We start from the raw sequence: 72089 nt of genomic DNA, 5'->3' as shown, positions 1-72089 counted from the left end.
AAGAGAGGATGGAATTGAAAAATACTTGATTCTTTTTTTTTTTTTTTTTTGGAACAAGGAAACACTTTTGATACATAAGGAAAAGAAACAAAAAATTACATGACACTTTGCAAGAGGTAGCCCTTTTTGATGCACCCAGTTAAATTCGATGGTTGTTTTTCTTAATGTAACCTCCACCTTCTATCCCAACCAACCAAAGAACAAGCTAGTCAAGTTTCGTTCAGTATTCTAAAGTGATTGGCAACTAAAACTTCCGATAGAACACCTCAAGGATGAGGCTATACATGTATTGGTAGATCGTGCGCGTGCAAGTTCTTATCACTATGTGAATTGTGCTAGAATCAGGGGTGCCTAAATATCTAGACTAAGACTCCTAAAAATTACATATTTGCACAAGAGTCAACATTTCAAGGTAAATGAGCTCCATTTTTATGATTTTTTTTTTTTTTTTTTTTTTCAAAAAGAGGGAGGAGTTTTTTTTCATTATAGCATGTTATAAGGGTATATACTGATTATCACCCCTAAACCTAAATTAAACAGTGTCCTCAATGTTTAAATAGTGCAAAAGAAAGAACTGTACAGAAAAGGAAAAACATAAAATAAAATGGAACGTTCAACCTGGTTTATGTACAAGGGTGGACCAATCAGGACGCATAGACGGGATCCTCCAGATCGGTTGCCTCAATGTCAGGCGGAAGTGGTTCAAGGAACGGTTTCAATCGCTGCCCATTCACTTTGAAAATGTTCTTGTTGGAGACATCTTCAAGTTCCACAGCTCCATGAGGGAATACCGTGCGTACTAGGAACGGGCCGGTCCATCGGGACCGCAATTTTCCTGGAAAAAGATGCAGCCGAGAGTCGTATAACAAAACTTTCTGACCCGGTGTGAATGACTTGCGCAGAATACGCTTATCATGAAACAACTTCATCTTTTGCTTATACAGCTTGGCACTGTCATAAGCCTCATTCCTTAATTCTTCTAACTCATTGAGTTGAAGTTTCCGTTGTGCACCCGCCTTGTCGAGAGAAAAGTTAAGTTTCTTGATAGCCCAGTAAGCTCGATGTTCTAATTCCACAGGAAGATGACATGGCTTTCCATACCCAGACGATAAGGGGACATGCCAATTGGTGTCTTATAAGCTGTTCTATAGGCCCACAAAGCATCATTCAATCTCAATGACCAATCTTTCCTTGACGGGTTGACCGTCTTCTCCAGAATGTGCTTAATTTCCCTATTAGAAACTTCTACTTGTCCGCTTGTCTGAGGGTGGTACGGAGTTGCAACCTTGTGGGTTATGCCATACTTGCGTACTAAAGACTCAAAGTACTTGTTACAGAAATGTGAACCACCGTCACTGATTATAGCTCTAGGGGTACCAAAACGTGAAAATATGTTCTCCTTCAGAAATGAGAGTACCACCTTGTGGTCATTCGTCTTGGTTGCAACAGCTTCAACCCACTTCGAAACGTAATCAACAACAACTAGGATGTATAATTTCCTTCAGAAATAGGAAATGGACCCATAAAGTCAATCCCCCACACATCAAATAGCTCAACGATCAAAATCGGATTCAACGGCATCATGTTTCTCCTCGAGATACTTCCTAGTTTCTGACAGCGCTCACAAGCAATACAATACTCATGGCAGTCTCTAAACAGCGATGGCCAGTAAAACCCACACTGCAGGATCTTTGCAGCGGTCTTCTTGGCACTGAAATGCCCTCCACATGCTTGGTCATGACAGAAAGATATCACATCTTTCTGTTCCATGTCGGGTACACATCTCCTAATGATTTGGTCTCGGCAGTACTTAAACAAATATGGGTCGTCCCAAAGGAAATGTTTAACTTCAGCCAAGAACTTGGAGCGGTCTTGTCTCGACCAATGTGAGGGCATTCTACCTGTAGCAAGGTAGTTAACAATGTCGGCAAACCAAGGAAGGTTTGACACAGACATCAATTGTTCATCAGGGAATGATTCTCTAATCAGCTCAGATTCATCAATAGACTCACTATTAATCGGGACAAGTGATCAGCAACCACATTCTCACAACCTTTCTTATCACGGATTTCGATGTCGAATTCCTGTAATAAGAGTATCCATCGAATAAGGCGAGCTTTAGCATCCTTCTTAGAAAGAAGATACTTCAAAGCCGCATGGTCAGTGTATATGATGATCTTAGATCCTATCAAATAAGATCTAAACTTGTCTAATGCAAATACCACGGCAAGTAACTCCTTCTCGGTAGTCGAATAGTTGAGTTGAGCATCATTAAGAGTTTTACTAGCATAGTATATCACATATGGTAGTCTATCAACACGCTGTCCTAAAACAGCGCCAACGGCATAATCAGAGGCATCACACATGAGTTCGAACGGTAGTTCCCAGTTGGGTGGTTGGACAATAGGAGCTGAGGTGAGGAGAGTCTTGAGTTCTTCCCATGCCTTCACACAAGCAGCATCGAAGTTAAAGACAACATCTTTGACAAGTAGATTACACAAAGGTCTTGAGATTTGGCTAAAGTTTTTGATGAATCGCCGGTAGAACCCAGCGTGACCTAAAAATGATCGAATCCCCTTCACAGAGTGGGGTTGTGGTAAATGTTGAATGAGGTCGACTTTAGCTTTATCTACTTCAATTCCTTTTTCCGAAACGATGTGTCCTAGAACTATGCCGGAGTTTACCATGAAGTGGCATTTTTCCCAGTTTAAAATCAGATTCTTTTGCTTACATCTAGACAACACAAGGACCAGATGGTCCAAACATTCATCAAAAGAGGAACCAAACACAGAGAAATCATCCATAAAGATCTCGAGAAAACTATCTATCATGTCTGAAAAAATGCTCATCATGCAACGCTGAAAAGTAGCAGGTGCATTACACAGCCCGAAGGGCATACGTCTAAAAGCAAATGTCCCAAATGGACACGTAAATGTAGTTTTTTCCTGATCTTCCGGTGCAATGTGAATTTGGTTATAACCGGAAAAGCCATCTAGAAAACAGTAGTGACTGTGTCCAGACACACGTTCTAGCATTTGGTCTATGAAGGGAGGGGGGGAAGTGATCTTTTCTTGTTACTGTGTTCAACTTCCTGTAGTCGATACATACTCGCCATCCTGTGGTTGTACGTGAAGGGACTAACTCATTCTTTTCGTTCCGAACTACAGTAATGCCTGACTTCTTAGGCACAACTTGAATGGGACTAACCCATTTACTATCTGAAATCGGATATATGATACCCGCATCAAGTAGCTTCAAGATCTCACTCTTAACAACGTCTCTCATGTTAGGATTAAGTCTCCTTTGCATTTCCCTAGATGGTTTGGCATTCTCTTCAAGATTAATGTGGTGCATGCAAATGGTGGGACTTATCCCTTTGAGATCTGAGATGGTCCATCCTAAGGCTTCTTTCTGCTCCTCAAGTACTCCTAAAAGCTTGTTTTCCTGTTCTATGTTTAATCGTGAAGAAATGATAACAGGTAAAGTATCAGAAGGACCTAGAAATGCATACTTCAAAGTATCAGGTAATGGTTTCAATTCCTGTTTGGCCTTAGGAGACTCATCCGAAGATATAACAGACTTCTCAGAAAGTGGGAGTTGTTCCACTGTAGTCTGCCATTTAGTGATGTCCATTTGAGGTACAGATTCGAGCAAAGATTGGACTTCACCAATGTATTCATCATCATACAACTCCAAGTTAACATCTTCCAAACATGCTTGCAAGGGATCTTTTGACATAATGCCAGTCAATGAATCTTGTATCAAACTCTCAATCATATTGACCTCATGTACATCCTCATCATCAAGATTCACATGCTGTTGACTAACATTAAACACATTCAGCTCTACAGTCATGTTTCCAAAAGACAGCTTCAACACTCCATTACGCAATTGATGATCGCATTAGACGTCGCCAAGAAAGGACGTCCTAAAATGACAGGAATGTGACTATCCGGGTTTTGTACAGGTTGAGTGTCTAAGACAATAAAGTCTACAGGAAAGTAGAACTTATCAACCTTAATCAAAACATCCTCAATACACCTCAGGGACTTTGACGGATCGGTCCGCCAATTGGAGAGTTATGGGTGTTGGCTTCAATTCTCCAAGACCTAACTGCGCATAAACAGAATATGGCAGGAGGTTCACACTTGCACCTAGATCTAATAAAGCTTTATTGACCGTGGTTTCCTATAGTGCAAGAAATTGTTGGACAACCTGGGTCCCTAAACTTAGGTGGAGTTTTGTTCAGAATGATGGAACTCACCTGTTCAGCTAAGAAAGCACGTTTGTGCACATTAATCTTGCGCTTTTGAGTGCACAAGTCTTTGAGGAATTTGGCATATGCAGGGATTTGCTTAATTGCCTCAAGAAAAGGAATGTTGATGTTGACTCTTTTGAACAGTTCTAACATCTCATTGTAGTGGGTGCTTATCTGTTGGCGAACTAACCTCTGAGGATATGGAGCAACATGAGCATTAGGAGTTAGAGGGATATTCACAACAGTGGGATTGTCGGCTTCACTAATGTGCTCAGGCTCCTTTTCTAAGTTGGAGGTGTTCTTTGGTGGTGCAGGCAATGATATGTTTGGCTCAGATTCATTTGATTGTGGTATGCCTACATTGTTCTCAACAATCTTACCACTTCGGAGAGTGGTGATGGAATGGACTTGATCGGGTGAGGTTTCATTGCAAGATGATGTGCCTGCTTGAAATATCCTCTTTGGATTTTGTTGGGGCTGGCTAGGAAGTTTACCCTTTTCTCTTGTATTCAGTGCATCGCAAATTTGACCCATCTGTAGTTCTAGAGCGGAGACTCGTTGATCAGTTGCTTTCTCATTTTTCATCAGATGTTGGGTCAACTGATTGATACTCTCTTCGATGCTAGACAATTTCTTGTCAGCAGTGTATTGAGGGTACGACTGTGTTGAGGATTTTTAGGGTATTGATAGCCTTGATTGTTTTGATAGCTTTGAGTGGGTTGAGATGGTCCTCCTTGAATGGGTCCTTTAGACCATGAAAAATTGGGGTGGTTCCTCCATCCTGGGTTGTAGGTCTGTGAATAAGGGTTATGCTCTTGTTTTTGAAACATAGCATGTGCCTGTTCCAGCCTAGATTCTTGGAATGCATGCATTTCCGGACAATCACTGACCTGATGGTCAGAACCGTTACATATATCACAGATAGCCATTTCGACATGTTCACAGAAAGCAGTGGTAGAAGGTTTTACGTTTTTCTGAAGTTCTAACGCTTCTATTCTTCTTGCTAGTGCTGCCATTTTTGCATTTCCCTCAAAATCAGACTCAATTCTATGGACCTTATCTACAGGTGTAGTCTTTCTAGGTTCACGAATGGACTCCCACTGTTGAGTTTTTTCAGCAACTTCAATTAGGAAAGCCCAAGAGTCATCAGCACTTTTATCTGTGAAGAGTCCATTGCACATAGACTCTACAATTGTTCGGGTGGAGACATCTAAACCTTCATACAAAATTTGCACAAGTCTCCATTTTTCAAAACCATGATGGGGACACTTAAGCAACAATTCATTGAATCTCTCAAGATATCTAGCTAAGGTTTCACCTTCTAATTGTACAAAGCTGTTCAGACTTTGACGAATTGTCGCAGTTTTGTGATTAGGGAAGAAACTTTTTGAAAACTCTTTTGTGAGGTTGTCCCATGTCCTAATTGACTGTGGGATGTAAAGCATACAGCCATGACTTGGCCTTTTCCTTCAAAGAGAAGGGAATAGTCTCAATTTTAGGGTTTCGTCAGAATCTGAGTGAAACGTATAGTTCCACAAATCTCCTCGAATTCTCTCACGTGATGGTAAGGGTTTTCATTTTCAATCCTCTAAACACGGGAAGCATTTGTATTGTGCTCGATTTTAGCTCATAATGACCAGTAACTTCTGGTAAAACAATGCACGAGGGTGACTTGTCCTTCTGGGATACATGTAATCCTTGAGACTACGGGGTTCTTCCATTATCTCAGGTTGGTCCGGTGTGTTTTCCTCAGAAAATGTGGGTATGTCAATTGGGTCTATTGGATTGACTCTAATTTGTTGGGTTGATTGGTCTCTAAAGGTCACAACCATATCCTAATAAGATCATTGATCGATGAAATAACATCTAACAAGCCCCACAGTCAATGAAAAACACGACCTAAAAATTTGGTTTGTTGGGTTTTGGTTTCACAATGGGTTTTGGGTTATAAATGTAGAGCCCAAATTTTTGGTTTGAAAGGTTTAGAAACTTGGTTTTAAAATGGTTTAGAAAATTTTTGGATTAATTTGGGACAAGCCAACCAACTAAAGGCTTTTGGTTTCTTGGGTTCTTTGAAGAATTTGGTGAGAAAAATCTTAACTCACGGCCCAACAGAATTTGTTGCCTTAAGCCCAACAGAATTGTTTTTGTAAGGTTATGAGCCCAATGGATGGGAATATAAACCTATAGTCCAAATTAAGTGGCAAGCCCACAAAAGAAAAGAAAAAAAAACAAACAAATAATTACAAGCCCATAAAAGAAAGAAAGAAAAGAAAAATAAAATTATTACAAGCCCAAATAGAAAATAAAGAAAAAGAAAAACTAAAATTATTACAAGCCCAAATATAAATACTTAAATACAAGCCCAAATAAATTTAATGAGGCCCAGTTGGGTTAGCTCATGGGTTAGGCTTACTTGATTTTTGGAGGGAAGCCCAAATTTGGGCTTTTTATCCCTTTTTGTTGCACTAGCCCAGTTGGGCTTGGATCTTCCTTAGCAACCTTAATCAACAGCTCAGCAGAATTGCACCAGCAACAGCAAGCAGGAGGGAGCAGCAACAACAGCAACAGCAGCTTCACAGCAACAGCAACAGCAGCTTCACAGCAACAGCAGCTTCACAGCAACAGCAGCTTCACAGCAGCAGCAACAGTAGCAGCAAACAAGGAAGTTGCAGGTCAAGAACAAGCAAGATTAACAAGAAAGAAAACAGAAAACAAGCAAACCGCTACCGAGTCCCCGGCAGCGGCGCCAAAAACTTGGTACCTCAAGGAATGAGACCTAAAAACTACAACCTATGTTTTACCTACAAGTATACAGGGTCTTGATGAAGATAGAATGTAAATAGAGTTTTGTCCACAGGGACTTGGAGGATTTGCTAAAGTTTTCTAAATTTCTAAAGTTATCTGAATTCAAAAGAAGGTACTAAGGCTTTTGATTCCACTACTTGACCCTAGGCTAAGGAAATTATGATGCAATGTATGTCTTGTTATTTCATGAAAGACTACAATGAGGATTCTACTAACTATCCTAACCAAATTACCCCTAGCATCAGTTGTCTTTAATCAGCACAACTAATCACAGGCATTTAGCTCCTCTAGCTAGTTTAGCTTAAGGCAATCTCTCTAGTGGATTGAATTCTTGGCCAAAAACCTAGCTCCACTCCTAGTATCAGCTGTCTTCTAACAGCACAGGTGATCACAAGCAGGTAGCCCAAATGGATAAGCATTCATCCTAAGGCAATTCAGCTCAATAAAAGAACATACAAATACATTAACATTCCTAGCATATGATCAAGAGCTTCCTCTAAACCCTAGCAAGTGAATTAGAACATGGACATGCTTGTAATCATGATACTAACAGGTATAAACATGCTCCACATTACACATCATACAATTCACATTCAACCTTTATGCATAAGAGAGATTCAACATGGATGAATTGAAAATGAATTTTGAAATTAATATTGAACTGCAAATATTGCTCACTGGCTAGCCCAGAGATGCCGAATTTCACAACCCCTAACACCCTTTTATAGTTACAACAAAAAAAATTCCAAAATCCCCAAATCAGTGAAATTAGGGTTTTACAAAAAATCCTTACTTAATCTCTGAAAACGACTGATAGCTCTCATCCATGCTTCCTTCTTGACAGTAAATCTGTAACTGCCTGACAGTTACTCGTAAATAGCTTTTGTAAGGTTATATAAGCCTGATCTTGTGAAGGGATTGGGTAATCCGGAACAAGAAGAGTTTGTAACCCTATGTGTGCAATAAATAAAAGGTTACGACCTAGTTTAAAGCTAAGTTCTGTTGGTGTATTTATCCCTTGTTTTGTCTTATGTTTATGCATCAAGCGGAGTGTGTGTATTTGGTTGAAAGCTTGGAAGAATTGTGAGCGAAACCTCTATTTAGTATGGGCTGAATAGAGAATTAGTCAAGAAGTTGAAGTATTGGCTTGTGCGAATTGGCTGAGATTGTGCTGTGGAGCATAGTTGTCATTGTCAGAGTTGGTTTTGCATTTAAGTGTTGCGAACATGTGACAACAACCATAATGGAAACAATTATATAAGTAAATAGTTGAAGACATGTGCCTAGATTTGTTGGATGTTTAACTGCCATGTAGGTATAGTTTTCGGATGGGTCAATTTCTTCGTTGGCTGTGCAGTCATCTAGTCATTACTCTTGAAAATATTTAGTATTGTTTCCTGACCCGTGATGCACATAAGAAATTGTATAAGTTTGCAAAATAATGATTATGGTGATTGGTGAGCAATAACCCTTGGGTTTTTTTTTTTAAAAATTTTGACACGGCACGCGGAATAACCCTTCCAAGAATAGGACATGAAAGACCTACATGTCAGATCTGTACTAAATATCGACATTCAGCTGCACAGTGTCGCCACATAGGTAATTTTGCTTGGGAACATGGTTATCAAGGACATGCTGAGCCTCAGAATCTTTCTGCTATGAGGTTTCTGGTCCTTATAATGTTGGTATTCTTGGAGAAAGCCCGTGGTACTTGAGGAATGATTTGCCTTCAAATGCTCAGGTTAAATGTGATTACATGTGAAATTCGGCTGTACCGGAAGCCTCACCAGACCAAAACGGAGACAAGGTAAGAGAGGCAACATGAAAGTAAGGTTTATTAAAATCAAAAGACACCAAGGTGAAGAAATTGGTCGGTGGGATGAATTCCTTGGGTGCGAAAGATAATTATAGGTAATGGATACTAGGCTTTCCGGTGGGATTAAGGTTAAAATTAGGGATTTTCTAGATTTCATGAGGGGGTGAACATAAGAAGCAGGGAACAATTGAAAGAATTTGATAACAACACCAAAGGAATTATGGCGGTGGGGTTAAAAACTGAAATGCACATCTAGCAGAGCAAGGGTAATAGGAGCTGCATACCTCTTAATTATAAATTAACTTAGCTTTATTATTTGCGCTTACATGGTTGATCTAGTCCATTAGACCAATTTGGGGTGGGAAACAAGATGGTCACAACGAGGATTGTCATAGTTTTTTTTTTTCCTTTCTTTTTTTTTTTTTGCGGAAACAAACATAAAATACACATAGAAAACACACACCTAAGCGTGAAATTACCACTGAGATTAATCGGTCAAGGTTCTGTTCGTGCTCGAGGATGTTCATATATATAGGACAAGCAGATCAAAGTAGTTTCCTTACACAACAAATCTTATTTTGGGGGCAACAGGGAAGTCTTCCTGCAATTTCACCAGTACCACTGTGAACACATAAATCACGAAGCCATCCACGTGTTCACAAACAATATTCGCATACATCCTAATTCTAGAATCGTACGTCGTATGCGTAACGAGGATGATTATATCGATTCATCGACTCGAAGCCTTCGGGCTTGTCATTGTCTAGTCGAATATTATCATAAATAATGTTTGTATAAAGGAATAAACCAAGAATCAAGTATAAATATAAAGCATATAAAGTTTAATCGCTGAATGTAAGGTGTTGAAATGTAAATGAGACAGATTTACGTGGTTCGGCACTAAGGCCTACATCCACGGGGTTGGTGTTTCACTATGTACTGAATGGTTACAAAGATAGTCGAATGACTTTAGAATATACATAGGTCTGCGGAAGTAGGGGGATTACTTACTCTTCCAATTTCTCTCTCCTATATTCTCCTATAATTGCTCTCCAAAATGGTCCACCCCTCCTCTCTTAGTGGAGAGGGGTATTTATAGGGTTGGAACGTGGGCCCCATTTTTGAGGTGCCGTTGTAATCTTATCTTCTTGTGCTTTGTGCCTACTACGCAAAGGTCTTCGTCATATGCCGCGGCCTGAGCTTGAATACTAAGGGTTATCCTCGCCTCTTCCACGAGCTGATTGACACGTGCATATTTCTTTGGTATTTAATGCGGGTAGATGGATGTCTTCTCGTGTCAGACAAGTGCCTCTTTGTCTGGTCACATCTGTGTCATCCAAACTTCCTATCGGCCGTTGATCTGGGATCTTCCTCGGGATTGGGTGTGTTAACACCCAAGGGGTATTATATGGTGCTCCTCTGAGCCATCATACCTCTGTGATCCTCTGTCCCTGACCGTCAGATTTGCTGATCGATGGCATCTTCTGATGAGATGCTTGCTATCATGTTTTGATGTCTCGCTTTGCATGCCTTCCACGTGTATCTTTTTGTACACGTGGTGGATGATGAATGGTGTACATACAATTTTCCCCTCTTCTTCTAACTTGGGCGTATTTTACAATTTTTAAGAAGAAAGGTAGTCCTACACGTTTCCCACTTCGCATTAACTTTCCCCGTAACTGCTCCTTGGTACGAGGAGCAGTTATTGTCTTCTCTAGCTTCATAAATAAGAAAGAGAATGTGGAAAAAAAATTTATCCTCTTCTTGTCAGTGTTCATTCTCTTCTTGTTTTCTATTATTGTTTTTTAGTCATTTATTATCATCGTTCTTGTGAGGAAGATAACAACATTCAATTTTCTGTTTCTTTCTTCTGTTTCTTTCGCTCTTGATTGTTGCTGCCCTTGTATCTTTTGATATCTCCGATCCTCCTTTCTTCGACTGTGGTTGGTGCTTGTCGTCCTCTTCTATACAGGTATGGGGTTTTTCATTAGTTGTTCATCATTGATTTATCTCTTCTATATATTCCGCGGGGGAATCCTTTGATGTAAATGCTGCCATGGGTCTTGCCGAAGACTTATCATTGCTTTCCCCACATGATGATTAGGATGTGCTTGGGGATCTTGGCAAAGAAGGTACCACTGATCAACAAGCTGAGAACGCAGGTGGTCATGCTAAGGGTGGTAATGTCGAGACTTGCACGAGTGAGGAGATAACCGCCAAGGGGAAGTCTGCGGTTGAGTCTCCTTCCGAGGATTTCCCTTACTCGCTAATGCCTGAAGGTGAAGATGCCATTTTGGCTTGGATAAAGAAGAAGAACCTGATGCTCGTCCCTAACCCTGCCCCAGTGGTCACTGGTGAGAAGAATTCCGACGCTTATACTCGTCGAATGATGCAATTGTCTTCTGAAGCCCGCGTTGCTGAGATGTGGGAGAAGAATCTTAGAGCTTCGGAAGTTAACCTAGTGGTTGACCCTCCCTCCTCTATTGATGATATGATGGCCATAGCTGATGGGTACCAATACGGTTTTCCCCAGCAGCGTGTTTAGAGGTAAATCCTTGTACTGATTCCTTGATGATATCCGCATTGTGTTCTTCGTGATATCTGATCCCTTTGGTATAATAATGTTTGTTGTTTGTGACGTAGATGATGAGGAGCGAACATTGTAACCATGTTCTATACCAATTCTTCAAAGCAAAGTCTTTAAAGTTGGAGGCCAAGCTTCGTCATAGAGAAGAGGAACTGTCTGCGGCTGAAGTGGAAATAAATGAACTGAGGGCCGTCTGAAGGAAAAAGAACAGCTGGGTAACGCTGAGGAGAGTCTTCGTTCAGAACTTGCTATAGTCCGCAACGAATTGGAGCAGACTCGTAGAAATGTCTCGTCCTTCACAGGTTCGTATTTTACGGATTTTTCACTCCTTGTGATTCCCTATCTGTATTTTGGTGTTCTGTCTGAGTCTCCCCACCCTATCTTCAGTGGGTGGAGTCCCCGAGTGATATGGCTTCGGAAAGAAAGGGAACGACAGAAATCCCGTATTGCAGAGTTGGTGGGTAAGTTGAAAGCGAAGCCGTAAAGTGGAATGCTCGTGCTGATGAGCACAACGCCTTAACAGCTGAGTGGCGTGAAAAGCGAACACTGATGGTTGATATGCAAAATAAGTACAATCATGACCGTTGTCTGTTTAATAGTACGCTTCTATGGACGCGTGACAACCTGTGTGATGCTCGAGAACATGCTTCGGACTTAGAGGCTAGAGTGCGCTTTTTGGAAGGAGAGTTACAACAGGCTCGTTATTTCTTAGGCCCCGGGGTTAGGGATAGTATGCTGCGTCTTTCCGAGGAAAGAGATAATGCTAGGGCCAAGGTTGGTGCTCTTAGTAAAGCCCTAACAGCGTCTCGAGCTGATGTTGCTCGCCAAGTGGAGTCTGAAAGAGATCTTGAAGTGAATGTGTATCGACTCCATAAAAGGATGGGGAGATGAATGACGAAGTCAACCATCTTCGTCACTTGGATTCAATGAAGCAGGTAGACTTAGACGCGAGTCAATTTGCCCTTACGAACCTTCAAACGGATTATAAGAAACTAGCCAATGAATATGACTTTCTTGATGAGGCTCGGGACGCAGTTGTCAATGAGTATGAAGAGGCTTCGGCTAATGTCGAAGGTATAACCTCGTTTTATCGAGTGTGATTCTGTTATTTCTTCGTTTTAACCCCTTGGTATTTCTTGTTTTCAGCACTCGAGGGACAGCTTCACGCAGCAAATGATGAGCTTAAAAAACTCAATCTGCCTTAGTGCAGCAGGAAGGACAAGCCAACTATTTCAAAGGGTTGGCCGCGTCTCGTGAGGAAGCAGCGGAGATTGCCTCCAAAGAGGCGGAACGCCTATCTGCATTGCTGTCTCAGGCCAACCAGCGGACCGCTGTTATCACTTATAAAGCTCGATGTCAGTTGGCTGAAGAGACCAACAAAGTCCTAGATAAGATTGAACTTGATCTTAAAGTCGAACATGGTCTTGTCAAGAATTATCCGCGTCGTCCCCTTCCCGCGCCCTTGCCTGGTTCTTCTGGGCCCTCTTCAGGTGGTAGCGTACCTTCATCTCGCAGAGACAACCCTGTTGATGGAGCTGTATCGTCCAAGTAGATTTCTTTTATTAGTCATAGAAAGTTGATCCTTGTTGATTATATAATTTCGGATCATTTTTTGATGTGTTTCCTGCTTTATCTTATTTGCTGAATCTTGTAATCAACTCTTTATGAAATGGATCATCCTTTTGGCATACCTGCGTTATCAATTCATCTTTATTTTAAGTATTGTGAAGTGTTAAACTAGAAATAACTTTTTGTAAAAAGTTGAGAGTGTTTGGGTGCGACACCGAAGGTAAATACCTTCGTGATCGTCTTGAGACCTGTCACCCCGCTGGCGAATCCTGGGCCAGAGGATTCCCAAACGGTGGGGGCCGAGGCAGCGTTCTAGGATATGGAATGCTTATTTGAAATATTTACATGCACCCATTCCGTCGACCCGCTGCCTTAAAATTGGTTGGGTATCTCTTTCTGCTGGGTGCCTTCCCCCTGGTCTTACACTCATAGACACTGATAGGGGAGCCCTGAGAGATTGTAGATTAACTACTTTCCCCAATATTGTTAATTTATTATGTAATGTACATGCGTTCATCCAGCGGGCCTTTTGACCATTTCGTTTGCTTGAAGATTTCCCAAAAAGTTTGTTTGATTGATAGGTTGAGGCCTGCTACTCCTCGTCCAGAGATAGAAACATGTAAAGCGGTTACGCTGCCTTCTTCTTCTGGTATTCTTCACGCAGATGCAAAGCTGCGCTGCTCCTATGGGTAGTACGGTTTGAGCCATTTAGCATTCCAAGGGTGCCGGAGGACCTCGCCTTTCAGATTGCGAAGATAGTAGGAACCGTTTCCCGCAATGTCGTGTATTATAAAAGGTCCTCCCCATGTAGGTGCTAACTTTCCCCATTTCTTCTCTCGTTGATACTGCGGGATTGTTCTTAGCACATACTGCCCTTCTACAAAATTTCGAAGCTTAACCTTTTTGTTGTACTCTCTCGCTAGTCTCCGTTGATAATTTTCCATCTTTGCAATGCTGCTTCCCTCCTTCCTTCCAGGTCGTCCAGTCTCTCTAACATCATGTCTGTTGTGAGATTTTTCTCCCATGCTTCGGTCTTTGTGGTTGGCATGAGGATCTCTGTTGGGATGACTGCTTCAGCTCCATAAGTGAGGAGAAATGGGGACTCCCCAGTGGCAGATCTTCGTGTTGTCCTGTATGCCCATAATACATTGTGTAGCTGTTCACACCATCGCCCCTTGTGTTCGTCTAATTGCTTTTTGAGGATAAGGGCGAGGGTCTTGTTAGTAGCTTCCGCTTGTCCGTTGCTTTGAGGGTATATGGGGGTGGACTTGTTTTTCCTTATTTTGAAAGTGTCGAAGAGCATGTCTATGTTTTTCCCCTGTAATTGTTTACCATTATCGGACACGATTTCCGCTGGTATGCCGAACCTGCAAATAATGTTTTGGAATATGAAAGTAAACACGTCCACGTCTCTGATCCTGGCTAAGGCTTTGGCTTCCACCCATTTACTGAAGTAGTCCGTGGCTACTATCAAAAATCGTCTTTTCCCTGATCCTTCGATGAAAGGCCCAACGATATCTATGCCCCATTTTGCAAATGGCCACGGACTATCCACAGAATTCAACGTTGTTGCTGGTGCGTGTATCTTTTTGGCGAAACGCTGACATTCTTCACATCGTCGGGACATTCTTGCAGCATCTTGTATCATTGTGGGCCAGTAATATCCTTGCATTTTTGCTTTGTCGGCTAGTGATCTCATGCCGCTATGATTCCCTGCGTCACCATAATGGATGTCGTTTAGAATTCGATGCCCCTCTTTCCTGGATAAGCAACGTAGTAACGGTCCGAGGAAAGATTTCTTGTACAGGATCCCATCCCGAAGATCATATCTTCCTACTTTGGAGAGTATTTTCCTGGTTTGTTTGTGATCCGCGGGTAAGGTTCCATCCTTGAGAAACGCATGGATCATCATTCTCCAATCATCTTCGTTGTTGAAATCTTCGTCTTGATTTGCTCTTGACAGGATATCTTCTTCGTCAAAATCGTCACGGATGTCTTCTCCCACCTGATCTTCGATATTTTCTTCCACTGTATCTTGATTTGTAGCAAAGGAAAATTGTGATGCAATCGAAGGCTCGTATACCCTTGTTATTTTGATAGCTTCGATACTCTTGTCCTTCAGCATGGATGATATATGCTAGGGCATCCGCGTGCCTGAGATCCCTTCTGCATAAGTGCCGGAACTTGATGTTCGGAATTTGTGATGCCAATGTTTGGACCAAGGCCATGTAAGCTGAGAGGGTGTCGTCGTACACATTGTATTCGAGCCCTATTTCCGTATGACAATGCGAATCACTTGTCAGTCTTACATCAGTTACCCCCATCTCTTATTAAGCGGAGGGCATGTACGACTGCCTCGTATTCGACGATGTTGTTAGTATGCTCTTTGAATTCTAACCTGAGTGCCTGTACGATCCTTTCTCCAGTTGGGGTGGTGATGACAATGCCTATTCCTGCCCCTTCCTTATTTTTGGAACCATCAACGAAGACTTCCCATTGTCTTTGACTCGCGGGTTCGAGGACATCAACTGGATCCTTGCTTTCCTCGTCGGCTTCTGGTATTCCCCTAATCTCTTCATCGTTGTCCAGGGGAGGTCTGCTAAGAAATCCGCCAAAACTTGGGATTTTTGGGAATGTTGAATTTCATGAATGATGTTGAATTGGTCCAGGTGGGTGTTCCACTTGGCTATTCTACCTACTTTTCCCGCGCTTTTGAGGACTGCTTCCAGTGGTGCTTTGCATGGGACGCGGATGAAGTGAGTTAGGAAATAGGTTCTCAGCTTTTGAGTAGCCCATACCAATGCCAGGATGAGTTGTTCGATCTTCGTGTAATTCCTTTCCGCAGAATTGAGGGTCTTACTGACATAATAGATAGGTTGTTCTATCTTCGTATTGGTTTTGACCAACACTGCGCTAACTGCGTCTTCTGTCGCTGCTATGTACAATGCCAAAACCTCATCAGGATCAGGCTTCTGCAGGATTGGAATTGAAGCCAGGTGTTCCTTGATTCTTTGGAAGGCTTCTTCGCATTCTGCGGTCCATTCAAACTTACTCCCTTTTTTGAGAATATTGAAAAAATGTTTGCATTTGTCCGAGGATCGGGCAATAAATCTCCCAAGGCTGCTAAGGACCCATTGAGCTTTTGCACTTCTTTTAAATTCTTCGGAGATGGCATTTCCACTATGGCCTGAATCTTCGCGGGGTCTACCTCAATACCCCTTTTTGTTACCAGATATCCGAGGAATTTCCCTGAGGTGACACCGAAAGTGCATTTTTCTGGATTTACTTTCATGTGATGTTTCCTCATTGCTTCGAAAATATCTCTCAGGTCCTGGTGGTGATCTTTGCGCAGCCTACTTTTGACGAGCATGTCATCAACGTAGACTTCTAGGGTACTACCAATCCATGGCCTGAAGATAGCATCGACCATTCTTTGGTACGTTGCCCCTGCGTTTCGAAGTCCAAAAGGCATTCTAGTGTAGCAATAAAGGCCATGCGGGGTGTAGAATGCTGTGTGTAGTTGATCTTCTTCTGCCAGGGCTACTTGGTTGTAACTAGAATATCCGTCCATGAATGACAGCTCTTCGTATCCTTCCACTGCTTCAACCAGCTAACTATGCTTAGCAGGGGATAGTTGTCCTTTGGACATGCCTTGTTGAGGTTAGTAAAGTCGATGCATATCCTAACCCCTCCATTTTTCTTAGGAACGACGACCATGTTGGAGATCCATGTAGGGTATTTGACTTCCTTGATGAAGCCTGCTTCTAGTAGTTTCTGAAGTTGTTTTTCTACTGCCTTATGATATTCTGGTGCAACTTTTCTTATTTTCTGCCTGAAAGGTGGCGTGCCTGGTTTGATGCGCAGCTCATGTTGGATTATTTTCGGATCAATCCCCGGCATGTCTCCTAACTTCCAGGCGAATACATCCGCGTATTCTTTAAGTAATTTGGTTAAGGAATCTTCTATTCTTTCGTCCATTATGGTCCCTACTTTGATCATCTTCGGGTTTTCTTCCGTTCCTATGTTGATTTCTTTTACGGGCTCCACTGGTGTGAACACCGGATTCGGGTCCCCGAGGACTGGGACGTTCTTTAATTGGTATTTGGTATGTTTCTGTCCTTCGTTGGCTGCTGAAGTACTTGCCTTTGTGTTTAGGACATTATCATCTTTTGTCAAGCCCTTCCCTGCGGTTTCCTTGAGGAACAGGTCTATGGCCTTTTCTTTCGCAGCTTCTTTATTTTTAATCTTCGGGTTTTTCGCTGCTCTTCTTGTTCGTTGTTGATACGATCCTGAGTGGTCTGGCACTCTTGTGCAGAGACCCGATCTCCCTTGATTTCCATCACTCCCTCGGGTGTAGGGAACCTGAGATATTGGTAGTAAGTTGCTGCCAATCCCTTGAGTTTATGTACCCACTTTCGTCCAATAATGGCGTTATAGGGGGATGGGGCGTCAACCACGCTGAATCGTGTTTCTACTTTCATGGGTCCGGCGTTCACCTGCAACACGATGTCTCTCAATGGATTTGTGGGCGCTCCATTGAACCCGTAGATGGTGTAATAAAAGGTCATTAGTTGTTCATCATGGAGCTTCATCCGTTTGAAGGCGTCGTAGAATAGAACGTTCACTGAGCTTCCCCCGTCGATGAGGATCTTTTTGAGGTTACATCCTCACACTATCTTTATGGTCTTCCATATCTTCTTCGATATCTTCAGTATCGAAGATGATAGGTGCGTCCATCCACTCTTCGTGCTCGTCCACCTCTACGCCATCAATCTTATATAATTCGCAATGGTCTTCGAACTGCTTCCGTAGCTTCTTTCCTATCTGCGCTGTAAGGGAGGGCCCTGCGGCTTCGGAACACGAGATGGTGTTGATTGTGCGGTTTCCCTCTGGAAGTTGGACTTGCTTGGTCCGTTTGGATCTGTCCTCGGTGACCTCCTTTCGTATGTATTACTTGAGTTCGCCAGCATCAATCAATTTTTGGATCATTATTTTGAGGTTTTTGCATTTCTCGGTCTGGTGTCCATTGAAGCAATGATACTCACAGTAATCTTTAGACTTCTCGGTTCTTGGGGGCTGTTTTCCCTTAGACCACGACCACTCCAAATTTTCCCTTCCTTTGATCTCTCGCAAGATCCGAGCATAGCTAGTATTGAGCTTCGTGTAAACCTGATCTTCGAATTTTCGATCGTCTTTTCGTCGTTCATCTCTTCGTTCCTTCCTATCTTCGTGAGGCCGTTCCACTGAGTTATTTCTTTTGGCCCCGCTGGTTTGTTCTGCGGAATTGGTACGGTGAGACCTCTGCGTTTGTGCCCTCGGGTTCTCACGCTGGATTTCTTCAAGACGAGCGTACTTCTCAATAATTATTCGAAGATCTCCTTCTGTCTTAGGTACGCTTCCGTGAATCTCAACAAATAGTGGACTCGTTCGGTCTAATCCCCACTTGTAGCAGTTGATACTTACTACGGGATCCAAACTCCCTATGGCTTGGCAGATCTTGTGCCATCTGTTGGTGTATTCCCTCGTGTTCTCCTTGTAGCCAATTGCCAGAGAAAAAAGTTTATCCGTTCCAGTGTTAACAGCTTTGTTGTACATGTATGTCCTCAAGAATTTCTCTGCGAGTTGATCGTAGGAGTTGATGGAATCAGGTGGAAGGTTGTCAAACCAAGACAAAGCCGATCCCTTCAGACTTGATGGGAAATATCTACAGAGGACGGCGTCGTTTTGACTCCATCGGTCTAAGATACGATTATAATACCGGATATGTGCTGCGGGATCACTGGATCCATCGTAGCATTCAAAAGTTGGGACAGGGCACTTTAACGGAATGGGGGTATTTGCCAGGCGATGAGTTAGGGGCGTGGAGTTAGCTTCTTTCATCACCTCTTCAAGCCTTCCTCCGCTTTGTCTGGATTTTAACTTCCTGATCTCAGCCATCATATCGTCACACAGCTCCTCCATTGCGCGGTAATATCCCACGTTCTCATGCTCAGTTGAGCGTTTCTTTCTTCGAACTTCGCTGTCATAATAGTCTAAATATTCGGCGGCATATTCCGGATCGGATGCTTTGCTTCCCCTGACGACATTTGCTAGGATGATTCTTCGGTCTCGATTAGGCTCTGGTGCTTTAGAATTTGCTTCGTCCAGTTGTTGGCTAGTCTTCGTGCTTTGGGCAATCCTATCTTTCAAGTCTTGGTTCTCCCTGGCCAGAAGAGCTACGGCATCTGCGTAGACCTGCTGGCTCTTTTTCAATTCTTCGAGCTCTACCATCAGTCGGTGGGACTGGTTTGATCCCTGATTGGGAGTTCCGGCTTGTACCCCTACGACCATAGTTCCCCCTTCGTCTACTGTGTGTATTAAGGGTGGCCGAGGATCAGCTTCAATCGTTGGTATCTCCAAGTTTGGTCCCCTTGGTTGAGCTTCCACCGCGGTACTAAAACCACTGGTATGGTTTGATTCTGACTGTTGGTTGACGGCATTCCGAAGATTGGTGGATGTGCGGGCTGATGTGTCATAGATTCTGCCACCCCCTCTTTTTGTTGATGGATTTGGTTTGAAACCAAAGTCTTGTTAGCTTCTATAGCCTGGAGGGCCGCAACACTCTTCGTGGATGCTGCTTTGAGAGCCGCGGCTGCAATGGAGTTAGTGTTCATAGGTGAGGCGATCTCCGCAGTATCCTGCCTCTGAGTAGTTGTTTTAGTTTTGTCTCCTTTCTACTTGCTTCGGGTCATGACCGAGGTAACCCTCGGTGTCTCCTTTGATGAGGCTTTGGTTTTTCCTGCCTCTAGTATCTTTTCCATTTTTAATCTTTTTCTGCATAGGGGAATAAATAAAGAGAACCAAAGATATCCACGAGGATCGGGTTAGCGCCATTCGTATCCGCAAGACTATTGGAATAGAAGTAAATGAGATGCCCAAGGGCCTTAATAAAAGAGAAATGTAAAGACTTCATCGGTCTAGTTTTTGCAATACAAATCTTCTAATAAACAATCATGGACCTTGTTTTTAGACTACTTTTTAAAAAGAAAACTCTTGAAAAGGCAGATCCGTCGCGAGAACTCATGAATCTGGATTATTAAGTCTTAGTTTTAAAAGGAAAACGCCTCACCTGCAAATCTGTGATAGATAGCCGTGGGTTTGTCTGCTTTGAAATGGTGTTTGTGAAAATGAAGACCATGAACCCAGAATAAAAAAGGTTTTGAAAGCACGCTGAACCCATAATAAAAAAGGTTTTGAAAGCACGCTGAACCCAGAATAGGGCACAACCATAATGCGTGTTTTAAGGTGAAATCACAGGATAAGATAAATCTTTTACCGGGACAAAGTCCCTGTTTATAGCGCCAGATTGTGAACACATAAATCACGAAGCCATCCACGTGTTCACAAACAATATTCGCATACATCCTAATTCTAGAATTGTACGTCGTATGCGTAACGGGGATGATTATATCGATTCATCGACTCGAAGCCTTCGGGCTTGTCATTGTCTAGTCGAATATTATCATAAATAATGTTCGTATAAAGGAATAAACCAAGAATCAAGTATAAATATAAAGCATATGAAGTTTAATCGCTGAATGTAAGGTGCTGAAATGTAAATGAGACAGATTTACGTGGTTCGGCACTAAGGCCTACATCCACGGGGTTGGTGTTTCACTATGTACTGAATGGTTACAAAGATACTCGAATGACTTTAGAATATACATAGGTCTGCGGAAGTAGGGGGATTACTTACTCTTCCTATTTCTCTCTCCTATATTCTTCTATAATTTCTCTCCAAAATGGTCCACCCCTCCTCTCTTAGTGGAGAGGGGTATTTATAGGGTTGGAACGTGGGTCCCATTTCTGAGGTGTCGTTGTAATCTTATCTTCTTGTGCTTTGTGCCTACTACGCAGAGGTCTTCGTCATATGTCGCGGCCTGAGCTTGAATACGAAGGGTTATCCTCGCCTCTTCCACGAGCTGATTGACACATGTATATTTCTTTGGTATTTAATGCGGGTAGATGGATGTCTGCTCGTGTCAGACAAGTGCCTCTTTGTCTGGTCACATCTGTGTCAGCCAAACTTCCTCTCGGCCGTTGATCTGGGATCTTCCCCGGGATTGGGTGTGTTAACACCCAAGGGGTATTATCTGGTGCTCCTCTGAGCCATCATACCTCTGTGATCCTCTGTCCCTGACCGTCAGATCTGCTGACCGATGGCATCTTCTGATGAGATGCTTGCTATCATGTTTTGATGTCTCGCTTTGCATGCCTTCCACGTGTCTGTTTCTGTACACATGGTGGATGATGAATGGTGTACATACAACCACCACCAGGACCACCCCGCCACCACTTGGACCGCCACCATCACCGATACCAGGAACATTAAAAGTTGCAACTGTTGCGCTTCCCGCTACTGTAATTAGTACGATCAACATAACTTTAAGTAGGAAATGATTAATTGGCATCATCTTGATGAAACAGACACACTATCAAGTTACTAATTAGACTGTTTAATTACTTAAAAATAGTCGTCTTTTATAGATGACAAGCTGCACAAAAATAGGAAGTACAAGTCAAAAGGTGATCTTATCAGAAGAAGAAGTAGAATTTATATGAAATGAATCTAGAGTTCCCACATGAACTGTTGCTGACTTATTCTAGCGGAAGAAAATCAAGAAGTACCCGGTACCCATTAACTGATTCGAATTCTAGCTTCTTTCTTTTTCTAGATGATCATAGCACATGTGATTACAGTGGGGTTTTCAGAAAAAGTGTGTTTTCTTATTACAAGTTTTCTGGCACGTGCATACGCACGTGCTTGGATCAACCAACATTTCAAGTGTGAATTGTAAAACATACCACGTGTTCTCTTTTACCGTGAGGCATGGACCACGTATCGTTCCTATGGATGGTTCAGATTCATGATTGATAATTCATTCAATCTTAGCCGTCAGAGATAGTCTTAGTGTACTCCGCCTTTAAATCTTTTCGGTGCGAGATTTGGAAAGAAATAACAAAACCTAATTCCAATTCTTCCCCATTCTCTGCTGAAACTAAAACATAACCACCATTTTCCCCTGTTTTCATCTCCATCTCCACCAACACCTTTGTATTTTCCCTGCTACTCCATCACGAAGATCACCACCATATTTATGTACCTTTTTTTTAATGCAAAAAACCAATATATTAAACCAGCATATTACATGACTTGTTAATTATCTTCCTTTCTTCCCTTACTAGATCAGCTATCCCATATTTATGTATTTCATTTGTGTAATATGTTAATTGATCAATCAAATTTCTGTAATTAACTCAATTTCTTTTATTTTCTATGCTTTGAAGGTGCTTATTTTGTTGGGTTATTGGGGTAAAGCTTATACAGACCTTAATGTTTCAATGATGCGGATCAGATTTTTTTTCTTCTTACTTCGATTTTGATTATCATGTTTTTCAGCCGCAATTTCACCCATTGAATCTACGTTTTGATGGTTATGATTTTGATATTTATTAGGAAATAGGGCTATACTTAGCTTAGAGTTATATTTGGTGATTAGAATACGTGTGGCTCAAGTCTGTGACTTGAGACCCAAGTGTGGTATTGAATGAGAAAGGTAAGAATTAACCAAAACTTGATATCGCATCGAGCCAGGTTAAAATACTAAAACCCTAAAAATCAAACTTTTCATTAAACAGAGATGGTAGAAGGAACATCAAAAGATGGAGAAAAAGGAGAAAAATGAGAAGAACCAGAGCATGATTCATCGAAGAAAAATCCGGTGTATCATCTGGGATCCAGTGATGGTCCTGGTATTTTTATTACCCCGATTGTGTTAAGAGGAAATAAATATGATGAATGGGCTAGATCCATTAGAAGATCACTAATAGCCAAGCGTAAGTTTGGTTTTGTTGATGGCACAATAAAAGAACCTACAGATCCTGAACAGTTGGAGGAATGGATTGCGGTTCAGTCAAGCATTGTTTCATGGATTAACAACACCCTGGACTCTTCCATGCGATCAACACTGGGGGATTATGATGATGATGTTCTTCTCTGGACACACTTGTGGAAGCGATTTTGTGTGGTAAGTGGTACAAGAATCTGTCAAATAAAATTGTCTTTGAGTGAATGTAAACAAGGTAAATCTGAAAGTGTAGCTGTTTATTTTGGGAGATTAAAAACTGTGGGGTGAAATGGTGACATATATGAAGATACCACAATGCAAGTGTGGTCATTGCACCTGTGATATTGCAAGTCAGGTGATTGCTTTGAGAGAAGAAGATTATCTTCATTACTTTTTGATTGGTTTGGATAGTGTGTATGGGTCACTGCGTGAACAGTTATTGGCAAGAGATCCCCTGCCATCGATTGATGCAGCATACCAAACTATAGTGAACTCGGAACGTCTGAGAATAGGTGATGTAGTTTTGTCGAAAGAAGTACAAGACAACGTTATGGCATTTAAAGTTCAAACTGATCAGCGTCCGACCACCAACACATATGATCCTGCCAAGTACTGTAAACACTGTAATAGAGAAGGACACTCGGATGAGGGTTGTTATCAATTAATTGGCTATCCTGAATGGTGAGAAGACAAACCTCGTGGTGGAAAAGGCTATGGAAGAGGAGGCAGGACAGGTGGTAGAGGTCGAGGTGGTTCAGCATATGGCAGAGGAGGTAGAGGACATGGAAGCAGTAACCCAGTTCGTGCACATAACCTGAATATACCAGGGGCACAACAGTCAGGTGGTGTGGCGTCAATAGCAGATGGAACGGGTTTGGTTGGAGTGACAGCAACACAACTTCAGCAGGTGCTTGAGTTTTTAAACTCAAACAAATCAGATTTTCAACTATAAGGTAAGAAGAACAATGTATCCTGGATTGTGGATACAAGGGATACAAATCATGTCACTTGTAATATTGATGACATGATAGAAGTGAAAGATATTAAGGCACGTTCAGTTGGCCTGCCAGACGGAAAGTATGCAAACTCTAATAAAATAGGAAATGTGATTCTTCATGGTGGTTTGAAACTTGATAATTTTCTTTACGTACCTCAGATAACATGTAACTTAATTTCGGTTACACAAATGATCGATGAGTTAGTATGTATTGTACAATGTACTAACAGTTTATGTCTTATACAGGTCCGGTTGACGAGGAAGGTGATTGGAGTGGGTGAGAGACAAGGTGGGCTATATATTTTATGTGGTGTGCCTCCTGTTAAAGTACTTGCTGTTAGTGGAAACTCCTATGAGCTATGGCATCAAAGAATGGGACATCCATCGGAGAAATTTTTAAAAAATACCAGTTGTGAGTAGGTTATTTAAAAAGAATAATAATGCTTGTGATATTTGCCCACGAGCAAAACATCGTAGAAATAGTTTTTTTAGTAGTTTGAGTAAAGCCAGTTGTATATTTGAGTTAGTTCATCTGGATTTATGGGGGTCCTTACAAGACACCTTCTTCTTTTGGAGATCATTATTTTCTGACAATATTAGATGATTTTTCAAGAGGTGTGTGGATTTATTTGATTAAAAGTAAAACTGAAGTTGAATTGGTATTTCTTAATTTCATTGCTCTTGTGAAACGTCAGTTTGATAAATAAATCAAAATTGTTTGAAGTGATAATGGAACAGAATTTAATACATTGCGTGGATATTTTAACACTAATGGGATAGTCTTTGAGACATCATGTGTTGGTACACCCCAACAGAATGGGAGGGTTGAGAGAAAACACCAACATATAATGAATGTGGCAAGAGCCTTGAGATTTCAAGCCAATTTACCAATACGTTTTTGGGGAGAATGTGCATAGACTGAAGCATACTTGATTAATCGTACACCAACACATATTCTTAACAACAAAACTCCATATGAAATCATGTTTGGGAAGCATCCTTCATATGATCGTTTGAAGGTGTTTGGGTGCTTGTGCTATGCACATAATCAAAGTATTAAAGGGGATAAGTTTACAAGCCGAGGAAGGAGATGTGTATTTCTTGGTTATCCTTTTGGTAAAAAGGCGCGGAAAGTTTATGATTTAGACACAAAACAATTTTTAGTGTCAAGGGATGTGGAGTTTTATGAACATCAGTTTCCTTATATGACAAGCATTACTGGGAATTCGACTGAGATTGTTCAGTCAAATAATGATGTTTGTTGGAGTGATGATGAAGATAGAGAAGAAGAACAATTGTATAGAGGTGTTGTGGAAATTCATCAAGACGAGTTGCAGCAATTAAGCAGTGATGAATCACTGTCTGAGACTGATTGTGAAACTAAAGAATTGCAAGGAAAAACTCAAGAACAACCTGAGGAGAATGATACTAATAGCAATGACACAACAACTGAAGGTGTGGTAGAGAATAATAGCAGTGAGATGGGTAAAGGAAAACGTCAGAAGATTCCTTCTAGTAGACTCAAGGGTTTTGTGAAGCACACTGTACGAGAAAATAGTCCACCTCCCACTCATCCTACACAATCATCAACCTCAGGACACCTTATCCTTTGACATATTATGTTAGTTATGATCGTTTTTCTGCAGTTCATAGAAAGTATCTTGCAGCTATAACTGTTGGAAATGAGCCTAAAAGCTTCAAAGAAGCTATGAAGCATCCATGATGGCGAAAAGCCTTGGCCGAAGAAATAAGAGCTCTGGAGGAATAAGGAACATGGGAATTGGAAGAATTACCACCTGGCAAGAAGGCACTAGGAAGCAAATGGATTTACACAGAAAAGTGTGATGAAAATGGAAATTTGGTGCGTCTGAAAGCAAGACTGGTAATATTTGGGAATCATCAAGTTGAAGGATTGGATTACAATGAGACACTTGCACCAGTGGCAAAGATGACAACAATTCGTACTTTTCTAGCTGTTGCAGCGATTAAAAATTGGGAAGTGCATCAAATGGATGTGCATAATGCCTTTCTTCATGGAGATTTGGAGGAAGAAGTGTATATGAAGATACCACCGGGATTTGCCAAGGGAAATCCTAATATGGCGTGCAGAATGAAGAAATCATTATATGGCCTAAAACAGGCTCCTAGGTGTTGGTTTGCAAAATTATCAGCATCCTTGAAGAATTATGGTTTTAAGCAGTCATATTCAGATTATTCTCTCTTTACTATGACAAAGGGAAAGATGCAGCTTAATGTTTTGGTGTATGTTGATGATTTGATTATCGCAGGAAAAGATCTGGTTGCACTTCATAATTTTAAAACATACTTGGGACAATGTTTCAAGATGAAAGATTTGGGGAAATTGAAATACTTTCTAGGATTGGAGGTCGCTCGTAGTAAACAAGGTTTCTACATATGCCAGAGGAAGTATACATTGGATATTATCATGGAAACTGGGTTATTGGGAGCAAAACCTGCAGAGTTTCCAATGGAGACAAATCATCGTCTTGCTTTGGCAAAGGGTAAGATATTAGATGATGTGGAGAAATATAGGAGACTGGTTGGTCGTCTGATTTATTTGTCAGTCACCAGACCAGATCTTGCTTACTCAGTGCATATTTTGTCGCAATTTATGCAACAACCAAGAATGAAGCATTGGGAAGCAGCCCTTCGTGTGGTTAGATATTTGAAGAAGAATCCTGGACAAGGAATTATGTTGCGCTCTGATAGTGGTCTCAGTTTAAAAGGATGGTGTGACTCTGATTGGGAAAGTTGTCCATTAACTAGACGTTCATTGACAGGATGGTTTGTGCCTCTTGGGTTTTCACCTGTGTCTTGGAAAACTAAGAAGCAACATACTGTTTCTCGGTCCTCAGATGAAGCAGAATACAGATCTATGGCGGCAGTTACATGTGAATTAAACTGGTTGAAACAATTACTTTGTGATTTAGGAGTTCATCATACACATGGGATGAATCTCTTTTGTGATAGTCAATCAACATTATATATTGCTCAGAATCCAGTATTTCATGAACGGAACAAAACATATAGAAGTGGACTGTCATCTTGTCAGAGATGCTATAATAAGGAAGATTATATCACCCTCTTACACTCCTACAACAGTGCAGTTGGCAGATATCTTTACAAAATCCTTAGGGAAAGCTCAATTTAAGTTTCTTTTGTCCAAGATGGGCATTTGTGACCTCCATGCTCCATCTTGAGGGAGGGTATTAGGAAATAGGGTTATACTTAGCCTAGAGTTATATTTGGTGATTAGAATACGTGTGGCTCAAGTCTGTGACTTGAGACCCAAGTGTTGTCTGTGTATAAATAGCTTTGCGATTGAATGAGAAAGGTAAGACTTAACCAAAACTTGACAATATTCCTATAAATTACTCTTATACCCTCCATTTATGGATTCAATGGTTTAAATAAAAAATATGAAGAAGGGCAAAATCGAAAGTTCAAAATTTGCAGCTTCACTTGCTAGAGTAAGGGGTGTTCCCTTTATATAATAAAATAAATTATTTATTAAAAACTAGTTGTGTGTCCGTGCTCTGCATGGGCTCAGATTGGTTGTTTGAATGGTCATTGATACATTCAAATCCCAATTAACATAGTAATGGTCATATCCCAACAAATCAAAATTCAAAATTCAAGCTCTCTTAACACAACTGTATACAGTAAATTCAAGTTCCCTTATCATGGTTCACCAGATTAACTGTATCCTCACCAACTTAGTACTCCATTTACAATCCAAATAGGTCAGTTAAATAACAACATCGTAGGAGGTAAAAGTATTCTCTTCAAAACTTTCAAACGGTTTTACAGGCTACAAATGTTCGAATGCCCAATGTTTTCACTTCGCAAGTGCTTTATTCCTACTTGAATGTAAGACATGCGAAAGAAATAAAAAGTCCTATGATCTTTGCCCTTTGTTCACTTGATCTTCCACTGTCTTCTGCCTTTAGTTCACAGAAACGTGTGGTGATATGCCTATGCTTTGTGCTTTTGCACCCTTCGGTTCATGGAATGACATGACTGCCTACTCTAGTAGTCCATGCTCAAATAACAACATGTAACGGGGTTTGTACACCATGATTGCTTAAGCTGTCCTCATTTTGGAAGCCAAGCAATTCATGTAGTCAATTAGGATATTGTTAACTTTGAATGCATATGCAGTTAATTTTAAATTAATCAAACACATCCAATTCTAGTCTTCTGCAATTTCAGAATGATAACAATAAAGTACTCTAGTAGTGAGAATAAAACAAAAAAGAATAAGTAGGAGGAAAGGGAGTAGTAGAGAGAAAATGCACATTTGATACAAAAATAACGTATGATATAGAAAGCAGAGGCATAGATATGGGTGTGGCTGTTACGTATAATGAGATGCAATTAATCAGTACCAATGCACTATTGTTACTTAGTCTTCAAATTGTTTTTACTTTTTTTTTTTGCTGAGAAAAACCACCTGGGATTAACTTAAAAGAGAAGTACAAACATCAACTAGGGGCTCCTTCCTTACAAGACCATCCAAAAAAGGAGGAAAGGAAACCCAACTGTTCTTAATACAGTACTTTCTAACTCGACGAGCAAGCTTATCAGCTAGATTGTTTTTGACACGATTAATATACATAAGTTTAAAACTACTATTACTAAACAACAAACTCCGACAATCCTTTAGAACATCACTGCTCCACCAGCCCACTTTTGAACAGTCACCATTCACAAAATCCACCATTTGGAGACAGTCGCTAAGAAAAATGACTCTAGATGGATTCATCTCTAACGCCCAAGAGATACCCAAAAAAAGTGTTGTTGATTCAGCTCCAACCACATCTGGAATCATCCTAAAGTCAGCACGAGAACCCTTTATTGTTCTTGCCATATCACACCAGGAAATACCAACACCCATATTAAAATCCTTGTAAGAGCCACCAATAAACATAAAGTGATCCATCTCAGTTCTGCAGATCTTTTTATGTATGTTGCTATCTCTCACAGGAATAACAGGTTTAATATATGAGTTTATCATTCTTTTCACATCTATTATAACTTTATTTAGATCAATAGCAATCTTTCTGAAAACCACATCACACCGCAACTTCCAGATACACCACATTATAATAGCAGTAATACTTGCCAGTTAACATTATAAGGAGAGTCACCCAAACCATTTTCAAACCACATAAGAAAATAATCATCTATCCCTTGCAGATCAGGCGAAATTAAATGCTAAAAGGGAAAACCAAACCAAACATGTGAAGCAATAGGACACTAGACTAGTAAATGTAACTCAGTTTCAACTTCATTCTTACAGTGAGGGAATGTATCATCAATAGAAGGATTATAAACACTAAATAGGGAATTAACAGGCAGCATATGAGCAAATATTTTCCACATAGAGAACTTAATTTTGGGAAGACACTCCAAAGACCAAACCTTGCGCCAGAAAGAAGCTTCTTCCCTAGTACAACTTTCATTCATATAAGCCTTATACGCAGATTTGTTAGCAAACATACCATTTTGCGTATGAGCCCATATAACTTTATCACTATGATGCATATTAATCTTAATAGCTCTAATTCTAATAACATCCTCTGGAGAAAATAAACTGTTTTACAAATTCATATTCCAACAATTGTTGTTCACATCAATAAGATCTTTCACATAACCATAATCTTTATAATTTATATTATTAGAAACAGGTGGAGAAGTAGCATAAGGTATCCAATTATCAAGCCAGATATTAGTAGAAGCACCATCATTAATTTTCCTAACTATGTTTGCTTTAACTATGTTTACTATACCTTTCTAAATCCAAGAAGAAGAGTCTGCAGCTTTATCAATTTCTAGGAGATTCTGATTAGGAAAATACTTATCTTTCAAGAATATTGAAACAAGATGTTCCGGATTTTGCAATAATCTCCAACCTAACTTACTTATGAAAACTCTGTTAGTAGCATAAGTATTCCTTATACCCAGACCACCACAGTTTTTAGACTTACCAATATCCCCCCAAGAACGAAAGTAAGCAGCATGTCTAGGGTCTTTTTTAGACCACCAGAATGTTCTTTGGATAGAATCAATCTTCGAAGTAATCTTCTTAGGTAAGGGAAAACAAGACATCTGATAGACAACAAGACTCAATAGAACATGTTTTGTACCTACAATTCTACCATCAATATTCAGATTTGTTCTTTTACAAGAGCTTAACCTAGAGTTGAAATTTTCAATAACAAATTGAAAAGATTTACTTTTATCTCTGTTAATAAATAGGAGTGTACCAAGATACTTCTCTTAATTACTCAGAAATTTGATCTTTAAGGTTTTATCCATAAGTTTAATATGTTTATTATGAGTTTTGGAACTAGTAACGAAACCCGACTTATCATAGTTTATGGCTTGCCCAGAAGCTTTTGCAAAGACATGTATAACTTTTATAAGATTCCTAACATAAGTTAAGGAAGCCTTAGAAAAGAGCATGCAATCATCGTCAAAGAAAAGATGCGAAATAGTAGGCCTATCATTCGAAAATTAAAAACCCTGAATAAGATTATCATGCTCAACTTTTATGAGAAGTTGCGATGAAATCTCCATACATATAATAAAGATATACGGATAAAGACAATCACCCTGTCTAATACCACCAGAAGGGAAAAACCACTCACCTGGAGAGCCATTCACCAGTACTGAGTAAGAGACAATACTTATGCACTGATAAATCATTTGACACCAATCTTCAGAAAAACCCAGACACTTAAAAACTGAAACAATAAAAGTCTATTCCAATCTATCGAAAGCCTTAGAAAGATCCAATTTAATAGCCATATAACCATTCTTAACTTTTTTCTTTCTCTTTTTAAAAGAATGAACAATCTCCTGACTGAATATAATGTTATCATGAATTTTTCGACCTGCTATGAAAGTCGACTAATAAGGAGAAAGAATAGAGTCCAGGAGTGATTTAAGCCTATTAGTTAAATTTTTTGAAATAACTTTATAAATGCAATCAGACAAACTGATAGGTCTGAAATCATTAGAAGTAGACGGGCTGTTTACCTTACGAATGAGAGTAATAAAAGAATGATTCATTTGCTTTAGAAGAAATTTAGTCTTGAAAAAGTTTTGGATATGCAAGACAACCTCAGATGAAACTTCTTCCCAATTATCCCTATAAAAACCAGCAGGATAGCCATCCGGTCCCGGAGATTTCCAAGGTTTCATGTTCTTTATCATTTTAAAAATCTCCTCCTCAGAAGGTATAGCCACCAAAGACATATTTATTTCATCAGTGACTATAGGTTGGAGGTTACACAGAACTGCATCAAAATCAGAGTTACTCGGATTTGATGAAGTAAAGATTTTTTTAAAATGATTCGAAAAAAGAGAAACAACTTGTTCCCTACCTTCAATCCAGTTTCCTTCCTCGTCTTTAACAGTGTGTATAATATTATACATATTCCTAAGTTTCACAGTGTTATGGAAAAAATTTGTGTTTCTATCATACTACGTGAAGTAATCAATCCTAGCTTTTTGCTTGTAAAAACTATTTTCTACTTCATACCAGTAATCCAATTGTTTTGAATAATTAAGAATGAAATCAACAATAGTAGGGGAATACGGCATACCTTGCAGTTTTTCAATTTCATCATTTAATCTACCAATTGTAGTCTTAATATGACCAAAAGATAAAACATTCCAACGGTTAAGCTCATAGTTAAGGTTCTTAAGTTTACCTGCTACTGCAAAACTTGGGGAACCTTTTAATTCTTTAGACCAAGCATTTGTGAGAACACCCTTAAACTCAGGATTTAATTACCAGCATTTAAAGAATTTATAAGGGATATTAAGATGTTGTTCAAAATGAAAACATTTAAGCAAGATAGGACAACGATCTGAATAAATCCTAGCAAGATTAGTAATACGAGTATGAGGCAACACTGAGAACCAATCATCATTAACAAAACCTCTATCCAATTTTTCAGATATTAAATCAGCAGGATTTCTAAATTCTTCTATTGCACCAAGTATATGGATTTCCAAAAGCAAAAACTTCATTCATTTTCATATCAACCAGCTTAGATCTAATAAAATCAGGGGGGAAAAAATTGTCCATATTACCTCCTTGTTTTTCAGAAGCATGTAGAATAAATTTAAGATCTCCTAATAATAACCATGGTTGAGTATTTGTTTCATTCATATCACTGAGAATGTTCCATTGTTTTTTCATTCCAATAATGTTAAGAGCTCCATACATAAAAGTAACAATACATTTTTTAATCACTGGAGTTATATCACATCATATGAATCATATTATGAGAGCTACTAATAACTTCTATATTAGATTTTGCAAAATACCCAAGAGCCAAACCACCAAATTTTCCAACAGCAGGGATAATAAACCAGGAATCATATGGAAGGTGATGAGTATATTTCCTAACAGTGTCTATATCTACCATTGTTTCTATAAGACATATAACATCAAGTTTGTTTTTTCTAAAAATATTCGACAGATGCGACCATTTCTTATCCGAGCAACACCAATTTATGTTCCAACAAATAAATTTCATGATTCTAAGTAGAAATAAAAAACTATAAAGCTTGCACAAACGAAAAAGATAAGAGGTATTAAGTTCTGAGTAAAACTTACAAGGTCATGTGCTGAAGGAGGTTCTGCATCCATAGAGTCCGTCGAGTCCACCATCATGAGATTTACTTCTTTCTCAAATTCTTCTTCCGAGATCAAAGGTTCAGGAGGTAGAATTGCTATAGGAGTAGGTTCAAGAACAATTTCCTTATCAAGACAGCTTCCTATATCTAGGTTACTGAAAACTGAATTCTCTGAAATCGGGTTTAAGAACAAAACTGAATTGTATCTCATTTCAGTTGAGGAATTAACCATAACACCAGAATTTGTAAACACAATTTGCGAAACAGAGGTACATGAAGCAGACCAGAAAACATTAGGCTCCATATTTTCTGTGAAGACCAAGCAGTAAAGATAGAATTTGTGTTCGCCAGACTGAAACAGATCCTAAGAGCAAACGATAAAAGTTGAAGATCAAGCAGTAAAGATAGAATTTGTGTTCTGAATAACAAAGAAGACCACCACTCCAGATTATAAAGAAGATAATCAGTATAAACAATTATGAAAGAATATAACCAAACTACTTCACACTTCTCTCTAGCTGTTCTAGTCTAGTCCATTACCCTAACTTCACTCAACAGACCAAAATTCCATCAGTTATTACACTATCCCATCCCGTGCTTACAAACCAAAATGCGAAGTGTTGAATTACTTCTGAGCTAAACAATTTTCAAGATTAAAATTCATAATAAAAGATTCTGAGGATAAAATTAATCTGTATTTAACCAATTCCTCATATTAATTAACTTAAATAATTTGGACAAAAAGAGTTTATCTTGGATATCTTCAACCATGAAAAGCATCATTGATAGTTTATAAAGTCTATTATGGAGGTAATTATGAGACTAGAAAAACCCCCAGAAACAAAATCATCTCAATAAAATCCCTTGAATCAAGAGAAGAACAATAAATAAACGTATTTTTGTCTTCAATAACCAAATCCCTACAGAAGTAGGATCTCATAATGCTAGAGTAGCACACCCAAACTAATCAATAGAAAAATAATGACTATAACCAAAGTAAGAAAGCTTTGAAATTTGCAAGAACCATACTAAGAAGAAACCTCCAAATCTGTTCAAATCCCTTTTCTATTCTCATAATCTCATGATGGTGAAACTCGGTACCCTATGTTGCTACTTCCTTCATCCCATAACCTAATCAGAAAAAACAACAAATAGACAGTCAATTAGAAATAAAATTGTATCCCGATTCACAAAACTGGAAAACTCAAATCAATCAAACAAATCTGAACATGATAATATCAAGAAGAAACAAAAGAAAATAGCAAATAACAAAATTAATTGAAAAGACTAGACATCAGAATTTAGGGTTTTGAGAAATTTTTTAAAATTAGGGTAACTTTGAAAATCTAAATTAACTCTAAAGGAAATCTAAATTAGGTCATCTGAAAAGGAAAAAGAACGTGAAATGATTTAGAAAACCATTAAGGATTGAGAAGAAACAGAGAGACAGGAGAGATTGATCGAAGAAGAAGATGGGAAAATTTGGGTTTGACTAGGTCAGCGTCGCACGACTAATCGCCAGAGCTCGATGATACCTTTATTCTTCTACCAAATCGTTTTTACTTATAAACCAAACATACGCGCCTAAGAACATTGTTTTTGGTTATGTAAGATACAAATGGAACTTTGGTGTAATGACATACCTAGATTGATGGTTCTTTTTTCTTGTGACTTTGACATGTTAAAGAAAACATTCCTGGTTGTGTTTAGTAAGACGCGCTCCTAAACATGACAACCTTAAGTGCACCTCCTAGACATTCCTGACTGTGTTTTTAAAGTTCTATTTCTTACGAATTCCAAGCTACTACCATCTTTACTTCAAATAATAGATAATGTACCTTCAAAATACATAGATTTGAATAGATACAATTAATTCCATCGTAACTAAGAAAACTCACAAGGCATTAGACAAAAATGTTTATAGTTAAGTAGCGAAGCCACCAAAATCTTAGCGTCGTGACTTCCGCAAGTCTAACAAAACCCTCATTCGATTGGAAACTAAATAATGGATATGTATAATTTGCAAGTAACTGAAACAAATGTTAATCAAGACAAAAGGGGAGGGGGAAAACCACTTATTTTACTGCTTTCAATTCTACTTCCTTGCAAAAACATCCATATCCCTGCATTTAAATTAAAAAAACCATAAATATTTTGTAATAGCTAATTGAGACGTACCTTGTTCCACTCGTATTGATTCATGACGACTATGTTGAATTCCTCAACGCATGAAATCTTCTCTAGATGCCCATAGATAGTTGCGCGCATAGGATGAGAAACCTATACATCTAGACCAAACAAACAACTTATTAACTGGTAATCACTAGATTTAGAAATCGATCCAATAGAATATATACCATTCTAGTTAACTAATCACCAAATTATGATGATGATGATGTCCCATTATCGATGAAAAAAATGCAAGATAATACCTGTAATGGACACAAACCCAAGTAACATAGTAATGGTCATAACCCGTATTTATTTTACAAATCAAGCACAAATGAAGTACTTCTCCATGTCTATTTGGGTGGACAGAAGTCATACTCTCAATAACAACTCCATCCTCATTTTGGTAAGATTTGACGCTATTTTCATCCACTTCTTGGTATAGGAAGACTGAAACAAAAAAAATTCAAAAACTCAAATCTAAAACCATCAACAAAAATAAAAATAAAAAAATAATTAAATATGAAATAGAGTAAGCAAAATCAAATTCACTTCGTGTTTACCATTATATAATCTATTATGATGGGACATCATCATCACAGTAATTTGAAATAAGATCAAAGTAATCAGAAATAAAAGAAAAGGAATCTTCCTCCGGCCTTCATGATTTGGTAAACCAGCCGATTCTCCCATCTTTTCGATACTCTGTCTTGATGTATTAAATTGCGATATTCTTAAAAAAAAAAAAATCGAAACAGGGAGATGAGAGAGGCCGTAAAAAGAAAAAGAATTAGGGTTTAGAGATAAAACTTTTTATACAATATACCCTGACATTTAAGTTTATAATTTTTTTTTACGGTAAAAACCCTAAAAGAATTAACCTAAACTAGATTTACAAAACTTGATTCAAATCAAAACCATGATAATACATGTCACTATTGAAAAGCCTCACCTGGTTGAACTGTAAGCCCTCACATGCAATCAAAACGTACCTGGTTGAACTGTAAACCATTGGTGATTAGGGTTTAGTTTGAAGTAGAAGAGATCGGTGATTAGTGCTTGTGTGTAGTAGCAGCGGGAAAATAAATCGTTTTTTTGTGTTTTTTTTAGGTTTGCTATTCGCTAGAAACAAAATATCGTAAATAGTAAAATAGATTTGGTGGTGTTACCGGACGAAATATTGGTGGTGTGAAAAAAACAGGATGATCCTATTGGCTGAAATATACTCCGGTGAGGCCAGAAGCTCTAAGAAGAGAGCTTTCAAGAGAGGAAATTCATCTGAAATCATATTATTAATTAAAGAGGACTGGAGGAGGTTTTTTTTTTTGAAGGAACATGCGTAAATGTTCCCAATTTCATATATTGATAGAATTCTTACAAGAATCTAATTGAAATACATGAACAAATACAAAATTTATGTATTCTAAAATACAACAAAAGTATTAAATTCATGTAGTTCGGTGAGAAAATCGATGTTATTTGAGGGATGGGGTGAAGTTTCTGATTCCACCATTTGACTTGTTGTTCTTCATTGAGAACAAAATTATCTTCTTGTTTAAGATTTGATGCTCCTATAACAGAGGAGTAGTGTGTGTTGTGTATCGAAAACACGATCATATCCGATAGCCATGGATCTTCACAATAATGTAGATCAACATCAAGTCAATGTAATTCGTCCACAAAGATGTATTTGAAACGATTGTAGTAATCAATAGGACCGCCATGAAGGCTATATGAAATTATTATACAAATATATAATAAGAAATCAAGACAACGTACATAAGCCATCTGATTGATCAGAATTAAAATAAAAAAACCATAGAAAATTGTTGGAACAACAATTTGTTTTATTAAAAACTATACAAACTAGGAAGTTTAACTTTGATCTGGCCGGAAGATCTTAAAAATCATATCAATTCCAGGGCGGATCATGATCAAAACGAAGAAGATGAGAGTTTCTTTTTTTTTCCCGGTTTCTGGAGAGAAAGGGGAGAGAGAAACGAGTTGAAATTATTTGAAAAAAGATTTCTTCAGAGGAGGATATTAATGGTTTTGAATGAGTAGTGTGGGACTCTGGGGCAAAAATTCATAACTTAAATTCATAATTTCAGAAATTTTAATCTATTTAATTAACCTAATTAGATTTTTTAGTGTTAATCAAAAAAGAATATATTAGCCATTTTGAAAATAAATGGTTAAGGGCGTTGTATTTTATTTCATACTAACCCGGGTTTTGTCTCATTGGGTATACCCTAACTAATTAGGGTATACCCCAATTTGGCCGCTTATCAAAGCTTTAGGCCATACAATTTTCGGCTTGAGCTTGTTAGCCCACTCGGTCCGTCGGTTTGGCTTCAGTTCAGTATCCCCGCATCCTTAAACTTACATATCGCAGTGAGCGCCAACTGCAAACGAAGAATCTCGTCCCTCTCGCCGTCTCGCATTTCATACGAATCATATCTCCCGTGTTGATCATTTCATGAGCACAGAAACCCTATAAGCCTGATACTTCCATCTTTCGTACTTCAGCCATGTTTTCCCCTCCAGTCAAGAAAAACAATTTCAGTTCTCAAAAAGACCGAAATCTAGGTCATGAACTTCCAGCTTCACCCGCTACTCCACTTCCAGATAACCAAAACTCATCATCTCCTCTCGGAACTTCAATTCCAAACAGACCTAACACCGGAACTCCTGCACCGTGGGTTTCTCGATTATCTGTTCTTGCAAGGTAAAAATCAAATTTCAAATACAAACATATTTAGTGAAACTCTAGGTTTCCGTTTCTCACGATTTGAGTTTTTGCATTTCGAATATGACTGATTATTTCACATGTGTCTTACTGTACTGTATTTGAATTAGGGTTTACAACTTCAGTTTTGTTATCGTGATTTTGGGCATTGTTCGTGACTCGACTCTATCGGTTTGTAGAAGTAAGTTTTAAGTTTTCTGTTAGGACTAGATGACGTTTTGAGAATTTCAACCTGAGGTTTTTGATTGTGTAGTATCTTTCAATAGTGATCATAAGAGTAGCTCTAGATGCACTGAACTGATGAGACCAAGTTACGTGTTGTACTCCACTTTAGATGGTAAGGAACATAGTCGTCTCTGTGACTCGGACTTCATACTTCTTGGCTTACTAATAGCTATTGTTAAGTTCTTAATTGTACAGAATGCTATAAAAAGATACTTCACTGCTTTAGATCTCTCTTGCTGAGTGAAAAGAGGAACTAGATATTGTATCCAGCTCACTTGGTTGTTGTGTGGGAGAAAGTAATGTCATGTTTAGGTCACCATCGAGTTGGATAAATTGACCAAAATGGTTTATGTGGTTTATTTGCTGGGGAAAAACTGTCTAGAAATATCGTAGCTAGAAACTGGGACATGCGAGTTAGGAAAAGTATTGACCAACAATTTGAATTTGAACAGTTATACTGGAATTAGTATGGCAATATGGCTATGACCAATAGAATACATCATTAAAATCGATTAGAAGGAGTCTACCAGTAAGATAACCACTAATCAGAAAGATAATTGTCTTCTTTGATGCGCTATAGCCCAGAGAAAATAGGTCTTAGGGAAGCATCCACTGGAATTTGTTCAACTGCCACTCGTTTTAGTTTTAGAGTTTATTTTATTGAATCATGGCCATTTTCCTTCGCAATTGCGTCTTTTGTTATCCTAATGTTCTGGACTTCTGGTGCGAAATCTCAAGTTATTGTGGGAGCTCATGTTTGGTATCATCAGTTTTCATCCTAATTTGTTAGTGTTGAACATACCAGAAAATGAACCAAGCAACTATGTCACAACATGTTCGTATCCGGGCCTTTGATTCTTGTGACCTGTATTTGTTTGGCAGTTCAAATATACTGATTTTATTCCACATGTACCCTGTTGTGGAGGCTTTCTTTCTTTATTAATGTATCGTTTTCCAAAAATTGTTCTCTTTCTAACACAAGGTTTATTTGAGCACATTTTCCTGTTAGTTTTTCCTCTAATATGTAAAAACTACTGACCTCCTGTGTATACCCAGAATTCCGCAACTAAAGGAAAGTAAGAAAGGGACTGATGCAGATCCAAGAAAGCCGGTATATGTTGGAGAGTTCCCTGAAGAAGTTCGTGATGCACAGTCCAGTTACCAGCAGAAGAGTGCTCAAGGTTAGCAGTTAGTATTTATTTGAAATGGTCTTAACTTTTCTCTGCATTTACTTGGCTAGAACTTCTTCAGGGAGATAACCACATTTCTCTTGTCAGGTGATACCGGGATCTGCGGTGGAATGGACAAGGGGACAGCCCTATCTTGGATTATCTGTGGAAAACGGCTGTTTGTTTGGAATTATCTGTCTCCAGCACCCCTAAAAAAATGTATCGTACTTGATTTCCCTCCATCCGTTTCGGATGGAGGTGATAAATGCTCAATCGCCACTGATGGTAAAACATGGATGGTTTCTGTTGTTGATTGGGATAGCCGAAGTGGGACCAAAGACAAGGTGGTACAGCAGTGCAAGTCTGCAGGTATCGTAATGCTTAAAAAGAAAACAGGAACTGTCATATACTGGCCAGACATTTATTCTAAAGGTGGGTCCTCACCAGTTGTTAGTCATGCTAGCTATGATGAGTGTGAGACCACTATAACACCTGGTGGTGGAAAAACTACTCCAAACAGAAGTCGACAATATAGAGGACTTGAAAGTGCTTCATTGTCAGCAACAGTTTCTTTTAATTCGCTGATTACTTCTGCTATTCCTGTTGCCGGGTGTTTTCTTTGTTTTGCCCTAGCATGTTGTTCCAGTGGTGAAGTCTGGCAGTTCCAGTGCAGTCCCTCTGGCATATCTCAGAAAAAAATTCCTCGGAGCTTTCATAACTCAGCTGACCAAAGTATTGATAATGGCCAACCTCTAGCTGGCAAGGGGTATCCAAGGTCAGTTATCTGGCGTTTTAGGCTTCTTAGTGCAACAGACTCTAGTAAGCAGTTCTTTCTCTTGACAGATCATGAGATACATTGTTTTAATGTTAATTTTACTCCTGAGTTGAATGTTTCAATGCTTTGGTCCCATGAGATTATTGGCACGGATAGTGACTTAGGAGTTAAGAAGGATTTGGCAGGTCAGAAACAGATATGGCCTGTAGACATGCAGGTAGATGAGCATGGTAAAGAAATAATGATTCTTATTGCTACTTTTTGTAAGGATCGGATGAGCAGTTCTAGCTATACACAGTACTCTATTCTTACAATGCAGTATAAACTTGGAATGGATTATTCTTCTGGAAATATTGTGCCAGTACAGGAAAAGGTGTTAGAGAAAAAGTGTCCTATCCAAGTAATAATCCCAAAAGCAAGAGTAGAAGACGAAGATTTCTTGTTCTCCATGAGATTGCGTGCAGGGGGGAAGCCTTCTGGATCAGCAATCATACTTTCTGGTGATGGAACTGCAACAGTATCCAATTACTGGAGAAACTCGACACGACTATATCAATTTGATTTACCTTGGGATGCAGGAAGAGTTTTGGATGCTTCTGTTTTCCCATCTACAGACGGTAGTGAAGATGGTGCTTGGGTCGTTTTAACAGAACAAGCAGGAGTATGGGCAATACCTGAGAAGGCAGTTATACTCGGTGGGGTGGAGCCTCCTGAGCGAAGTGTGTCGCGCAAAGGGAGCTCAAATGAAGGTCCTGCTGAAGAAGAAAGAAAAACCCTGATGTTTGGAAGCAATGTTGCTGCTAGGCGGACTAGCTCTGATGCAAGGGATGCTGTTGATGGACAGAAGATGGCTTTAAGTGGGATTGCTCGTCGAAGTGTTCAGGATGAAGAATCAGAAGCTTTACTTGGTCGCCTGTTTCATGATTTTCTCTTATCTGGTGATGTTGATAGCTCACTAGAAAAGCTTAGAAAATCCAGATCATTTGAAAAGGATGGCGAAACAAATGTTTTTGCTCGCACGAGCAAGTCCATTATTGACACTTTAGCTAAACATTGGACAACAACACGTGGAGCTGAGATTGTGGCTATGGGCGTCATGTCATCCCAACTATTGGATAAGCAACAAAAGCATCAAAGGTTTCTTCAGTTTCTTGCTCTATCGAAGTGCCACGAGGAGCTTTCTTCTAAACAGAGTAAGGATCTGTTTCCTATTCCATCATTTTTTAACTTGTCATTAACATTTTAAATCAGGTCTTTCTCCTGCACTTAAATACAATTCATCCGAACACTTGTTTTCTCTATTTCTGTCAACCTTAATTTCATCCTGACTTTCCAACAATACTGCATCCAGCAGTCTATATGGTTATGCAGATCTACTCTACTGTGGATACTCTTCTGCTTTAGTTTTTACAGTGCATCGAGTTAGTGAATATTTTCTAGTTCAGTCTTCATTAAACTGGTCAGTTAGGTTTAGGTAGGAACATTAGCTATTTGGAATTATGTATGAGAAAATGGGTGAATGATTGATTAGTGTTAGTTTAAAAAGTTTCATTTAGTCTTCTGCTGCATGAAGCCCGCGTTATCTTTTGTTCCTAGCAGGATATACATTGCAAACTATCATGGAGCATGGTGAGAAACTTGCTGGGATGATACAGTTGAGAGAACTGCAAAACTTGCTTAACCAGAATTCTTCTGACGGGACTAGTTCTGCTTCAAAACCACCTAATGAAATGGCAGGTTCACTTTGGGACCTGATTCAATTAGTTGGTGAGCGAGCCCGTCGGAATACTGTGCTTCTCATGGACAGAGATAATGCTGAAGTATTCTATAGCAAAGTTTCTGATCTGGAACAAGTATTTTACTGCTTATCGGATCAGCTGGAATACATAATCAGTGGAGATCAGCCATATATTGTTCAGATTCGACGTGCTTGTGAACTCTCTAATGCTTGCACAACATTGATTCGCTCTGCGATGCATTATAGAAATGAGCACCATACTTGGTACCCGTCTCTGGAAAGCTTAACACCTTGGTATTGTCAGCTTGTTGTCCGTAATGGGCTTTGGAGCGTTGCCGATTTCATGCTTCAACTGTTAAAGGAAGCAACCGATTTATCAGCAAAGTCGGATTTATATTCTCATCTCGAAGGGCTGGCCGATGTTTTACTTGAGACATATTCTGGTGCTATCACAGCAAAATTGGAACGAGGAGAAGAACACAAAGGTCTCTTGGATGAGTATTGGAATAGGAGGGATGTGCTTTTGGACTCACTATATCAACTAATCAAGGGTTTTGCAGAAGCCAGATACCAGGTAAAATGGTGGATCAAGGTTGTAAACCTGTTCCTTTTATGTTGGTTGTTAAGAATTTGAGTATACATGCATTTTGCTTCTTAGCTCAAATGCTTCTGCTACTCTGTGTGTTTTAGGATATCTAGTACACCATGGATTCTTGTGTGAGATAGCAGAAAGGTTGGACTGTTATCTGCGGAAGCAAAGTGGATATTTGTTTTGCTAGTTTGCTTCTGTATTTATTTAATCAGTATATACCTGCAGGATTTCTCTGAAGGCGTGGAAGAGCCAATGGAGCTCATCCTTAGGGAGCTTTCATCACCTTTGCTGTCTATTGCCAGACGACACGAAAGTTATATTTCTTTGTGGAATATATGCTGCGACCTCATTGACACAGTGCTTTTGCGAAGTCTTATGGTGGGAACACTGTTTACATTCTAAAGATGATTTATTTTTTCTTTCCCATGTTTATTATGCGTAGTGTAGACTTGCTTCTGTTGATTGTTAAGTGAAGATCATGTGCAACAAGAATAATTGTTCATCTATTGAACATTTTTATTACTTTGTTTCCGATTTTGATGCTTTTCTTTTATTTTGTACTACCTCTCTCTCCGTACCTCCTTTGCTTTTTTTGATAATAATTATATGGAAAATTCTATTTTCCAGCATGAGAGCTTGGGTCCCAGAGGCGGGTTTAGTTACTACGTCTTTGAGCAATTGTATCAGAGTCGCCAGTTTGGGAAGCTACTGCGACTTGGAGAAGAGTTCCAGGAAGAGCTTGCTATATTCCTGAAGCAGCATAAGGATCTGTTGTGGCTTCATGAGATGTTTCTAAACCAATTCTCTTCTGCATCAGTAACTCTTCATACATTGGCGCTTTTCCAGGAGGATGATTCTGCTTCAGCATCTGAAAATGGTTTAGATGTTGACATTGTCAGATCCGAGCAAAGTTTGGCTGATCGAAAGCGCTTATTACACTTGTCTAAAATTTCTGCATTAGCAGGTTTAGCATTGATTACTTTGCCGCCACTAATTTGAAATTTCGTATAAAAACACCACTCTCTTTCCCTGACTTTCTCATGCTAGATAGGTCGTAATAGTTGCATTTTTTTCTATTCAACTACCAACAGGGAGGGATTCTGATTTTGAAATGAAGACCAGGCGAATCGAGGCTGATTTAAAGATTCTAATGTTGCAGGTATGTGTTACTACTCTATGCACCAAATGATCTCTTGAACTGATAAACATAAAAATATTTCTTTTCTTTGAAGTGAAAACAATTTGAAAACTGTGCCTTGGACGTGGGATAGACTGTCTGTAATACGTGTCTTAATTATATAAAACTATATATCTGCCTCTGGTGCTGATTCTTGGTCGTAGAAAATGTCTACTTAAGATTTTTCATGTGCCTCTAATGGCACTTGTCTCTTGTAGGAAGTAATCGTGAGACTGCTTTCTGATAACGAAGAGAAACAAGATTGTGATAGGCTTCTCCCACCTGGAGGTCTGATCGAACTCTGCCTTGAGAGCCAAATCCCAGAACTATCATTGCTGGCATTTGACGTATTTGCATGGACCAGCTCCTCCTTTCGGAAATCCAGCAGAAGCCTTTTGGAAGAATGCTGGAAGAACGCTGCAGATCAGGACGATTGGGGAAAACTCTATCAAGCATCTGTGGATGAAGGATGGAGTGATGAAATGACCTTACGAGTGTTGAGAGAAACTGTTCTCTTCCAGGCAGCAAACAAGTGTTATGGGCCTGAAGCTGAGACTTATGAAAGTGGGTTTGAAGAAGTGATGCCATTACAACGTGATAATGAGCTGTCTACCCTGAAGGATAACACAGGTTTGACTGTTGAAGGGATTTTGATGCAGCACAAGAGCTTTCCTGAAGCAGGTAAGCTGATGCTGACTGCTATCAATTTGGGTAAGCTTGGAGCTGAGATGGTAGTTGCAGAAGATGGTCCTACTCCTATGGATTGATGAAATCTCATTTGAGTAAATTTTCATTCCCGTAAAGATTTTGTATCATTTTGACTCATCCAATTAGAGAAAAGAAAAAGGTTTGATTGATTTCAGAGTTATGTTTTGTACTCTTTTGGCCCCGTCTCTCTCTCATTTACCATATCAATGGCCAATGGGTGTGTGATAAGGTGAATGGTTGCATCATTTTGAAATTATACCATTGTAGTGGAAAGATACAAACATAAAATTAGGATTTCCTTCGATGTAAAATCTAGCATAACTGTTGATTCGGAATGTTCCAAGAAAATGCTTAAAAAGTAGAGATACACTACCTTCAACTCCTTGGAGAAATATTGTTGACCCAGTTACACTGGTCATGTACGAGTGGCAAATGCTTAGCCACATTATCTTGGTTCACCGGTGAATGTTTTTTTTTTTCCTTTCTTTTCTGGGATTTTTAAGTTAAAGCTGGACTTTCAATTGAAGATGAACGCGGTCTGGGAGATAAGATGATGAACTTTTCTCATGTAAAGAATCAGCGATGACGATTGACCATGACATTTCATTTCATATTCTTTAGAATTGAAGATTTTGTACCCACCATGACTAGAAATCTTGGGTTTTCTTATGCTTTTCTTCATTTGTTTTCTTTCGGCAGACTACTTATCAGTCATCATACATGTACATAAGTTACCAACTTACCATCAAATCTACCACGCAGCACATACATGACACCGACTACCTCAAAAGCTAACAACTTCCTAGATTTATCAACGGAAGCGATTATTTATTCTTTTTTGAGGAGCGATCCCTTGACAGCCTCCTTTTTAACAAGTTTTGACAGGCTCATGCCAGCCTTTGGATGACCAAACAAACCTCGTGCATAGACGGTCAAAAAAGTTTCACCTAAATATGGATCATCGGGTATACGTAATGAAATCTGATGGTTTTGAATTTTCATATCGTAAGTTCGTCTCTCTCCTCTTTTTCTCTCACTGGTCTGCTTCTTCTCTCACTATTCTCCGTAGTTTCAAATCGAATAAAGGTTGGGCATGTAGACTGTCTTTTATGTTTTGGTAAGAAAAAATTGTTTTACAATCAGAGTAAAAATCACGGTAGATAATCAAATATTTTTCGATTACGTTGCAGCCATGTTTCGACTGTTCTTCGTGAAACCATGGACCATGGTATATATCTTAAATGAGATCTAAGCGATTTTGATTGAAATTCACCGCCGTTCCTGTTTAATAAGTGGCAACGAAACCTCAAAATGAAATATTCAGTGGGTTGATTGATTAGTCAAGGAAAACTACTATTAGATTGGTTACTGGCAGACCATACCTCTGTTCTTTTGCTGATCGGCGTTTATATCATATGAGTAACAAAAATACCCCTTTTCTGTTAATGGTAATCTTGTAGGAATTGTAGTTTAATGATTATCTAATCAATTCACATCCTTACTTTAACTGGATGATTGATCACAATATCATTCAAGCATAAGGAATGCATATGGATCAATCTTGAATCTTCTGTGTTTGGGAGTTGGATAAGAGAAAGAAACTTGATCTACGTCTAAAATAAGAAAAAGGACATCTAATCACATGGCAGTACCCGGTAACCCGAATCTAAATCGAAAATTATCGGCCGTCTATGCGTGAGGTTTGTTTGGTCATCCAACGACTGGTGTGGGCCTGTCAAAACTTGTTAAAAAGGAGGCTGTCAACGGATCCCTCCTCTTCTTTTTTTTGTTTTGTTTTGTTTTGTTTTTTTGTAATTAATACCAAATTTGGTGTGTTCCATTTTTCCTTGTAATAACTTTATAGAAATGACACGGAAACTGTATATAAATGCTGAAACCAAATTCTTTCACGGCTCATCCATCGTCATGCGAAGTGTGAACTTTTAAAACTTAATATCCAAATGTCAATCATCCAACACATTTGAGAACTGAAACTTCGAGGAAATTTCCTGCAGGCTGCAGTGGGTGCAGCTGTTGCAAAAACGCGCCCACTTCCCAATTCTTTTTGTCATGGTTTTTCTCATCATACAAAACTATAAATTGTCTTCTCTTTCTTGCTACTAGAGGGGTCTCTGCTTTCTCTAGCTGCTTTGTCCTGTGTTTAGTTTCTCATACTCATCTTCAGAAGAAAGGTATTTAGTTTCTTACTCTTCACAGAACAACCCACCAAAAGAAGAAATTTGTAATCTGTATTTCTGTTCAGCTTTGCGGATACTGTTCGTGATCATGATGTTGCCGGTTGATCATGATATTGACTCAACCCAGATGGAACTTATTGAGCGAAAGAATGCTAGCACACTAACTGAAAGGAAGTAGTACTAGTACTCGGAACCACTGGCGACAGGTTTTACTGCTTTTTCGTGCTTATCTACGTCTGAAGTATTCCATTAGCCACAATGGAAATAACAACATATCCATCACAGACCCTGCTGATGATGACTTGCCAACTTACACAGCTCTCTCTAATGATGGCTACGATAATCATGCTGATCGGTTGGCAGATATTCATCTTGACATCTACAGCGATGACGAAGACTGCAATGCCACCAACATCATCACCACCATGAACAACAATACCAACAGTGATAATCAAGAAGTTTTGCCACTTCCAACCAGGATCAACAAGGATACTCTCATTAGTATCTTAAAGGAGAGGAACCTGGTTACTCTTGGTGATCATGGAGGATTCGAAGGAATTGCAGCTTCTCTTGCAACCAATTTGGAGAATGGAATTTCACCTGAAGCTGAAGATCTTCAACTTCGACAAGCTGAATATGGAACAAACACTTACTTGCTGGAGTCGGCCGATCCTTCTAAAAGCTTCTTCCACTTTCTTTTTAGGGCCTGCAAAGATTTCACAATTATCTTGCTGTTATGTTGTGCAGTAATATCTCTTGGGTCTGGTCTCAAGGAAGAAGGCCAAAAAAATGGATGGTACGACGTGACAACTCTATTAATCACCGTCTTCATATTAGTATCTGTAACTTCATTCAGAAACTACTTCAGTTTTCGAAAGTCACAGAAGCTAGTTAACAAGAGTAAACTTGAGATGACCAATGTACTAAGGCAGGGACTTCTGCAAGAAGTTTTTGTTTCTGAAGTGTTGGTCGGTGATTTGGTGCTCTTGAGGTCTGGAGATTGGGTTCCTGCTGACGGGTTATATTTGAATGGTGACAATTTGAAGGTGGACGATGGTATCTTGCATCACAAATTGACAATTAGTCATGTTCAGAACCCATTTTTATACTATGGTGCAAAGGTGATTCATGGGTCTGGTCAAATGCTTGTTATATCAGTAGGCATGAACACGACAATGGGAGAAATGATGAGCAAAGTAATTCATGATACCAACAGAAAACAAAAACCACTACAACATCAAATTGATAAGATGAATAACTACCTTCAAAATATCGGTCTGTTTCTGGCAGTGCTTAATTCTTCTGGTGTTGCTCTTGCGTTACTTTCAAGGGAAAAAAGATGATGAAACTGGTTACCCGGATCAAATTAGCAAAAAAACTGCTGCTGACGAGTTGATGAAAGCTGTGGAGAGATTCGTTACAAGGCCACGAGGAATATTTGCTAGCCTGGCAAACGTGTTTGCAGTTTTGCTGGTGGGGTTGCATGAAGGGTTGCCATTAGTCGTCAGTCTATCACTCTCGTACTGGAATGATAGAACATCAAAAGATCATCAGGTTATAATTTGTGAATCATCTGGAGGTACCACCTTGGGTTCGATGACGAGTTTCGTAATCAATAAAGCTACATTGAACCAGATGAAGGTAGACGTATTCTGCATTGGTGAGGAAATTACTGGCGGAAATAATGTCCCTGTCATATCTCCTGAGGTTGTTGAGATGATTTGCGACGGGGTTGGTGCAGCAATTCTTGAGTCTGGTGCATTATCTGGTCCGATGGAGGATCCACTCCTAATTCCTTGGGCTGAGTTGAACTTAGGAGTTGATATGGAGCAATTGAAACAAAGTCGTAGTGTACTAATTAGTTCATCCTTTGGTTCTGACAGCAAAAAAAGAGGGTCATTGATGAGGAAGAATGAAGGTGCCAGAGAAACACTTCATCTGCATTGGAGAGGATCTGCAGAGACTATTCTGGAAATGTGCTCTGAATACTATAATATTGATGGGATAAAAAATGTCCTGGATGATGGAAAAAGAGATGGGTTTCGTCAATTTATTAAGGATATGGATAACAAAGGTCTCTTGTCCATTGCTTTCGCTTACAGCACAATAACTGAAGGCGCCGAGGATGATGGTGTTAACGAAAAGGTTATGATTACAGAATTGCGTGAAAATAACTTGATCTTGTTGTTACTTTTGGGTGTGAAGTACCCATGTTGTCCAGAGGCGAGAAAGACGGCTGTGGATGCTTTACGAAATGCTGGCGTTAGCATCAAACTTGTATCTGCAGAGAGCTTGGCAGTGGTGAAACCCATAGCTATTGAATATGGAATTTTTGTCCCTGAGAAGGACTTAAATGCTATTGTGCTCGAAGGTGAAGACTTCAGAAATTTCACCGCTGAGGAGAGGAGGGAAAAAGCAGATAGGATAACCGTGATGGGCAGTGCAAGTCCTTCAGACAAGCTACTCTTGGTACAGAGCTTACATCAAAAAGGTCAAGTGGTTGCATTTATGGGAACCAGAACGGTTGAACTTCCAGCTCTAAGAGAAGCAGATGTAGGTCTTTTCATGGGGACAAACAACTCTGCAATGACAAAAGAAAGTTGCGATATTAGTATTCCGAATGGCAATTTCGCTTCTATTGTTAAAGTCTTGTTGATTGGAAGATCTAATTACCAAAACATTCGCAAGTTCCTCCAGCTTGAGCTCACCACAAACATTTCAGGAATCCTTCTGACCTTTGTCACAACTGTCTTCCAAGGCGACACTCCAATAACACCACTCCAGTTGTTTCTGGTGAACTTAACGGTGGGAACTCTGGCTGCATTGGCTATGTTGACAGAGGCACCAACTCAGGAATTGCTGGAAATGCGACCAATAATTCAGACTCAACCTATTATAACCAAGTCTATGAGGAGGAATATATTTGTTCAAGTGTGTTATCAGGCCATTGTTTTACTAACCTTTCAACTCATCAAGGATGGCGACATCTTAGGAATGGATCGGAAAGTGAAAAAAGCCATGGTTTTCAATGGTTTTGTTCTATGCTTGGTTTTCAATCAGTTTAATGCAAGAGCACCCGAGAAGAAGAATGTGTTCAAGGGAATCACCGGAAGCCATTGGTTTCTAGTATCAGTTGGAGTTCCTATTATTTTGGAGGTGTTACTAATGGAATTTGCAGAAAAATTTACTGGTTTTCCAAGGCTGAACAAGATGCAGTGGCTTGCTTGTATCTTATTTGCAATCATGTCCTGGCCCATTGACTATGCAGTGAAGTCTATATCAAGTTTCTTCGCTAATAGGTCTATTATAGGTGTTCCAAGTTGTCTCAGCTCCACCGGCCCTTTACAGTCTACTCCTTCGACATCTCTGTCTCAACTTCCAACTCCACTTATGAAGGTGTAATACTCCAATAACCTAGCCACAATGCAGTGTTCTTAACTTCCCGGTTTCGACATTTCAGTAATGTGTATTCAGAAATATTAGTAAATAACAGAACCATAGCTACAGGAAGTGAGAAAATCAGAAATATTATGCATATTAGCAGAAAAACTTAATCATTGTTAAAACTTAGTTCGATCACAGTACAATTTCAAATCTCTCTCAGACGAAATTGTTCTCAAACGAGAGTAGAGAAGGGATGATAGCGTTACCTCGGACTCCGAGGAGTACACTTGCTAAGACAAAATCACCGAGGAGTACACTTGCTACCCGAGAATCGTGAACATTAGACAACCTACACATATAAATTCATGAACACAAAAACCATAAAGGAAGAGAAAACCCAGTTTCTACAATAGCATAATGAAAAAACATCGACTTGATTTTGATTTTTCGCTTTCAAATGCACTTATAAACTCATAACCGCTAATAACTGCATTTGAGATAATTTTATTAAGAATTATCCTTCAAAATGAATGAAAGACTAATGAAAGAAAACTAGGAAAAATGAAAACTGTTTACCTCTGTGTAAAGAACGGATGAAGACTGAAGCTATTCACCAGTAAGGGGAGGAAGGTGAGTTCACCTGCAAAGAAGAAGATGTGGGTGTGTCTACTGTTGACTTCATTATTTGACTTCAGTTTATTGATTTGGTATGAAGGCTATTATTATTGGGGCGTCACACTTTAATAGAGGGGCTTCATTTTGATTCTTAATGTCCAAAAAAATAATTATGGGATATCCTAACACATATACAAAATGTGTAGATTACCCTTTAATTAAAATAAAAACTTAAAAATTGTAGGTGATTTCACGTCCAGGTTTGGATTAATTCCAACAGTAGAATTTTATTTTCATGTAGTTTTATGTCCAGGTTTGGATTAGTTCCAACCGTAGAAGCTCATTTTACGTCCAGGTTTCTTTTAATTCCAACCGTAGAATCCGATTTTACGTCCAGTTTTTTTTAATTCCAACCGTAAAAGTGATTTTACGTCCAGGTTTAAATTATTTCCAACCGTAGAAGTGATTTTACGTCCCGGTTTGGATTAATTCCAACCGTAGAATTTTATTTGCATGTAGTTTTACGTCCAGGTTTGAATTAGTTCCAACCGTAGAAGCTCATTTTACGTCCAGGTTCCTTTTAATTCCAACCGTAGAATCTGATTTTATGTCTAGTTTTCTTTTAATTCCAACCTTAGAAGTGATTTTACGTCCAAGTTTGGATTATTTCCAACCCAAGAAGTGATTTTACGTCCAGGTTTGGATTATTTCCAACCGTAGAAGTTTATTTTACAACCAGTTTTTCTTCCCACAAAAACTTTGTCCCAGAATTCACCAAGAACGCAACAAAATTCATTAATTTAATTTTTATCTAATTAAATTAAATTAAAATTAACTAAATAAGAGTTGTTTAGTTATTACAAAATTATTTTAGATAAGGGGTTTTTGATATTACTTATGAGTGACCCGTTTTTGTCCTATTAGGTGACGCCCCTCTAATAGAATGTGACGCCCCAATGATAGCCTTCTTTGTTATTTGGGTGCTGGTGCAACTATATGGGGTCCAGAGTTGTATAGTCAAGGGACTTTAGTGACTTACCAAACACCACTTAGAGCCTCTCCAATGGCAATATGGTGTGAAGCCTGTACAGAAGTCTTTTTCTTTAGGGATGAGAGATTAAAATCTCCTTAACAAAAGGAGGTGAATAAAAAACATGTCGGAATGACCTCATTCTTTTTGCGCTCAACTTATATTTTCATGCTCTATAATATAAAGATACAAATGAAAAAACGGGGGTCTAACAACACCACCAAATATTTCGCTTAGCAATCTGTATGGACTAACTCCGAAACACTTTCTAGAGAATCAACTAGACAGTCAGACTCAATCTAGATAAAAGTATCTCAAGGAGTTAATATCTCTCTCTTGTTTTGATTTACTCAAGTTAATAGAAATCAGCGAGTCCTAATCAAATACAAGGAATAACTTGGACGGTACCAAAGACCAATGTCCAAGGATCAATCAAGGACAATCAACAACTAAAGGTTGGATTATACTAATTGATGATCTATCGCACAACCTTTATTATTTCAATTATAAAGATAAACAATATAATGCGGAAACTGAAATAACACAGACACCAGAAATTTTGTTAACGAGGAAACCGCAAATGCAGAAAAACCCCGGGACCTAGTCCAGATTGAATAAACACTGTATTAAACCGCTACAGACACTAGCCTACTCCAAGCTAACTTCGGACTGGACTATAATTGAACCCCAATCAGTCTCCCACTGATCCAAGGTACAGTTGTACTCCCTATGCCTCTGATCCCAGCATGATACTGCGCACTTGATTCCCTTAGATGATCTCACCCACAACTAAGAGTTGCTAAGACCCAAAATCGCAGGCTTTAACAATAAACAAATCTGTCTCACACAGACAATTCTATCAAAGGATCAATTTGTCTCCCACAGAAAAACCTTAAAGTTTTTGTTCCATCTTTTGATAATAATCAAGGTGAACAGGAACCAACTGATAATCCAGTCTTATATTCCCGAAGAACAGCCTAGATTAATCAATCACCTCACAACAATCTTAATCGTATGGTAGCGAAACAAGATGTCGTGGAATCACAAACAATGAGACGAAGATGTTTGTGATTACTTTTTATATCTTGCCTATCGGAGAAATCAAACAATCTGTAGCCAATCAGTATGATTGTACTATTACGATAGAAGATGCAAGATCAGATCACACAACTACGATAAAAGTAGTATCGGTCTGGCTTCATAATCCCAATGAAGTCTTCAAGTCGTTAACCTTGTTTTTAGAAGAAGAAAACCAAAGGCTAAAGGAGAACCGACTCTAGCACGCAAACTAGTGGCACACGTAAGGTGTGGGGTTTAGTTTTGCAGAGTTGCTAGATGTCCCCTTATATAGTCTTTCAAATCAGGGTTTTGCCTTAGTTACAAAGCAATCAATATCCACCGTTAGATGAAAACCTGATTTAGATTCAAGCTAATATTTCTCAACCGTTATATCGAAAACTTATCTTGTCATACACAAATGATTGTACGCTTCTAGGTTTGTTAACCGCACCCAAACGTGTACATTGTTGGTTCAACAATAGTTTTCCAAAAAAGTTAACCATAAGAGCATTTCATATCAACCATGTTCTTCTTCACCATAACTAGTTCAAATGACTCAAATGAACTAGTTAAGAGAGTTGTTCAATTGCAAGGAAATCTTATGTAACTACACAAGACACAATTGAAGCAAAGATGATTTGATTCACAAGAATCGGTTCATGAACTTTAATAGCCACGGTTTGCAAAGCATTCCTTAGTATTTTAAGATTAAGTTCAGAGATCATCTTTAGATATATAACCTTCTCAAGTTCGCAGACTAGGTTCGCAGACTTAAGACACCGGACAGAGTTTATAAACTCCAGCAGAAATTCTCGGGTTTGAGAACTTCGCCGTTTCGCGGACTGGGTTCGCGGACTTGGCTCATGCCAGTAGTTTGTCAACTCCAGCAGAAATTCTCGGGTTTGAGAACTTCGGCAGTTCGCGGACTTGACACTTTCCATACTTCCGGTTCTCTTGATCAACAAAGTTCGAGAACTTCGGTTCAAGGAATACATTGGTTATGTAATCTAAACTCTCATTGCAATCATTGAAACATTCTTAGAGGACGTTATATAGTTGCTACACCATTTATCGTCAAAGCAATTTTCAAAGTGATTGAAACATTCATGACTTTCGTCACTAGGTAAAGATAAACTTGATCAAATCGAAAAGCTTACCAACACATATTTTGAGATGTAGATGGACGAGGTATACTCGGATCGAAATACCAAATGTGTATAATCTAGTCTCTATATATAGCATACGACTTTTTTCTCAAAGAGTAGGAGATAGAATATATAGACTTTTGAGTGACAGATAAGTTCAAGTCTCCACATACCTTTTTGTCGAAAAGTTCCACAGGTTCCTTGATGAATCGCCGTGAAATCCTTGATCTCAACTACACTTACTATCCTAGTCCGAGACTTAGCTATAAGAGACTAGAAATCAAGACTTATAGTTTTGATCACTAACATTGACAAACATGTTTGAGATAGCAACGCATGCGAGTTTGACCGAGCAGTCCTCTAACAATCTCCCCTTTTGTCAATTTTAGTGACAAAACTATCAATACATATGGAATACAAAAAAGATAATGAAACTTTAGTAGCTCCTATTCCACATGTCTAATCTTCAACATTCCTCGAAATCTTCGTCACTTCCAAGTACTCCAATGATCCCAAAGGTTGTAAGTTTAGCATCACCGTTGTTGAAGATCCGTAGCGATAACAATGAGAAAGCATCAGTCTCGATCATTGTTATACAGTGTCATAGTTATTACATAGTGTCAAAGTTCAATTGTATCACAACTTCAACAATAATACTATGGTGATATGTATCACTCCCCCTTAGTCAATACTCCATCTCACATGAAAACCACTCCCCCTTACACAATGATCCGAAAACCATATGTATTTGTAGTGTGAACTACATATTAATTCTCCCCCTTTTTGTCAATAAAATTAGCAAAGGTACAAGAACGGGTACATAATGAAATTTCCGTAAGAGACATTTCATGACTGAGAGAAAGAAACACACACCATCTTATTTAGATGCAATCATATAGCCGAAGCTAACAACATTCATCAAGGATTTTAAAGATACAAGATAACCCCTCTAAAATTCCACAACCGCACACCCCTCAAGATATGACCATTAAGCACAAGTTCAAAAGAACTCTCCCCCATTTGATGTCATTCCCGAAAGAACAACAACGAGCGACCTTAATTTCAAGAGAAAAGAAGGATTTTTATTGGACACCAAAACCATGAAAATGATTTGTATATCCAAACCTCAATCAAATTAATCATAAGTAAACCTATGATTAATTTAATCGGAATACATAATCAAATTAAACACAAAAGTGATCAATTTAATTCATTGTGCTCAACATAAGTAAACTTATGGAGCAACGGCTAAGTTAACCATACCAGAGAAGATATTCCTCTCTTGCATAGGCATGTGCAACTATATCTATACACTGTGATAGTTGTTAATACATGAAAATGGTTACCCCTTAGCAGGGGTAGGTAGACCCTAAAGGGAGGATAAGCCCACCATGAAACATAGGGGACCTGGGGACTAAATCCCAAGTCCAATAGAATATATCCACATAATGGAAAGGATAGGGAAAGGATTAGTAGGGAAGTAGAAGGTCACATTAGGAGGAATGAAAATAGTTGTAAATAAGGAAGCTTCTTTGACATGTGCCATGATGTCATGAGAAGAAGGGTTTTGGGAAAAGCCTATATAAGAAAGGACATAGTACAATGGAAAGCAAGCTCTCTCTCATACTATTTTAGGAAGGTTTTGTCATTGTTGTGACTAGGACGTGTAGGACCAATCTCATATTCACCCATCAGTATTTGGCGCCCACACCCGGAGGCTCGTATCTGGTCCACCATGACACACCCAACGAATACCGACACGAGCGCAACGGTAAACCAATTAATTGAGCGACCAGCCAACCTTGATGAAGTAACGATAGAAGACGAGCACGGGGACAGCGAGGAAGAAGCACCAATAGAGGGCGCAGTCATAAAACCAACCACGCGAGGACGCTAACCAGAAAAGATAAAAGCGACAAAGGAAAAAGACAAGCAACAGGCGACTAACAGTACACACTTAGCACCGCTGACTCTATGAGATATGCAGAAAGAGTTGGAAAGCCACATCCAAAGAAAACAGGAGCTGAGAAAACTGATGGAACTAACAACAACAACGGAGCAAGACACTATCAGAGAAGCGGAAAATGGCGATGCGGGTAGCGAGAACGCGCTCACATTAATAACACAAGAGGAAATAGAAAAGTACTTAGAGACAAACTACCGCATGGCAAAACAATACAACTACGACTTCACGAACAGCCCGTACACCTCCAAGATCATTCAATATCAATACCCGAAAGACTACACATTCCCAAAGTTCAAAGTATACGACGGGAAAGGAAATGCGTGTGAACACCTCAGCCGGTTCCTAGTGACTATGAATGACCACACCTTTAACGATAGTTTATGCTTGAGAGAATTCCCCAAATCGCTTACAAACATAACATTCACATGGTACGATAATATGAAACCAGAAAGCATCGACTCATGGGAGACCATGTCCGACCTCTTCCTCAAAAAAATTTAGTCATCAAATAGATAGATTACATCGATAGACTTAAGCAGATGCACCCAGCGGGTAGGAGAAGAAATAGGAGAATACATCACTCGGTTCCGCTGTTTCATACTGGATTGTCATGAGGAAATTAAGAAGGGAGCACTAGTGGAGATCTTCATAAGTGGAATGACACCATCCTTCAAGAGAAACCTAGTTAATTTCAGGTTCCAAACCTTCGTCGAATTGGAAGAAGCCGCAGGTAGGATCTCCGACTACGTCAAAGATTCGAGCATGGACCACACATGGCGCTAATCAGTTAGCACTGCATCGATGACTCTCCGTAACACGCGCGCGAATAACAGCTCTGATGGATGGAACGCTCCCGCATATCAACTCGTTGCTGGAAACCAAGGAGGCATCAGGGGATCTAAGCGAGATTTCGTTCAGCCACCTCCTCTGCCATGTGGTCAGGAGAAAATCGTCGGACTACTGGAACAGTGGTTAGAAAATAAGGAAATCGAGTTACCACCAATGGTAGTAGACGTTAACAAGATGGAAAAGAACGCCTCCAGGTACTACAACTACCATCGAAGGTCAGGCCACCGAACGGTAAAATGCTTCACTATCAGGAGCATATTCAGCCGAAAATGTACGACCAGAGAGATCGAAATAACCCACCAAGCAATCTAGCGCGATCCCCTCTCTCGAAACTGAACCGCAAAAGGTGACAACGAGAGGGTCAAGACAGAAGTTTTAGTTTAACAATAGTACAACAGATTCTTGTGTAGCCAATTCGCAAAAATAAGCGCGCCCTTAAATAATACAAATGGGTTTTGTTTCTTCATTTAAAGAAGTATCTTTCATAGCTACAGGTTTCTCCACGCACCTAGTTAGCAATACAAGAAGTGCACAAGGATACGAGTTGCTCTGCGCATCCGGTAGGCTAACATACAAATTTACAAAATTTTACGGGTTGCTCCGCGTATCCGGTCAGCTGACATTACAATTATTAAATACTACGGGTTGCTCCGCGCATCCGCTCGGCTGACATTACAATTACTAAAGGCTACGGGTTGCTCTGCGCATCCGGTCGGCTGACATTACAATTACTAAAGTCTATGGGTTTCTCCGCGCATCCGGTCGGCTGACATTACAATTACTAAAGGCTACGGGTTGCTCCGCGCATCCGGTCGGCTGACATTACAATTACTAAAATCTACGGGTTGATATGCGCATCCGGTCGGCTGACATTACAATTACTAAAGGCTACGATTGCTCTGCGCATCCGGTCGACTGATGTGTGTCGTAGGTGCTCAAATTAAATCACTTACATTCTACTTTACTAATGAATAATATAGTAGTAAATAAGATTCGTTCCCATAAAGAGAAGGGAGTTTTAGTTGTTCAAAAGGTCACAATGGGGATTTTTGTTTTAGATTTAAAAGTAAGATGAAAGAAAATTAAAGCTAGTAATTAAAAGATTAAGTTATAAGCAATATGGAGAGAGATGATCGAGGAATCCTTCTTCGTTACTAAACCGTCAATGGATTAATATATTCATCATTAATCATAGATTATTGTCAACCGTGGAATAACAACGTACGCAGTGCTATCCCCTAAAGTCCTTTGGTCACTGGACACCTAAGCGCTCGAATATCAGATTCTATTCGTCCAAGCCACCAAGTAGTAGCGCACTCAAGGTGTAACTTGGTCGAATGCTTTATATTTTATGACTTAGGTTAATCTTAGTAGTTAGACTCTTAGCGCAAGGTCCACTTTCTAATGTTGTTGTACACGCGATTGCTCCACAGAATCCCTCTGCAAGGCCTCATGTTTTCTACTTGTGTATGGGTTATTCAACAATGACACAGATATCCTAACCCTTTACTAGCAATAAATCAATCAATAAACTACTATAGTTGGCCACCTAGAGCAATCAATTAATCAATCATAGACATTCATTAAAGTAAAAGCGAAGAATAATCATATGAAGAACTCAAAATAAATGCATATATTAATCCAAATCAAGTCTGGAACTTGGAATTCATCCTCATTCAATTGTGGGTTTAACTACTCATGGATGTAGAAACACCCATGTCAAATATATAAGAAAATGAAAGAGAAATTGTTACGATGGTGAAATCGCTCCAAAACCCTAGCTTTTCCTCCTTGTGTTCTTCTCTCCAAAGGCGTGATTCAAGATTATAAGATCTATGATAGAAATATCTCTTATATAGGTGTCCAAATTGTGGTTGTGCCCGTGTGCCAAATCCCAGTCGAATAGGTTGCGACCACTTGCCAAAAACGCACCAAATAGCTCACTTCCATAAATTGCAGTGCAAAGAAGCTCAACCCCAGCTAATGGGATCACGCACAAACCTGTTAAAGTCCATCCCAAATACTGTGCCTTAATCCTTGTTAGCCTGTCAGTTCCGTGGAACTTACAGTGCAAATTTTCAATAACCTCTTCCAGCTTCCCACGACCACTTCTCCCTCTGTGAAAAAAAATATTTTCCCTGGTTTTTTATTTTTATCACGTAAGATTCACTGATACTTCTTCCTCCGTGAAAATAAAAAGTTACAGAATTGGTTTTCTTCTCACGGACAGACACCACTGCGTGAAAAGAATTTCCCCTGGATTTTGCAAACTTAAATCATTATGTAGTTGCAGGAAATCCTACACTACACCCCTCACAAGATTTCATTAATGTTCAACTCATTTTTGGATTAACAATCTTAATTTTATTGATGAATCTTTGAACAATCTTACAAGAAAAGATAAAGGAATCAAGAATAATCACTGCTCTAGATTCTCTCTCTCCTATTTACTTTCTTCTTACTCAAAAAAGATCTCTCTCATTCCTTTACAATTGAACGACTATTTATAGGGAATTACATAGTGGATGACAGCTAATCTGTCCTTTATTTTCGGATATGACTTGCGACATTCTCGCAACCTTACAAATGTTAATCTCACAAACTCCCTAATTTTCGCAGGATCGTCACACTTTTCTCATGATTTGGCTGATGTCGTTTATTATGTCGTTTCTGAAGTTGGTCTGCGACACTGTCGTGTTGTGTTGTTAATAATTTCGCTGAGGCATTATTGCTGCGAGATTCTGATCCTACATCTTTCCTCTTCTCATATCTTCTCTGCGAAGTAGAGAACGATGTGAGAAATGCCGCAACTATCCATCACTTTATATTCTGCATTTATCACACGTATCTTTTCTCCCATCTGTTTCTTGACACGTCTTCTGTAACCGCTGCTTTTCAACCGCTCACGTCTTTTCGCATTAATTGTGTTTATCTTCTCGAAAATCTCCTCTATATATACTCTTCTTACTCTCCCCTTTCTTCTTTTTTACTCTCTTTTTCATCTTCTCTGCAACTTCATCATCTTCTCCGTAAATTCCTCTGCTGTAATTTTTCTTTTATTTTCCTTCTTCAATCTTCTTAATTCTTCGTCCATTCCCATACTCTATATTTAGATATGCCTCCAAGTGGTCAAAAACATGTGAAAACCTTACAGGATGTTCAAAAAGATCTTGCCGAGAAAGGTTTCACACTTTCTACCATTCCTGGTGAAAGTGCCAAATCAATTCTTTCTATCAAAATTTTCTCTGATCAACATTGTGATGATCAATCAATCATAGTTTCGCTGGGTAAAATTCTCGCAGGTCTCCCCATTCCTCTTTATGACCCATATATTCCTCTGTTCTATGAAATTCTCGCTCACTCGGGGTTTTCGCGAGCTATCTTCCAATTGAGTGGGGATTACATCCGTCTGATGCTGGAGTTCGCTAACCGTGGTGCTGGTAAAGGATCTCTTTATTCCAAAGAATTTAGGGATCCTAAATTCGTAGATCTAGAAATAATCGCTGAGAAGTATACAGTAGCGAATTTCTTCGAAAATTATGAATTAATATCCATGAAGAAAGAGAATACTCGCTGGGGTATTCGCTTGAAAAGGAAGGATGTTATTGCTGAAGATAAAATGCTCATGCATGACATTGATTGGCACTCTGTTAAGAACACAACCCCTCGCCAATCCAAAGATGATAAATGGTGCGTTTTTCCCTTGATGCTGAAAGGACCTTACATTGCTGGGTCAAATGTTCTTCCTGAGAATCTCGCTACTTCTGAACCTTGGGTATTCTCTTGGCCCGAGAAGAAGAAAGAGGTATGTTTCTTCCAGTTTCACCCACTTTACATTTCTTTATTTTTCTTTATTCTTTTGTTTGCTGATTCTTGCGACATTCTACAGATCCAGAAATTGAAAGATAGCTACCGCAGGACTGGGAAGGCTAATACCTTGTTGGCTCTTCGCTCATACACAGATGAGGTAAGAAATATTCTCTTATGATTTTAAACAATATATTGTTGCCTCTATTTCTTTTTTCTATCTGTGTGTGAAGGTTATCGCTGAAATAGAAGAGCCTGCCAATGTTGCGAAGACTGGTGATAAAGGCAAAGGTGCTCTTCGCAGGGAAAAATCAACTGCTCCTCCTTCAAAAAAGAGAAAAATTTGTTCTTCTTCTCCTTCAAATATTCCTTCTCATGAAAACTCCGAGAGTGATGAGGATAATGATGACTCTGCTGCAAATGAAGATTCTCCATTTGAATCTTCTATGGCTAAGCTCTCTGGCATCTTTTATGATTCTTGGCAAGGAATGGGAGATAGTCAACTCGCTAATACCTGCAAAGCTCTCGCCATGATTTGCGATGTTCCTTTATTGGATGGTGATAGTTCTCTTCACGGAGTTTCTAGATCGGTGACTCCCAACTTCCTGCATTCTCTTAATAATATAGTATGCTTTCGTATTTTTACTTCTTCATTATTGTGACACAAAATTTTTTTTTATTTTAATTATTTTTTGTATTTTCTTCGCAGGCTGGAAAAGCTTCTTTCGCTGTTGCTTCAGATTTGGAGAGGATACGCGAAATTCTTGAAAAGAAGAATCTTCAATTTCGTACGAAGAATGAAGAACTAGAAACTGAAGCTTAAGGTCTTCGTGAGAAGAACGAACAATTAGAAGCTGAAGTTAAAGGTCTTCGCGAGAAGAACAAACAACTGGAAACCGACACTTCTTCGCAAAGGAACAAAATTTCTACTCTTCAAAAAGCTAATGATCAGCTTTATGGTATGCAATTTTTCTCCTTTCCTTTCATTCATTCATCCTATTGTCTTACCTTATTTGATTAATCCTTTTTGCAGACATTTATGGTCTTTCTGATGAAGCCATTTTTCTTCGTTCATTTCCCGATGCCCTAGATAATGACACTCTTCTTGAACATCTTAATAAATCTTTGAATAGTTTCTCTAATGATAAAATTTCATCTCTGCCTTTGAATGAACTTAAATCCAAATTTCGCCTTTTAGAGATTGATCATAGATCTAGTTTAGGTTTAGCCAACCAATTTAAACGTTTTTATCTCAATTCTAAAGAGAAGATCAATGAATTAAGAACCAAGATTAGCAAACTTATAAATGATAAAGATCGTATCTCTGATCAAGGTGTTAAGGCTTTGGCGAAATTCCAAGAGACTCTTCTTGAGGTTCAACTTGAACGAGATGAAGACAATCGTCAAAATGATGTGCTTAGCGAGAGAGAAAACCAAGTTCTTTCTCGTCTTCTCATAAATAGTGATGATGAAATCGCTTGGGCCGCGACAATTTTGGATAACGCCAGAAAAGATTTAGGTGTAAATGTTAGTCTCCAAGTTGAGCATACAACCTTGATTAGAGATATGATTTCTGAGAGAGAAGGTCATTAACTGTTTTCCTTTATTAATCTTTGGTTTTTCACGAGTTTTTATCAAGTTACTGATTAATTGCTATATGCTTCGCAGGATCTGAAAGTAGATATCGCCAAAGAGTTGAGGAACTTGAAGCTGAAAAATAGGAACTCGCAAAGAATCTTTCTTCTCGCAACGACAAATATTCTAGATTAAAGAATCAAACGAAGATCACTGTTGCGAACTTCAAGAACGACGCTTTGCATTTTCACAATCAAACTATTCAAATGGTTTGTGATGACCATAGTATTCCTCACTCTGATTATCCTTGTCTCTTGGAGGAGATCCCAAAGAACATTCCTAGTCTGATCATATCTGATAGTGAAGCTGATGATGAAGAATCTGATTGTGATGAAGGTTCTAATGGAGATAAAGGTTCTGATGCAGACGAAGAAGAGAACAAGTCTGATGAAGATGATGAAAGATCAACTAAGAAGTAGTCTTTGTTTCTTTCTTTGATGTTCTGTAATACTCGTACATTTATTCCTTCTTTTTGTATATTTGCGAATTCTTTTGGTTCCCCATATTCCTTAATATATGAGTTTCTTTCATTTCGACCTGCATTCATTAAAACAATTCTTCCTTGCAATACGGTTAATCAACATAATCATTAATTTTTGAATTTTTGCGTAAATCTATCATGTGGAGACAAATAACATTTTCTAATTTCATTCATTCTCATACTTGCCTCTGTTATTTGTATCCAAATGAGAGATTTTGTAGATTTTTGTTATTTTGTGCTTCAACTTCGCAGTTGTTTATGTATAATTTCGCAATCATATGCGAATTGAATTTTGATTCTTTTCAAAATCTCATTCCTGTGTGGTCTTATTTTGCCTTCCTAGTTAAAGGTCTTATTATGCCACCTCTTGTTATTGCGACAAAATCGCAGGACGTCCTTGCACTTTCATGCAAAAACCCATTGATCTTGCCTTAACTTTTTCTTTTGTATTATTGCCTCTTCAGGAATGTTGCGACAATATGAGAGGCCTAAATATTCTTGCGAAAATAGAGCCCCATTACATTGCCGTCTTGCGAAGAAATCGCAGGACGTCTTCGCACTTTCATGCGAAAACCCATTGATCTCGTCTGATCTTTTTCTTTTTTATTATTGCCTCTTCATGATTGTCGTACAAATATGACAAGCCTTAATACCCTTGCGAGTAAAAAGCCTCATGACATTTGCGTCTTAAGACACTTATCAGCTCCCTAATGGAGGGTGCCGCCCTTATCTTCCCCCTGGTTTCCCCTTCAAGGAGGCGTACCTCTACCATACAAAGTTGGCTCCTCCCATACGGTCTTAACAACAACCAGTTGTTTTCGCAACCTCTTATCCCTTTTACCTATAGGGTTTATGGTTACGAGACTGCACCCTAAGTGGGGTTTTCTTCGGGCTGAGTGCAGTATAAGCCAAAACTTGTCAAGAATGGCAAGGTACGCTCCAGACGCCCCTGTCACTCTTGACTCAACCGTGTACCTCGGTACCTTGGTCAGATTCTACACTCCTTGGGAGAGTCCTTATTACCTTAGTCGCCCAACCTAAGTCATATGCTTAAGCTGAGAATCCAAGGTGCCTCTCCCGGATGGGCTTTATTAACCCCGAATCTCCATGACTCAGGTTCCGGCGGCGGTGTAGCCTTTCCCTGAGCCATGCAACAGGTACCCCCTTATATGACGTACTTTAAGTCTTACATTTGCCTCTTGCGAAATTGTATTCGCGAACTAGGGTGTACGCCATAAAGGTTCGCCCCTTTCTCTTTTGTCATTATTCTCTGATTGTGTTTTGTAGTATTCATTATCTCTGCGAGATTCTCGCACATCATCATATCGTATTTGCATTTCACAATATCAATTTTTTCATTCAATAAAATGTATTTTTGAGAATTTTATTTGTTGAGAGAGTGTCGCAACAAATCAATCATTCATACATTTCTTATTTTTATTACCTTTGCCATTCTCTGCTTCTTTGTTATTTTCTGCTACTGCTTCCTTGGTAGTGGTATGTTCACCATTTCTTATTCTGAGCTAGCATTAGTTTCGCAACATTTCTTATTCTTTTCGTTCGATTGCATCCACCATCAATCTCTCACTTCTTTGGTTTCTTTGATTTTGTGTCGCCAACTTTCCTTCTTGTTTGCTCTTCCTTCGCAGGATTCTACCTCAGTTTCGTAACACTTCTTTCCTTCAACCCAATCTCCCTTTATGATTCCTACACCGCTGGGGTGAGGAAATTTGATGCACTGGTGGAAAGTTGAAGCTACATCTAGAATCCCATGTAGCCAAGGTCGACCAATTAATGCATTGTAGGGTGATTCTACGTCAACGACACAGAACAGGATTTCAGAAGATATTCCCTTTAATGGAATTCACATAGTAACCCCCCCTTTAGGCTTGTTGGAAGTACCATTAAAACCATATATCTTATATGTTGATGGTATAAGGTCATCATCTCTCCCTCCCATGGTTTTATAAGTATGATAGAATAAGATGTTCACAGAGCTTCCAATATCGATTAGAATCCTATTAATTGCCCATGAATCTTCAGCTTCATCATCCTCATCTTCTTTCGGTTTTGGATTAATTTCTAATTTTACCACCAATGGATTGTCATGTACTTCTCCACCTTCGGGGACTTCTTCTGCGGTAAAAGAAATAGTCTGCTTCTACCACTCCTCTAGTGGCGAGATTTCCGCAATGTTCATAATTTCTTTTTCATCACTGTCTCTTGCGAACACTCTACTCAAAACATTATCATGAAAATATTCAATTGTTTTGTATGAATGCACGACAGAGTGACATAATAGATTTTTTGCTTTTGCTCCAACTTCTACGAAGAACGTTTTCTTATCTTTCACCGTGTTTACTCTGTGATGCTCTGGTGGTGGTGGTAGTAATGATTGAGATTGTGGGTGACCTACCAGAAAGTGGTTTAGTTTTCCTTGATCTATCATTCTCAGAATAATTCTGTTTATATTTCTGTAATCATTTGTAGTATGTCCATGAAAATGATGGTAAGAACAGAACTCATGACTTCTGTGGCTTGGAGGTGGTTCCGTTCCCATGTTCCATGGTGTTGGTAGATTCTCCATCAAAATTATAGCTTCCCATATTTTCTCCACACTTGCATTCAGAGGTGGCATCTTGATCTCTTCCCATACTACCTTGTGACCTCCTTGTCCTCTATTATAATTTTGTCTTTGACCTCCATAGGTTTCTTATGGCTGATCCAGTCTTTGAATTTTATTATTTCCACCACGATTATAGAAATTTATTTCTCTTTCATACTCCTCTTGATCTCGGCTTCCCATAGCCACCAGTTTTTATTGATTGTTGCCCGTAACCTTTTCTTGTTGTACTTGCGAAGTGCTCTCCGCTGTGTTTATTAGTTTAGGTAATAAGCTTGCATTCGCTGCTTGTGAATTGGTATTCGTAACTGGGTATGATTCAATTTCGTTTTTTCTTTCCTTTAGAGCAATATACTCTTCCTGAAGTTCTCGCAGTTCAGTCATTGTGATCGTATTATTGATTCTGAAAATTTGGATATACAATAGATTGGTTGCGAACATAGTATTGATAAATGATAAGATAAGATATCTCTCATCCACACGGCCAGCCATTTCACTACACATAGTTCTCCACCTTTTAGTTAGGTGCTTCAAACTTTCGCCAATCCTTTGTTTTAATCCAAACACATCTTCAATACCAGGTCGCGAAGAATTGTTACTTATATATTCCCCCAAGAATGTGGTCTGCAAGTGATTGAAGGATGTTATTGTATTCTTTGGTAAACCTTCGAACCATTTTAACGCCTTCCCTGCTAAGTTGGATGCAAAATACTTGCATAATATAGCATCATGATTTTCCCATTGTAGCATGCACCTCACATAGGCTTTAATGTGTTGAATTTCACAAGTTGTTCCATCAAAAATGTTGGTTAATGCAGGAAAATTACATTTCTGGGGTATTCCTCCTAGCTGTACTTCTCTTGTAAATGGAGTTTTCGCAGCTTCCTCTATAGCTTCATCTAATTGTCTTCTGCCTACTTCTCCTCTATTGTTCAGCATTCCTCTCATTTCTTCCAATTCTTTTAAGATTTGTCCATTTACGTCTGAGTTTTGATCCATTGGTTTCTTTAATTTCGCCTCCCTTCTTCTACATTCATGTCTTTCTTCTCTTGCGAAATTATGCATTTCTTCTTCATCATCCTCATCTCATCTTCTCCTGGGATTCCCTTCCTCATCTTTATCTTGAATTCGCATATGATGATGTCTCTCATTTTCCCCTCCATGATTTTGTTCATTTCTTATCAATTCCATTCGCTGTCTTTCAGCCATCCTCTGTACTCTATCATACTCTTCATTGAGATTACCGTCATTCCGGTTTTGTGTACGCCTTCTTTCTCGATTGTCGTGATTGTTCTGGCGAATTATCTCCTGAAGCTCTTGTTCTTCCATTTCTGCTCTCAATCTTTCACGTTCGCAAGTTAAACGTGCTTGTTCAGCATAGTGTCTTTCAATTTATTCTTCAATCATTTGTTGATTTATTTGAGCTTCTCTCTCATGTAAAATTCTCCTTCTTTCCTCTCGATTCCCTTCGCCATCTTGATTATTTCGTCCCCGACGTTGTCCATTCTCTTGATTTCTATCATTTTGCCTATCATGAAAAGTTTCATTTTTTGGAACGTAAGGATCATAAGTCCTTTCTCTATCTTCGCGATGTTCTTCATTAGGATTTGGTATTTCTTCTCGAATATTATTTTCAGCATTAACCGTGGGTGAGTTTCGCCTCATCTCTCTTCTAGTCGCTCTTGAATATGATCTTGTAGTACTTCTCGATCTTCTACTTTGTAATCTCATATTTTCCATCCTCAATTCGTAATTTTTCCTTGTTAGATTTGCACGTTCTTCTGCCTCAGCTCTTCTTTCTTCATGTATTCTTCGTCTCAATGTTTCTGACGCTCCAATTTTCTCATATCCATGAATTATTCCTTCATCTGCTTCTTGATTTCTCTCTTCCTGTCTATGGTTCCTGGTTTGCTGCTCTTCTTCTACTTCTACTGCTGAATTTGATCGCCAAGTGTGTACACTCAATCTATCATAATATGTTGTTCCATTTTGTACCGGTGTTTGCTGAACTGGCGGTTGAACTTGATTTTCTCCATTATTTCTCCTTCGAGTAGATTCTTCCATTTCACTTCTCTCCCTTCCAGCAAGTCTTTTACTTCTTCTTCTAGCAGTTGTCGGTTGTTCCGATACATTTCTCATTCTAGCCATTCTTTCAATACTAACAAATTGTAAGAGATTATGTAAGTTTTTTCACCAATTACTTTCAATTCTAATAAATCATAATATTAATCTTCAACTTATCTAGAACAATCTTCAATCTTCAGTCCCTGTTTCTAGCGCCATTATGTAGTTGCAGGAAATCCTACACTACACCCCTCACAAGATTTCATTAATGTTCAACTCATTTTTGGATTAACAATCTTAATTTTATTGATGAATCTTTGAACAATCTTACAAGAAAAGATAAATGAATCAAGAATAACCGCTGCTCTAGATTTTCTCTCTCCTATTTACTTGCTTCTTACTCAAAAAAGATCTCTCTCCTTCCTTTACAATTGAACGACTATTTATAGGGAATTACATAGTGGATGACAGCTAATCTATCTTTTATTTTCGGACATGACTTACGACATTCTCGCAACCTTACAAATGTTAATCTCGCAAACTCCCTAATTTTCGCAGGATCGTCACACTTTTCTCATGATTTGGCTGATGTCGTTTATTATGTCGTTTTTGAAGTTGTTCGGCGACACTGTCGTGTTGTGTTGTTAATAATTTCGCTGAGGCATTAGTGCTGCGAGATTCTGATCCTACACATTAAACCCTCGATCACCAGACACTCCGTGACTTTTAAAAGTTCCTGAATTTTTACTTTTCCGGCAGTTACTCACGTATACCAGGCCATCCGTGAAAAACTCAAACATCTGAGTTTACACTTATTCCTCTGTCCATGGCAGCTAACAGAAACCCATACCATCAGCAGCTTAACTCGATCATCATAAACTGCTCCGTCGACATAGTGACAGCAGCCTCCCATGTCCCTCTTCTTCTTGCCGTGAGCCATATCCTGATAACCAGCTCCATTTTCTCTGAGATTGGCAGCAACACCTTCTTTCACCAAGCTCAAATTTCTTCCCAAACTCAGCTGATCATTGTCACTAATCATGGTACGACACAAGCAGAACCGGTATGATGACAAGGAGAATCCACTCCTTAATGGTGATGGTAGAAGACTCCAATCCAGGAGCAAAGACTCTAATCCAAGAGTTAAAAGACGATAACGATGATGTTTAATCAAACAAACTTTAACAGTTTCATTAATCAATAATAGCGAGCCAAATTACAATGATAAAGGAAATGACTATTTATAGCCTCCAACATTAAACCTAGCAATTTAGAACATTCCTAACTAGCCTAAGAGAATATATTATTCTCATAAAAGAAGATAAATCTAATAAAACAAATAATACTAAATAAAATACCAAATTGATAAATATTCAAGATATAGCCATATCTTGAAATATATGGATGACTCTCATTATACGTCCCGTATCAGGCTTTCCAACTGCGGCAAAACTCTCTCGAGTTTATATTGGAAATGGCAAGTGGAAGATAAAATTTTAGTAATCGCACTTGAAACACAACCTGCCCTCTGAATTATGCATCGGAATCACCAAGTGCTCGTGATACAAATTGAGCTTCGACATCTTCGTTTCTAAACACCAAGTATAAATTGCAAGTTTCTTAGACCCACGACCACAATGTAAAAATTCCCATGAAAACTTCCACGCCAAATCTTGACTGCAACCAACAAATGTTGGTGTACAAAACACAACAATAAGATCTTTATACAAATCTTTCGTGACTGTAGGGTCCTCTTGTTTAATTAACTGATCCGTGGCAGTAGGCTCCTCTTATAACATTTTGAAAGAAGATTCCTTTAGCTCAATTAATGGTTCTAGCGATCTTTCTCCATCTGTCTTAAACCTACTAACCTCCAACTTTTCAGTTTCTTTCTTCGGCTTAGGACGTGGTATTAGAATGACTTTAGTCTTTCCCCACATAAACTCATACCTATTTTCTTGGCTGTTCCAAACTGCACCAACATCAAATAACCAAGGTCTTCCCAACAGGACATCGCATATATCCATTTCAACGATTTCATGAAAATTCGAGTTAGCATACTTACCGAATGACAATGGAATTCTATATCCACCAATCCCAAGGATTGCTCCTCCGTTTCTGGACCACTCAATCTGATCCGGTCGACTGTACCAATCCAATTCGAGACCCATCAACTCTACTGCGTTCATCGATACCAAGTTCTCTTCACAACTCTCGTCGACTATAAAATGATATTTTCTCCCATTAACATTTCCTGTGAACTTGGGTAACATTTCCTGATACGACACAACAGAAATGATTTAAAATAAACCGACACGCGGAGAATCCACTCCGGTAAACAGGACCCAAATATGATAAACAACTCCAATCTAGGAGCAAAGTAATTGATAAACGATCAAGATGATCAATCTCTCAAAGAGAACCAAACATGTTTTTAACCAAATGGTATTTTCATTAAACGAGCTAATCCAAGCTTGGTCTTCTCGACATCCCATCAAAGTTGGTGTACAAAACATAGCCAATGGACCTTCATATGAAGCTTTGGTGACAGTAGCCTCCTTTTCTTTAGTTAACTGATCCGGCAAGCCGTGTTCGTTGACTTTTTGTGACATATTTTTATCCCTTGCATCTTTCACGGGACGTTTACCCGGCATTAGCTTGACTTTGGTTGTTCCCCATACGAATTCACAAATGTTATCACAACAACTTGCTCGAACTTCAAACAACCACGGAGCACCCAACACAACATCACAAGCATCAATATCAACTACTTCACAAAATATAGTGTCAGAATAACACTTACGGATTGTTATAGGAATTTTGCAAACACCCAAACAAATAGTTACACCTTCTTTGTTGTTGAGCCATTTAATCTGGTCTGGGACAGGATACCAATCCATCTCTAACCCCAAAGATTCAACCATTTTTATCGACACCAGATTTTGTTCACAGCGACCATCGATAACAAAATCCCAAAGTTCTCTTTTCAGTATATATTGACAACGAAAAGTATAGGTTTGAATCTGCATCTTGCATATAAATAAACTTTTGCCGGCTACGTACTGGAAGGTTTGAAAACTATCCCTTAATGGAACAGTATACCATTAAATTAAAATGGGCTTTGCAAACTAGTAACAGTAGAGTAAAAGAGTTAATGGGCTTAATTTGTAATAACAAGTAATGAAAGTAAAACCCAACAACCTTTGGTATCTACCGAACAGAACTCTACCGAACAGAACTCTTTCTTCAACTTTTCTTCGACCTTTTCTTCAAGTAATCAAAACAAAAATAAAGGTATTGGTAGATGACAATAGATGAATAATAATATACGTACCAAAACAGAAGTTTCAATCTTGACGATAAATGCACAGTTTTTTTTTTCTTTTTTTTTTTTTATAAAAATCTAGATGTCCTCCGATTCTTCTAGATTAAAAACCCACAGATGTACATCACAAGAAAAGCCTGCTATGGTAGCACCTGATACGGCACAACGGAAACGATTTAAAATAAACCGACACACAGAGAATCCATTTCGGTAAACATGACCCAAATATGATAAACAACTCCAATCCAGGAACAAAGTAATTCATAAACGATCAAGATGATCAATCTCTCAAAGAGAATCAAACAGGTTTTTAACCAAATGATATTTTCTCCCATTAACATTTCCCGTGAACTTGGGTAACTTGATTTCCCGATCAAGTGTGTTTTCCATATCGTAATCTCCAACTGGTCACATACGTTCTAAAGGAAGAATTTGGCTAACATACAAAATACACCAACTTAACAGGAGGTACCAAGTGGACGCAAAAGAACTTACGTAGCTAAAGAAGTTAGTGGACTAGGCTTGAATTAACTAGTAACAAAACAAAATCCAGCAACTCTTAAGCAATCAGACCTCTTTCCAACTGCACCGCAATTAAAAGCCTTGATTTTTCGAAACCCCAAATCAAACAAGCAACGTTAGAGATCTTACCGGACTGAAGTATGTGTGTGATGATGAACAAGATCCCAAATCTTTCTTCAACTGATTTTTTTTTTTTTTGATTTTTTTTTCTTTTTGATAAAAACCTAGAGATCACAGGAATCCTCGACTGATTCTTCTAGGTGGTCTTACAGACGAACAGTGCAGGAAAACCTGCTCTTATGCCACCTGATACGGCACAAGCGGAAGTGGTATGATGACAAGGAGAATCCACTCCTTAATGGTGATGGTAGAAGACTCCAATCCAAGAGTAAAGACTCTAATCCAAGAATTAAAAGACGATAACGTTGGTGTTTAACCAAACAAACTTTAACAGCTTCATTAATCAAATAATAGCGAGCCGCAACTGATTACAATGATAAAGGAAATGACTATTTATAGCCTCCAACATTAAACCTAGCAATCTCGAACATTCCTAACTAGCCTAAAAGAATATTATTCTCATAAAAGAAGATAAATCTAATAAAACAAATAATAATCCTAATAAATAAAATATCGAATTGATAAATATTCAAGATATAACCATATCTTGAAATATATGGATGACTCTCATTATACGTCCCGTATCAAATCATCAGTGATAATCACAGACTCGAACTAAACCCTTATTCCACAACAAACTCGAGTTCTCATCCCAACAACATCAGGACCACCATTTCAGTCAAATGCCATCGCTGCTAGAAGCAGCGACCAAAGCTCAACTCTGTCATCTTCTCTGCATTTTCATCTCGAGATGAGATCCATCGTCAGCTGCAACCCAGTTCAGGCCATCTCCTTCCTAGTGAAGAGGTTGTAGTTAGTGATAGATCTGCTACTTTAAATAATGAATCCAATGCCAAAGCCTTTATGGCTAGCAACAATAGGAACAATTACAGGGGATCTTCTTCTCACTATAGAGGTTCTTACAGAGGAAGAGGTTATACTGGTGGTCGTTATCCAAATCCAGCTATTTTCAACAGAAACTCTACTGGTAGAGGCTACTCAGTTCAAGAAAAACCACCACCTTGTCAAATTTGTGATTCTCCAAACTATTTGGCTCATAACTGTACTCAGAGGCTCAATTTTTCTTATCAAGGAAGAGCACCTCCACCAAATCTCAGTGCAATGTTAGCTGCTGCAGACATTTTTGATGAAGAAGAGTGGATTGATGATAGTGGAGAAAATTGTCACATTACTTCTCAACCTCAACTCCTTCAAGAATCCACATCCTATGATGGTTCTGAGATTATACATCCTGCAAATGGAGTAGGTATGTCTATTTCTCCCACAGGACACTCTAGTAAAATTGTTAATGATCATTCTTTTCAACTCAGTGATGTTCTTGTTGTTCCTTAATCATCTCACAATC

The 72089-nt window shown here is 39.0% G+C and overlaps 2 protein-coding genes across 2 annotated transcripts; both read left to right on the top strand.

Moving 5' to 3' along the window:
* The first annotated feature begins 37119 nt into the window (after nucleotides 1-37119).
* LOC113302546 (nuclear pore complex protein NUP133-like) lies at nucleotides 37120-44248 on the top strand. The gene is made up of 8 exons (XM_026551476.1): nucleotides 37120-37495; nucleotides 38798-38922; nucleotides 39019-40878; nucleotides 41285-41997; nucleotides 42241-42393; nucleotides 42643-42979; nucleotides 43107-43174; nucleotides 43411-44248. The coding sequence occupies exons 1-8, from the start codon at nucleotides 37299-37301 to the stop codon at nucleotides 43957-43959; spliced, it is 4002 nt and encodes a 1333-aa protein (XP_026407261.1). The 5' UTR covers nucleotides 37120-37298; the 3' UTR covers nucleotides 43960-44248.
* A 1938-nt stretch (nucleotides 44249-46186) lies between these two features.
* LOC113351461 (calcium-transporting ATPase 12, plasma membrane-type-like) lies at nucleotides 46187-49500 on the top strand. Its single transcript, XM_026595443.1, has 3 exons — nucleotides 46187-46272; nucleotides 46352-47294; nucleotides 47389-49500. Exons 1-3 carry the CDS (start codon nucleotides 46187-46189, stop codon nucleotides 49498-49500), a joined length of 3141 nt encoding a protein of 1046 aa, XP_026451228.1.
* Nucleotides 49501-72089: the final 22589 nt, after the last annotated feature.

The sequence above is a fragment of the Papaver somniferum genome, chromosome 1 (assembly GCF_003573695.1).
Source record: "Papaver somniferum cultivar HN1 chromosome 1, ASM357369v1, whole genome shotgun sequence".
In the NCBI taxonomy this organism is placed as follows: domain Eukaryota; kingdom Viridiplantae; phylum Streptophyta; class Magnoliopsida; order Ranunculales; family Papaveraceae; genus Papaver; species Papaver somniferum.
The sequence above is the reverse complement of the archived record's forward strand: the minus strand, read 5'-3'. Positions and strand labels throughout refer to the sequence as shown.

Excerpts from the sequence above, each read along its gene's own strand:
- LOC113302546 (XM_026551476.1), top strand. The coding sequence starts at position 37,299 with ATGTTTTCCCCTCCAGTCAAGAAAAACAATTTCAGTTCTCAAAAAGAC. Across the intron at positions 38,923-39,018 it reads CCAGCAGAAGAGTGCTCAAG|GTGATACCGGGATCTGCGGT; the intron begins GTTAGCAGTTAG and ends TTCTCTTGTCAG. Across the intron at positions 43,175-43,410 it reads TAAAGATTCTAATGTTGCAG|GAAGTAATCGTGAGACTGCT; the intron begins GTATGTGTTACT and ends TGTCTCTTGTAG.
- LOC113351461 (XM_026595443.1), top strand. The coding sequence starts at position 46,187 with ATGATGTTGCCGGTTGATCATGATATTGACTCAACCCAGATGGAACTT. Across the intron at positions 46,273-46,351 it reads AGCACACTAACTGAAAGGAA|CCACAATGGAAATAACAACA; the intron begins GTAGTACTAGTA and ends GTATTCCATTAG. Across the intron at positions 47,295-47,388 it reads TGGGAGAAATGATGAGCAAA|TGCTTAATTCTTCTGGTGTT; the intron begins GTAATTCATGAT and ends TGTTTCTGGCAG.